At 34.4% G+C, this 72,089-nt stretch overlaps 1 protein-coding gene across 1 annotated transcript; it reads left to right on the top strand.

The window, feature by feature from the left end:
• The first annotated feature begins 46,335 nt into the window (after positions 1–46,335).
• Positions 46,336–46,857, top strand: LOC149579957 (putative 2' cyclic ADP-D-ribose synthase BdTIR). Its single transcript, XM_089802815.1, has one exon. The coding sequence runs from the start codon at positions 46,336–46,338 to the stop codon at positions 46,855–46,857; it is 522 nt and encodes a 173-aa protein (XP_089658941.1).
• Positions 46,858–72,089: the final 25,232 nt, after the last annotated feature.

The raw sequence follows: 72,089 nt of genomic DNA, 5'->3' as shown, positions 1-72,089 counted from the left end.
AGTGAAATCCATGGAAAACCATCCCCTTAGACACTTGTTCCATTCTCTACTAAGGAGTAATCCATATGTCTCTAGGATATCAACCACATGTATATCAATGACTTCTTGGATTCATGGGTTGACTATCAACTATATCCACACATCCTTTAATACACCTATTACTTTCACCTCTAGTTTATCCAACTATATCACTATCTAGTTGGTAGGTTGAGGGGTGACCCCTAGCTGATGTGCTATAGATAATGGCATGACATTACATGCAGCTTCTAAATCAATAAGGAAATTATGAATATTCTTCCTATATATTTTAATACTGAGAAAAAATGGGGGAACCTCTACCTTTTCTTTAAACATAGTGGGCAATGCTTCTGTAGCATTAACTTGTTGTAACACTATCTTTTGAGGGGTGGTATTCACATTGTGGGAAGTCTTTGTATGGTCTAGGGTCCTCGTGAGTGCCTCTTGTTGTTGTGGATAGTTTTGCAACATGTCAAACATTGAAATATTGGCCTTTTTTCTTTTCAAGTCCTCCACCACACTATATTTTTTAGTGAACCAAGTAGGATTTTTCAATATTGTTGGTACACTCACTTGGTTCTAATTTTGTTTTCCTACTAATGGTAGTTTAACTGGTGCCAAATTTTTGCTTGCCCTTGGATCAGGGGGAGTTAGTTGTAGTGCTAGAGGAATTCCATTTGTTAGAGGTTCTTTTCTACTTCTCAAGTTGTACATATTCTAATTGTCATTATGAAAAGTGAACATCTCTTCATGTTGTAGGTCTGGTTCTTGGCTAAATGGGAATGAAAATTCCTCACTGGTTGATTGTTTTGCCTATATATTTTGCATAAAATTATAGGATTCCAATAGCATAACATTGAATTGTATAGGAGGAGCATTTCATTTACTTGTGAGCTTTGATTCATCTCTTGATTTCCATTATATTACAAACCATTGTTGTTAGGTACATTCTGACTATCATCATATTGATTGATATCTACATACTAAATGTTGTTGTTGTTGTTGTCAGTAGGAATGCTTCCATTATTTGGATGGCTGTTCCATTGTCAATTTTTCTTTTAGAAGCCATTATTGTAGTCAAGAGGGTTGAAGTTGTTCCCTCCACTATTGTTTCCTACATTGTTGTTGTTATTGTTCCCGTTGAAGTTCTTGTTATAATTCTGGCCAAAATTGTTGTTGTAGGGGCCAACATTATTTCTTTAAAAAAATTTATTCTATCCTTGTTCCAATCTAAGATGCTTCAACTCATTGTTCATTTGTGCAATAGTCTTTTTCATTTGACTAAATTCTAAAATGATGTTACTATCTGCTTCTATAGGAACAATTGCCTTCTATTCAAAGAAAGAAATTTTTGGAGGCTCATACCTCGGGTATGTTAATGTAGGGTTCTATAAAGAAAGTGCCTATTATAATAGAATTGGATTCATAGGTACAAATTAACAAGGCATAGTGGCTGCTTTGATAGGATATATTGACATTGTCATAATAGCTTGGGCTAGAATCATCAATCCTTCTCTATTAGGATTGGCTTTCTTAGTAAAGGTTATTGCTTTCGTGAAGACCTTTTCCAATGTATCAATAATTTTTATAAGAAGGCTTCTCAGAAAGATAGTAGTAAGAGGGTCCATAGTGTTTAGATAAATCTGAATAGCTTCTTCAACTGGTATTGTATATGGTGTTTCCAACCTATGATAGGCCATATGAGAGTGATGATTGAAATGGAAAACTATCTCAGTTGGATCCCCTTTAATTGATATGAATTTTTGATGCATCACTACTGGGTTGAAAAAAGTTTTAAATTGTTCTAGTAACAATTTCTTGAAAGTGTCCCAATCTCAAATTGATGTACCAATTGTAAGTGACTTCCCCCAAAGAATAAGGGAATAAATGAAGGAACACATCCTCATTCATAATCTATTTTTGATTAAAAATTTCATTGAATACTTTAATGTGGTCTTTGGTAGTTCATGTTTCTCCATAAATGAACCTTGGGAAAAACTTCTCAGGATTTTTGGGGAGGTCATGAAGTGCACCTCTCAAATTGATTGGTGAGTCTACAATGTTTGCAAAAAAGGCCATCGAAAGATTTGGTGGACCTAAAGGTGGCTATTGAGGTGGAACTATTGGAATATGTGGTGGTCCAAAATGTGGTTGGAGTGGAGGTGGAGTTGAAGATGATGATGAAAGTTTGAATAGAAGTGGTTGAATTGGGTATTCCTTTATCACTGCGTGATTTTTGAAAGTGGGTAAGCTCAAGAAACTTGTGTGCACTTGGTGTAGATATTAAACTCACTGAAATCGAGATTCTAGATCAAAACCCTCTAGTTTGCAACAAATCTAAAAAAAGTGCACCCCTATAGAAGTACACTTTCTCACAAATTAGGCACATGACAAAATTTTGCCCACTTGTGCACCTACGGATCTATGGACCTGCGAAGTTGCACACATGTGCACCTGAATTTCCCAAAAAACTTAGAAACTTTTTTGAACTTGTGGAAAGCACAGATTCTTGCAAAAGTGTAGAAATTTGAAACTTTGGAAAAAAATTTCCACTTTTTCCAAGAATCAAAAGTGCAGCCCTCCTTCTAGTGCCACTTTTGTTGAGCTGTCGTTACGTATGATGCTAAATGGCAAGAATCCTTATGAAATCCTCTCTTGAAAAGTTGATCTCGTAAATCAACTCCAAGGTTTTTGATGATCTTGTGATCTACTAGAATCCATTCAGTTGAATATAATTGTGATTGTTCACAAGGAGGCCTTTGCTAGTTTGTTTTGATTTTGGATGAGATGAAGAATCTGCGCACTGCTTCAAAATAAAACATGCAAAAAGGACTATGTTTTTGTAACTTTATATTTTTTTATGAATGCATTCTAATAATGAAACTAGTATGAAGTCCTAATCTTAAAAAGGGGGTTAGAAAAGAAAATAACATGAAATTAAAATCCTGAGAGACATAAGCAATGAAAAACAACACATCTACAAGTTAAGCTTTCAAAGAAATTGGTGGGTAACCAATGAAAGAAGGAGCACCGCTTCCTCAATTCTACTAATGCAATCATCAATGAGAAAATTAGTAATCGTATGATGTTTCACTCTTCATCAAATTGCAAGGCCACAAAAGTGCCCTCATGCAAGACAAAAGGTTATGAAGACACAAATTGATGATTTCTTCTCAAGCTAGAAACATTAGCAAAATTTGTCAAAATTGTAGCAAACACCAGAATTAATGAATCACACAACCATACAAAAATCAATAAACGTTTCTCTCAATCACAATTCCATGAACATAAATTCACAAGACAATGACACATTTAGGCAAGAATGAGTACACTCCAAATGCAAGCACCAAGAGAATAATTTTATTGCAAAATAATGGTGGCCCCAATTACAGATTACAATGGAGTATTCAAAATAAATCATATCCTCAATTTGTGTTGAGAATGAGAGATATCTTCATGCACTAAAATGCTTTTAATTTAATAAAATAAACTAATTATATAAAAGCTAATAATCTAACTAGTGCTAGGTAGGACTCCATCCATTTTTCATTCATTAATTGGATGCATGAGCCTTTACATGTCAAAAACAAAGAATTTATGAGAGGAGAAAGAATAAGAAAGCCTTCAGATGAAGTGGAAGTGTTTGGAAGTGCCAAAAATGGAAGCTAATCCTTCAGTGGGCATTTTTCAGAGTTAAACTATTGTTAGAATGCATTTTTGATGCATAGAAAGCTCTATTTTTGGAACTAGTAGTTAACTATCAATGCACCTTTGGAAAAGTGCACCTACAGACCTGTGAACTTGTGCACCTCAAAAGAGTCCAAAATCTCAAAAATTTACCGAGTGTCAAAATTGATATTTTGGCATCTGGGTTTTGTTGCCCTTCATCGCAAAGCTATGTTTGGATGTTTGCCTTTGAATTTCTCTATAATCTCACTAATTTTTACTACATCCAATAAATCTAAAGCCTCATATTTTTCTTTGACCTTCTCTCTATAGTTGTCTACCTCAATTCAAGTCTTAGCAAAATCCTTCAGTTTTGTATCCAACTTTAATAAGGCTTCTTCTATCCTCAAAGCCTGCGAATGTCATCATCATTAGAATCTTCTTCAAAAATCTTCCTAAATTTTTCCACTACTACCTCTACAGGCATTAACTTCTCCCATTCTTCATCCTCAAAAATCTCTAGACATGCATCACTATAATGCCTCTCTACTTCCAAAATTCACTCTCGGGCTTGGTACTTGAGTTGATGGATTTCTGCATGTGATATCTCCATTACTTTATTGCTATTTGATACCTTCTCAATATAATAATTAATCAAATCTAATTTTTTTGCTATATGTACATCTACCAAAATCCTATACCTCTGCACTTTTATGGCTTGCAAAACCCATAAATCCTTACTCCAGGCCCTTACCTCATCCATTATGCTGAAATCCTATTTCAAAATTGCTACCATATTATTGAAATTTTTATGGGTAGTATGCAACAACTTCAAATTCCCTTGGATGATCAAGACACACTTTTCCTCAAAACTTTCCCACCACTGCTAACATGCTTTCAAAAATTGGTCTAGATGCACACCCCTCCCTTCTCTGAGTACATCATTTAGGGTCTCCTTAAGGTGATAGGGGTCTAGGGGACTGACAACTTTGGCTAGATATCCTTCAAGATTTCATTTTGCCTTGGAAGTGTTCTAAGTTCAGCCCCTTCCTGGTCCATGCTTCTAAAACGTGGACCTCCCAAGCATGACTTCTTTGATCTGATAATCATGTGGCTCCAAGCTTTCTACATTTGCATTAGGAGGAGGGATGGCTACTTGAAAAAACAAATCCTAATCCCGAGTTCTATTGTGATGCAGGAGCATCTAGAGGTGTAAGGGCAATCCTATGTCACCAAAAAAAAAATGTACTTAGACTTAGTTACTATTTCATGTGTTTTCATTTCAGGATACCCATTTGGGTCAAATAAAGGTTCCAACTCTCACAGTTCCACTATAAATGTTCTAGGATAGAGTATTTGAACACCTTGGGATACATGTAAATGTCAAAAAAATAGGAGTATGTGATTGGGCCATCATTTTGGTGAGCTAGAAGGTGTAAATTGGCTAGATGAATGTAATTGTAATTTAGAGCATTCCAAAAAAAGAATCAGGTCAAAAGGCCCTATGATTTGAAAGTTATTGCAGTTTTTCAAGTTTTGTAGGCCTCCTAAGAGTGCTTCAAAGTCAGGTTAGGGGAATTAAATGACATCAAAAAGGGCCAAAAAATGGGGGATGAGCACAGCTCATCCATAGGGCTATAGAGCACTTCGAGAGCTTTCCAAAAATGTAAACAATTCATCAATCAGAGCTACAGTTCAAAAGTTATACCTCCCAAAATTTTGATTACCATTTTTGGATTCTTCTAGATTTGCACCAACTTCTAACGCGGCTTCTGGAGCCTTCTACTGGGTTAGTGGATGCCTACTGGCACTTTCTAGAATGTACTCTGAGTCCTTAACCCTCCAAGGTCTATTTAAGGACATTTTTGGCATTGTAAAAGGCAGTTCAGAGTGGAGTTTGAGAGGAGGTACTGAAAGGAGAAATTATCTCCAGATTTATGCTATTGTAAGTCCATAGGGCATGTTTTGAAGTCTATTTTCTCTGTACTAAATGTACTAGCTTATTTTCATAGTTAATACAATTTCCCTTTTCCTATTGTGTTCATTCTATGCTTGGGTTGTGTCCCCATCATATTGATAAATTTTAATGACTTTGCTTCATGCAATTGGGACTTAGGTTTATTCAAGACCTTGGCTAATTCAATGATATCCTCCTCGTCAACACAAAATTATGGTTTCATGCTTCTCATAATTTCTTTCTTGAGCAACCTTGGAGTCTATTCACTTGAAGGCCTACCTCAAGAGGATGAAGGAGTATGTTTAACTAGCTCCTTTCCCTTATCACTCCTCCCTAGACTTCTTTCTCCTTTGAAGGTTCTCCTTCTATGGTCTTAGTTTTCGTGGAACCTATGGTTTGCACCTCAGTGTCCTATAGAGAATATTCAACCATTTGTCCTTCTTTTGACACTTAATTTGATGCCATTTTTTGTGGCTCCTCCTCTTGTAAAGTCTCCCTTTCAACCTATTCTTCTTCTAGATCTAGAGGTAGAAGAGTAACAAAACCTATATCCATCACTAGAACCTATACTTGGGATGAAGGATTAAGATTAGGACCATGTGATTCTGGTGGCATCCGCATTCAATCCTCCTATTGGGGTTGACCTATGGGGGTATCCTTGATCTTATCCCCAACCAACTCCATTCCTACGAGCAAGAAACAAAAATTTGACATTTTTAAAATGTCATTGCCTTGTTTACTCTGCTCATTCACCCATTGTTGTACTTCATCTTTTGAAGAAGATTCTTCTAAAGGTTCCTTTGGGGTGGATAGTAGTGTTACCATGGAACTTATTCTCCTTTCTTGTTCAGTGGCTTTGGTTAGCTTGGTTCTTCTTTGTATGGGAACATCCTACTCCTCATCTTCCTCTTCTTCTTCTTCTACTTCTTCTCCCTTGGGAATAGGTTCTAGGATAGATGGGAAAGGAACCATCCTTCTAATTACCCTTTGCCTCTTCTTCATTAAGATTTTGATCTTTTTTCTATTTCTTATAGGTGGAAGGGGGTGCTAGTTTTTCCTGTGAAGGAGGATAGACTTGTTGGATTTCACCCTCTTCTATTTGGTCGGGCACAAATGGTGTCAATTGAGGTTCAGGTTGGTCTTGAGAAGTCCTAGTGTTGATCCCTACACATTTACTTCATATTGTTGAGGAGGTGCTTGTACTTCACCCTCTTCTATTTTGGCCCTTTGAGGAGAAGTCCTCTTTCTTTTTCCCTTTCATTTCCTCTCTGGAGGGTGATAGTATACAATTGGCTTGTCTAGTTCATATACTATTTCTGGCCTAATTGGTGATTGGGCCACAAAGGTAGAAATGGTAACCTTCTTTCCTCTACCTTTGATAGGATGGGCTTGTGCATAAAAAATCTCTGTCTTAGGTATTAGATCAATTTGAAATGGTTTCTTGATCCAATCCTTCATCATCTTAGTGATGTGCCTTGCCCTATGATTCAGGTCATCACTCTCATCCTTGTCCACCTCAACAGTCACTATGGGCCTTTCCCTAATTTTATCTATGTTAAATAGAGGGTCCTGTAGACACCTAAAAATCCTTTAGAAAATAAAGTATTTTTAGTTTCTAAAAAAGTCCCTGATGACATCATCATTTATTAATTAATTAATTATTTATTTAATTAATTAATTTATTCTTATGCCATTAAATCGCCTTGTCTTAATTAAAAATATTTAATTAAGGAATCCCTCCCAAAAATGTTTAAATCTTATTTAAACATTATTTCCTTATTTATTAATTATTTAATTAATAAATTGACCAAAAATCTCAAAATAAATATTTAATTTATTTTTTGCCCAAAACTTGGCCAATTTCTTTAAGACCACTAACCTCTTCCAAAATCTTCTAATCCATCTTTAATTTCAATTAAAGGCTAATCCCATCATTTTCTACCCTTAATCCCAACTCAAAATATTTAACTAAGGTTAAATATCAATCCTCATGTTTATTAAAAATGTTTTAATAAATATTTCCTCAACCCAAACCCTTGAGATAAATAAACTTTATTTATCCTCAAAACCTTATGAAGTTCTAGACTCTTCTAGAAGGACTTTATCCTCTTCCTAAGCCTATCTCTAAACCCCCTTTTTAGCCTAATCCACCCCATCCACCCATACTGACCAAGCTTAGCTACTAACTCACCCACCCTCATTGAATGCCATCCACTTGCATATCTCAAAAAAGCTTAGTCTAATCCTAAATCACCTCTAATCCCCCCCTAACCTTGTCAAATTCCCTAAGCAAGCTTAAGACTTTCCTAAGCCAAGAAAAGTCAACAATCTCAACTCTCTCCAAAATATCCCAACTACCCAGCCATGAAAGCTCTTACAAAGGCCATAAAGACTCTTACAAGCCCATTCATTTCTCTTACAAGCCATTTATAAAGGGTCTTTATGAAGATATTATCCTTTGATCCTCCTTTGTTGACTCATCTTTGCCCTTTCCTCCATCCACTCACCTTGTGACATGTGTCACTCCCTGATTGGCTATAAGGAAGCACAATCCATGCGCTCTCCTCTCATGCAATCTAAGCCCTCCATGAGCTTTTCCCCATCCTTGCATCTTAGCCCTCAAACCTTCAATCCATTAGCCTATAAATTGAATCCCCTCCCAAGCCATTTCATCACAATCCTTGAGTTAAAATTATAATGCTAGTTTGAGAAGCCAAAGCCCTTAACCATACCCTTATAATGCCAAATTGAGAGCTCACAAAGCTACCAATTTCCCATTTTCCATCTCCATTGAAGCATAGTTTGAGAAGCCTTGAGCATACATCGCAAATCCATATCTAAATTAGACTCATCCCTAAATCAAGAGAACAAATCTCATTGAGAGAGCCCCTTAATGGCTCACATTCTCATTTGATTTTTGTTCCTCTTAGTCTCTCTTAAAGTTTATATTAATCTTTTTTAGTTAATGCTATGTTCCTTTAATAGATTAGTATTATTTGCTAACATATTAGTATCTACAAGTCCAACAGCTCCCTCGAGTCTTGGTTTAGTATCTCCTCCAAAATCTAAACATTTAAAGCCTTTTCAGCTAGATACAAAGTTGTACAATAGTTCCTAATACAAACATTGTAGTGGTTGATTGAATTCATCCAATGGTCCTAAATAGCCTCTTCATGCTAAAATTATTTTCCCATAAGACTCTCAACTTTACCAATATTTTAAAAACAAGGCCTGGAAGAATTGTACTCCTTAAGGGGATATTGTTCCCACTCCCATTCAAAAGACATAATGTCTTGCTTCTACTTAACTTTATATGGTCCTATCACTAGGGGTCATGTCCAACATGGTCTTCATTATCTCCTGCCCTGTCATATGCAGATTCAATCTATCATGCAATCTCCAATAGGACAAGTCTATCACAAGTATATCTAGGGAGCTTCTTTGCGTTGATTAGGGCACCAAATACTCTTAAATATGTAAATGTTTTGAACTGAATGTAGTAGGCCCCAAGAGTTGTTATATGTGCTACTGCATCATCAGATAATCTTTTTATGTAGTCTCCCTCTATGAATCAAATGATAGAAAATATGAATGCATCATTCATGATCATGTATTCTTTGCTCTGTCTTGAGAGCTTCTTCTTCACCAATTGGGGGTAGACAAGATATAGCCAAGCATTGGGATCCTACATGCTACCCTTTGTATACAACACAAGATAGTTTGTTGCTATTGCAGCTAGTAGATACAGCATATATAAAGCCATGTAGAACTTCTTCCTATCCTTGACTTCCTCCAAATTTTCACACAAGTTCTCACTCAATGTGGTGGACTAATCATGTGGCATCCTTGTCATCTTAATAGTCTTAATGCAATTTACCATGAAAACATTCAAGTTCCTTGCCACCAGTAGACCAATCACCTTATTCAAAAGAAGGATAGAGTATCCAATATCCTCCTTTATATACTGCCTTGTCATATCCACCTTCCTAGTTACCTTGCCTAGAGGATTTTTCTCAATGATATAGGAAGATTGAATGATATCTATCACTTCTTTTAGGTGCTCCCTATACCACCTTTCTACTATCTCATAAGTGAGTCTGATGAATTGATCTGCCCTAGGGAGATGAAAAACCCTTTCAATGTTGTTAGGTTATAGGTCAAGGGAAACTTCTCTAGTCATTCTTCTCACCACCCTTTCCTCAAAAACAAAGTGTTGTGCCAATCTCATTATTAACTCTGAGGATTGCACTAATGTTGGGTGCAAAGCTATTTTCACTCACCCTAATTAGATTGATGTAGATACCAAAGCCAATCTCTCCTTGGGCTTATTTCATATCTTGAGGAACTCTCCTTGATTAGTGTGCCTCAAGTTAGTATCCTTTATCTCTACATAGTCATCTTGAAACCTTGATTTGGAGGGGACACCTTGGAACTTGAACACCATAGGCTTTGGTGTCATTTTTTCACTGGGTGACAATGCCATTATATTTGTACAACAAAATAAAGATGTGCATTAGTTATAAATCAAAATGACAATATTATGATAACATTTAGTCTTATTCTGAACAAAAACCCAAAAAATTAAATGCACAAAAAACACCTCATACCCCTCTTTTCTTAAAATAATTTTTTTAATATAAGGTGAACAAGTGTGCACCCTATTTTCTCTAGATGGTTTATATTATTTAATGGGCACCATGTCAAGTGAGTATATGTGCACCAAACATTTTTTTTGAATTTTTCTTTTTAAGTCTTAACATTTCTTTTTAAGTTTCTAAACATTTTTATTGAGTAGAGGTGCACACTAGCGCACCTATCTGGGTGTACAAGTATGCACCTCATCTTGGTGGTTTTGCATTTTTTGTTCTATGAGGTGCATAGTAGTGCACCAAGCCATGTGCATCACTATGCACCCATTATCATCTCCTTTGTCTTGAATTTTTTGTTTGACTCAAATTATGATGGGTCTGATGCACACTTGCACACTAGGTTAGGTGTGCTAGTGTGCACTACCCTTATTATGTGGTGATGCCATACCTATTAGTGTCAAGCCTTAGAGAAATAAAATGTGTAGTAGCCATTACAAAATGTAGGGTTTTGCTAATGGAGCAAATGAGAAATGAGGAGGGGGTGGGGTTTATATAGCCCCACCCTACCTTTGGTGGTGTGTAAAATGTGAACTTTTTTGGGTGAATAGGTGTGTACTTTGTACATCACCAAAGGGTGTTGTACCTTTTCAAATCATGCACCAATTGAGGTGCACTAGTCCACAAGTTTTTTTTTGACTTCTAATTTTTGACTACTGACTTTTTGATTTTTTTGACTACTGACTTTCTCAAAATGACATATCCTTTTGAAAATTTGACTCCCTAGTGAAGACATGGGACACAATCATTGGGGACTAAGTAAGACCCCAATGATTTTCTCGGATCCTAAATTGTGAGTCCAGGATCCAAAAATAAAGTAGGGGGTCCCCATTCCTACTAGGGAATGGGGCATGCATTGTGGAACCACAACGGTACTTTGGAAATCTTGCATCACCAAAAATATTTCCTTCCTTTGTTCCTATTTTGTTGTTTGGAGATTGGTCATTGTTGTTCATGTCTTTTTCTTTCCTTATAGTCCATTCCTTAATGTGCACCTATCTTGGATCCTTTTTCTAGTCTTTTAAAATTTAATTCCATTATTTGCAAGAGTTATCCTTCTCTTTGTTTGAGGCATCCTAATTTCCTAGTAGATGGAGTAATGAGTGGGTTTGGCTTCATAAAGGTTTTATCTAGCATCATGGCATTCCATGCACTTGGGAAACTCTTCTATGTACTTGACTTATGATCATATTTACATCCTAACTTATCTAAATATAAATACCTAATAAGTGAAAGGTCTATGAGAGGAATAATGAATGCCCATCATTAAAGTCCCTTTCACATATCTAAGTATTCTTTTTTATTCTATCTGATGTGGTGCCTTAGGGGAGCTAAAAAATATGGAAACTACACTAATTGGAAAAGAAATATCATGATGTGTGTGTATGTGAAATATACAAGACTACAAACCAATTACCTATATAAGGTATAATCAGCATCTTCACCTTCCATGTCCTTACTAAATTTTAATCTTGGAGAAACTAAAGTACACACACTCTTACAATCTTTAATTCTAAACATGTTCAACAATTCTAGAGCATACTATGTATGAGAAAGGAAAATATGATCATCCTTTTATATTCATGTAAGCCTAGAAAATTGTGCACGAAACTAAGATATGTGATCTCAAATATATTGTGCAAGTTAACTTTATGTTACTAATTTTTTATGTGCTCTGCCTTATAATAATAAGATCGTCAACATAAAACACAATCTTTATGATTTTGCAATCATCAACCTCCTTCACATAAAAATTTGGATCATGAGGACTATTATGAAGGCCTTGCATCAGAAAGTATTCATCAAACTTAGCATACCAATCTCTTGGAGCTTATTTTAAGCCATATAAAGAGTTCCTTAATTTGCAAACCAAGTGTTCTTATCCTACAATTTAAAATCCTCGTGGTTGAGTTATAAATATTTCTTCATCATTCATTTGGTGAAGGGGCCACTTGAAATGAGCTTCCAATGTGATAATAGTGTTGATAGTACTAATCTTTTCTATTGGGGCAAAAGTTTATATGTAGTCAATCCCCTCTTTTTGTGAATACCCTTTCGCCACTAGTCTTTCTTTATGGTTTTCAATACTCCCATTTGACTTGAACTTAGTTTTAGAAACCCACTTATTTTTAACCACATTCTTACCCTTTGGAAACTCTTCCAATTCTTGAGTTTTATTCTATATTAAGGAATCATACCTATTTTCATAGCTTGTTCCTATTCATGTTTTCCTATAGTCTATTCATATGTTTTGAGGATCATTCATCTTCATTGTGGTGTTCATAAAATAATAATTACTTTGATGATTCCTTGGATAGATATCTTGAATGCTCTTGGTCTTTGGAGGACTAGATTCTTTAATTAAATCAAGGGTTTTTTATTCACCAATTTCAAAATTAGTGAGAGATTCATGATTATCTATGACCAATTGTTGTATAAGAGAGGATTTTCTTACATCATCAAATCTCTCATTAAAATTGACATCCCTACCTATAAAAACATCATCCACACTAGGATCATAAAAGATATATCATTTCCTTTGGTCATAATACCCCACAAAGATGCACTTGATACTTTTCCATCAAACTTATTTTATCTTATCTCATCTAGTACATGAGCGTATGCTTCACACCCAAAAAATCTAAAATACTTCACATTGGGTTCACTCCCACTCCAAGTTTCCTTAGGTGTAATATTTTTCAAAAAACTTGTTGGAGATCTATTTAGAACATGACACACAATATTAATAACTTTAGCCCATAGAAAAAAATGAAAATTCTTAGATTGTTCCATACAACACATCATCTCTACCAATGTACCATTATTACTTTTTGCAATGTCATTTTGTAGAACATTATAAATAATAGTCATCTCTCTCTTGATCCCATCATACTCACAAAATGATTTAAAATTATTATTTTCATATTCTCCACCACTGTCAATTCTAATTTGCTTTATCTTATTACCACTTTCATTTTCCATAGTAGTTTTAAATATTTCAAATTTGTTAAATACTTCATGCATTTGTTTCAAAAAGTAAACCTAAAATTTCTTTGAAATATCATGAATAAATATTAAGATGTATATATATATCTCCTCCCTTTGATATTGGATTCATAGGACCAGACAAATCACTATGGACAAGTTCTAGAATTTAGTTTTCCCTCCATGTAGACCTCCAAAAAGTATCTCTATATTGCTTACCAACCATGCATCCTTCACATACATTTGTGTTTAATTTTATCCAAGGTAATCCATCAACCATATTCATCTTCGAAAACATAGCCAAACAATGATAATTTAAATGACCATATCTTTGATGCCATAACTCACTTAAGGATGATCTTGTAGTGATATAATCATTTTTATCAACACATGCTAGATATTTATATATTCCATCATTCTCAATTCCTCTAGACACTATTTTGTATCCATCATTAATATTCCTAATTATACACTTATCTAAATAAAATATCACTCTATAGCCATGTTGAGTTATTTGACTTATAGAAAGAAGATTTTTGGTCAACTTAGATACAAGATTCACACTAGTTATTTCCAATTTTTTTTCCATCATTTTCTTTCATTGAAATTGTACCTATTACTTTTATGTTATGTAAACTATCATCATCAAGAAATATTTTTGCACCTTTTGTTTCCTGTAAAGAGCTAAAGATATTTTTATTGTGAATCATATGTTGGCTAGCCCCAAATTAACATACCATGCATTGCTTGAATCACCTTGAATTAATATTTTTTCTTCAACTTCTTACCTTTGGAAATGACTTTACTAATGCTCAATGAAGGCTTGGGTGGTAATGATGCATTTTCTCATGATCTATTTGTTTAAGTGCATCATCTTTTATTCCCTCATATTTTCCTTCTCATTGATCAAGTATAATCTATAGTAATATTTATATTTTTTGCACATGAGGCTTATCCTCTGATTGATTCTATGTTTTTTTATGTTAATCACCGAGTGAAATTTTCTTAGGTTGACATATCTATTCTTTCCCTATTATTCTCTCACTTGTAGGTCCCTACGATTGTGGCTTGGTGCCACTAGAAAAATCATCTCCTTTGTTTTATCTATTTTGTCTCCTATAGTTTATGTAGTACTATCATCACTATTTCCAATTTGTCGCTCGATACTTGTATCTCTTCCTTTAGTGGTTTTCACTTGTTTCTTGGTTTGAATACTATATATCCATTGAGATAATAGTAATAAGATAATTTAAAGAATAAACAATAGTACTTACATTAAATGTCTCCACTCAAGTCTTAGGGTTCTTGTATTCCTTGATTTCCAAAGTAAATAGTGCATAGCTTGGTAATTGTGAAAGCATTGATTTGATGAGTGTTTGACCTTCTATATTTGATAAGTAGGAGATATTTTTACAAAAAGTCAAATTATGATATTGCTATTAGGATTTAACCCTATAGTTTTTGAGTCAAACTCATTGACCCATGTTTCATGAGTAGTTATTCACACATGAATCCATCTCTCATGAGAATGAATGGAACACTTAACACTTATTAGATCTAGGCAATGCTCATAGAGGTGAAGCACTGGGACTTCCTAGGAGGTCACCCATCCTAGTACTACTCCAACTCGAGTGCGCTGAACTATAAAGTTTCCTCCAAACTTCATATCAAGTGGATTTAACAATGGAGGAAAATTTGCAGTTAAGCCCACTTGAGATGGAGTGGCACTAGGATGGGTGACCTCCTGGGAAGTCCTAGTCCTTCACCTCTGTGAGCATCACCTAGATCTAATGAGTAAGTGTTCCATTTATTCTCATGAGAGATTTATTCATCTGTGAATCACTACTCATGAAACATAGGTCAATTAGCTCGATTCAAAAACAACCTAGTTAAATCCTAATAGCAATATCATAACATCTACATTTGGTTCAGTGCCAACCATCATATCTTCAGCTTTCTTAACTTTATCTGATGGGTTTTCACTAATAATTTCTTCGAAAGTTACATGATCATATCTTTTTTTTATGTCTTTCACCATATTGTATACATCATGAACAATATCTTACATATTCATATGCACAACATCAATATCATCATGCAATTTTTTCTTACTTTTCTTAGCTTGTGTATCCTCCTTGTTGTTGTTGATATTGATTTTTTTCCATATCCTTTGCCCATCCATATCAATTACTCTTACGTTACCTATAAAAATTATAAATTCCCTCTATTTTGGTATGAATGTTTGTTCGTCTTTTAATTATAGTACTAGTTTTTGTAACATGCAATTTTGGCATAATTGTTACTAGGGATTTCTCACATTTATTTTTTAGTAATTAATGCATACTACCATCAATTATCAATCTTTTTGTATAATTATTATGTGATTATGCTCCCAATCTCAATATGTGTATTCCTTAATTTTTCCATCATGTCACTGAAAACATCTTCAATATTTTTCTTGTCTTCATCATTGATTGTATGATACTTAACATATTTAAAATTAAAAAAACCTCTATGTTTCCTTAAGGAATTTACCATCTCATCAAAAAATTTAGGTTTCTTATTTATAAACACTCTAAAATGACTAACATCATCTAATTTGGTATTGTCACTATTCTCTTGTGCAACTAGCTTTCTTCTCCCTCTCCTTCAAAAATTTTCTTGAGGATGAAAAGAAATCCTTTCTATTCTGATATGTTTTTACTTGTGATTTAGTGCCCTTGGTTGTTTTACAAATTCCATTCTTTATAGGAGGTGTGATAGTAGTGGAAATTTTGGTCCTTGACCTTGTAGCCTTAGGGTTTGATGTTGTGGGACGTGATTTCCTCTTTCTCTTCTTCTCCTCGATTAAAAAAAAAACCAAGTTCTTTTCCTTTGTCCTCTTCTCCTTTAACATCTTCACCTTTACACTTGGTAGGCATTAGGGTTGGTTTCTTCTTCTTTTCTTCAAATGTTTCCTCCAAATTGGTAATCATTTTCTATATTTTATTCTTAATCTTAGAAGTAATGATATCTATTTTATCCCCTATTTTTCCTCCCCATATGTACTAAAGGGCTTAGCCTTCATATTTACTAGTTTATTCAATAATTTCTCTATGGTCTTAGTAGCTTAATCAATACTACTCTCATATTCTTGAACAAATCCAATCATGAAAATCTAGGTTCAACAAATTGGATTAAAGTATTATCAATATCAACTAGGAAACAAATATCATCCTTGTATATTTCAATGAGAGGAGGTGGAATTCTATGTCTTTGATGAATTTTGGCTTTAAACTCTCTACAAAAGTATATAGATATAACACTATCAAAGTTATCTCCTAAAATTTCAATATATTCATTAATCTGGTATATGAATGGCCTTTTAACATCCCAATTGACATTACCAATGGTGGGGAAATTATTTTACAAGTAAATGAATATGCATACTAGTAATGAATAAAATTTGCAAATGTTTATTTTAGCAACTCAAATTGTCTTCATATTTACATCCATTTTCTTTAGCAGTAGCTTAGTATGGTCTAGCTTTGTGCCTCTCTTCACAATTTTGTAATTTAGGTTAACTGTGCTATATGGTACATTATTTGGCATGTTGGATTAAAATATCTTATACACAACAATGTAAGTGCAAATCTAGGCTCTAGTTTTGTAATGGTAGCCATGTTCAATCCTCTTCCATCCCATACTTCTCTAGTATGTTCCTTAATTTCCTTGTTCTATGTAACCCTAATGGATTTGTTGGAATATTCAAATATGGAAAGTGTACTTATGAGGGGGGGGCGGGAGGGGGAAAATCATAAATATCACACTTTAGTCAATAAAACTTCTATCTTAAAATAAATTGCATGCATGTAAATACATCAAATAAACGTGTAACAAAACTCATGCATCAATAACTCATAACACTGGAATTTGGTAATCTAGAAACCCTCGAAGAATAAGAAGGTAAAACTGGGGTGGGGATGATACCCACAAAAATTTACTGCAGCAATATTGTTCAACCACTTCTGATGGTTTTCCCTGTTAGAGGCTTGCCCTGTTAAAGGCTTTACACTGTGTTAATAGTGACCTAGTTAGAGGATTTACAAACACTTAACATAAAGTGTCACCTGGTTAAAGGATTTTAATCAACTAATCAAAAGGATCTTACAAAATAGTTGTAAAGCTAACCTATCACCATAGGATTTTCATTCTAATACAATTGCTAGAGAGTATTAGATACAATAAACCTGCTAGATTACAATTCTTGATTACTAAATACAGGCTCCTTTTTTGCCTTCTCCTGATCTTGATCCTTTGTGATCTGATAACCCTTGCTTCTAAAAATAGGTTTTCTTATGCACCCTTCTATGTCCTTCCATATGTATGTTTACAATGAAATTTAATCTTCTGTATAAAGACTTCAAAGACTTAGGATTTGATTTGGATCTACGATCCATATTGATTCTCAATTTCCTGCTCAATACTTGTCTTTTACTGATCGGTTGCATGCCTTTATCATTTTTCTTATTGGCTACACGTGAATTGCATGGGAAAAATAGATTTTATCATTAAATCCCTCAAAGTTTACCTTCTGTCTGCTACAAAAAATTGTTTGCATCATAGTTTGTGCAATTTCAAACTTTTATGCTGATCTACTGAGTTACTCAGCTCCTGAAGTATTTCTGATACTCGGCACATGTTGTTTCCTGGATAGCTCAGCACCTAAACAAAATTGTATCACTCAGCACATGTTGTACTCGACACTTGTTAACACTTGGCACTTGTTATCACTTGGCACTTGTTATCACTCGGTACTTGTTATCACTTGGCACTTTATCTTGCTTGGCACTTACTCTTGATCTTGGTTAAGTGTATTGACACTCAGTTGTCAAATTTATTCTTTAAGCTAACAATCTCCCCCTTTGACATGAGTTGCAAAAACACTTAATTAAGATCCATGTGACCTAGTAATTTATCCTACATTCAAAATTTACTATCTCAAAATTTGCTATCTCCCCCTTCTTTTATACTTATCATTTCATTCCTGTACTTAACTCCCCCTTACTTAATCACTTCTTATTACTCTCTTATTACTTATTCTCCCCCTTTTTGACACTTATGTCAAGGGTCTTACAATGAAGTTCCATACTTAGCCAAAAATGTGCTATTTACTTCAAGGAGTACCTTTAGAGCTGCATCCCAATTTGCTAATGCAACATCCAATGTCTTATGCTAGATGGAAATCCCTGCTGCTAGGTGTACAAGTCCATCAGATGAAGAAAGATTGGGGTCTTTCCTAAGGACCGTCTCTGCATTTATCTACTCCTTGTGAAGTAGTTCCAAATGAGGAGTTATTGATGATTGAATTTGTATCAATTTGGATTTTGTGATTGCCTCTTCTGCTACTAAGATAGCTAACTCTCTTTGTGTGTGAAGCGATTGGACAAAATGCTTCTCACTTTGAGCTAGATTTGTGGGAGTTGCATGCTAGAAATTTTCAGATTGTTTTTCAAGCTCAGTATTTTCTGGCTATTGTCCTGTGTGAATGTGGAAAAATCAAACAACTTGTTGTACAGAGAAAAGATGTTTCTTAGTACAATTTTAACTATTATAACTTTTTTTGCTAGTTCTTCTTGTGACAGTGCTATATCACCAAATATTTTACTATTTACTTTACCTTGGAACTTCTTTTCTGACCATTCAAGAAATCTGGCATTTGTTTCCTGGTCTTCATTAGTCACCTGGTCAACTATATCAGATAGTTACTCTATAATTGGTCTTGACTCATCTAGAGATTGTAAGCAAAAGGCTTCTATGAATATATCTTTAATTTCATTCAAGGTAAGCTTATGCTTGTATTATTTTCTTAGTGCTTCTTGTCTCCTTCTTTTGTCCAATGCACTCTGAATTTCATTAATCTTTTCTTTAGTAAGAGTGCTAGATTCATAATATGGGATCTTTATTTCTTCATCAAGCTCAGGAACTCCATAGTGAAGTCTCTTGACTGCCTTTGACGAGCTTGAGCTTGGTGTTCTAATTTTCAACTGTAATCCATCTATGCTCAGTTGTTGAAGAGTCTTTGTTGGAGTACCAGATTTTGGTAATGCAACCAATGTTTGTATTGTAGTCTCCTCCTTTTTCTTTGTCTCATCTTTTTCTTTAGCTTGAATATCCCTTTTATGATTGCTAGGTGGGGTTGAACTTGTTGGTTGTTCAGATGTTTCTTTTATTTCCCTTGCTACTGTACTCGGCATTTGGAGTGTATAAGTGACTATACTTGGTGGAGGTGGTGGTGGAAGGGATAGAATACTAGTAGTTTGTATGGTCAAAGGTGGCACTTGTGCTTTTACCTTGAATATCTCTATTTTAACTTCTAGATTTTGTAATTCATCAACACTGACCAATACAGGATTTGAACTTAATTTTGCTACTAGTGACGATTGGTCAAGGATTTCCAAATCCTCTGCAGTTAATGGATTGATGTTTAGATTTGAAGTGTTTGTAACATCCTTTATTTTTATGATATCTATAGGTGTGATGGTGGCATGAGGAGGACTAGGAGGAGATACCTGTATGTCTTGCATACTTTGATCTTGTAGCTCAGCTATATCTTTCTCTTCCTCTTTCTCCTCATTATGTGCCTCTTCTTCCTTTTCTTCTTTACTCTTCTTCTCCACTAGTTCCTTCTCTTTTTCTTTGGTTTCTGATACTTTCTTTTCCTTTGTCTTGGCAATTGCCTCTGCCTTGTATTCTTCATTATATACATCTTCTATTTTCTTGTAAACTATTTTCCACAATCTTGTGGATTTAGTAACTACTTCTTCAATTTTATTCTGCAATATGTTGAATGCTCTATACTTGGGAGTGAATCTATTATTATGCCTTTTTACTGCATTTATTATTTGATCTTTAGTCAAATCAGGCAACAATCTGGCTAATGTTGACTCCCTTATTTCTTTTTCCATTTGTAAACAAAAATGTCATTTATCCTCTAAAATTTTATACAATTCTCTTGGCATAGATTCATCTAATTCTAGAGGTGTGTGCTTATACTCAACCATCATAGCATACACAGATTCCTCTAATTTATTTTGCTCTTCTTTGGTGAGCTTAGAAAAATTCAGGTTCTTTAAACCTTTTAAATCATTATTCCTAATTTTTGAACATAATTTATCAACAACACTATGGGGTTTGTGTCTTACCAGTTGAAATTGACTATTGTCTTTTGACTCTATTTTCTCTTCATCTGTTTTAGGCTAGGGAGTAAATTTCCTTTTCTTTGACTCAGCAGTAGTCTTCTTTGAGTCTTTCTTCTTTCCTTTTGCCTCCTCTTGGGCTTTTTGTGCTGCAACCCTTGTGGTAGGTCTCTTTGGTGCAGTGGTAGGTCTCTTTGGTGCAGGGGCAGCTACTTTCCTTCCCTTGGATTGAGGAGAAGAAGGAGTTGTGGTCTTTCTCTTAACTGGTACTTCCTTGGCTTCTTCTACCTCAGCACTTTCCTCTTTGTCTTCTCCTAACCCTTGAGTCTGACCTTGAAGTTTATCTCCTTCTTCTTCAATGTCTTCTCCCTCTTCTTCTGTTGTTCCTTCTTCTTCTTCCATGCCAAATTCTCTTTTGATTTGTCTCACCATTTTCTCTTTCTTCTTTACTGCTGAAGCAGTCTTCAAATCTATTATTACCTTTGATTTGACAACATCATAAGTTCCAAATTTTTTTGCATTTTTATCAGCTTCTTCTACAAGTAGAGCTGTTATTGTTGTAGAGGCTTGATCAACATCAAGTTCATAACCTAGTGGCCTGAGCCATCTTACTCTAGGTATAATTGCTTGTATGTAGGTATAATCTATATCTACAAGAAAACAAATATCTTTTTCATATTTCTCAGTCAATGAGACTGGAATTCTCATTCTTTGTTTCATGGACTTTTTGAAGTCCTCAAAGTAACCAATCATTTGGGCATCAAAATTCTCACCCATCTGTTCAATGTATCCATTAATTTGTTCAACAATTGTTTTATCTAGATTCCATCTTACCTTACCCATAGAAGGAAATTCTTTCATCAAATAGAAAAACATGCACATCAAAACTGATCCAAATTTGCATTGAGCTCCCTTGCTCTTCCTTATAGCTCCCAAATTTTCATTAATCTGTTGAAACATGAGCTCTGCCAAATCATAAGTATGATCCCTTTTGATTATCTTGTATGCAACATCAACTGCTATACAAGGTACACTGTTTAACCTGCTTGATTGATAGAATTTATGTGAAATGATTCTCACAGCAAAATCTATTAGGGGATCTATGACTGTGTCAATAGTCATTCCTCTATTGTTCCATTTGGCACCTGCATTTTTCTCTATTACTTCCCTTTTGTCACCTCGTAGGGTCTTTGGCCGATCTAGGGATGGAATACCAGTAACCTTATGAACAGTTTTCTTGGTGAATTTTACTGGCCCTGACTCTAACCAAAAAGCTCCATCATGTATTCGGCTCAAAACTATTTGTGCCCATTCAGTTTTGAAAACAGTCAGAAATGCTAGGGTTTTGGTTAATCCTTTTCTTTCTATTATTGAAAACTCATTTTTTAGTACTTTGTTTTCACATAGTTTATCATATGCATTATGAATTTCTAAGTCGCCTATGGCACCAATTTTGCAATTATAACATCTGTGAACATCTTGGACCATAACAACTTTATCCGGAATAAATGATAATGCACCTGTAGGATCATTCTTGTATGCTACTTCTTGAATGGGCTTAAATTTAGGTTGTTTAACTTCATTGCTGACCAACTAAACTTCATGACTCTCTATACCCTTAGTTGTTCCTAACCCAGATGACATTGTTTGCCAAACTAGGGTTTATAATTTAAACAAGTTTATAAGTCCTACGTAGCTCGACACTTAAATAAAATACCTTAAATCGATGAAACTTGTCTTCAATCATTGTTGAAATCTTCACAAATGGCTTCTGAGCTGATCTTGATCTTCTCCGCTCTTTTCAGCTTTGCTTCTCATTTGAATGGTGGGAAAATGGTCAAAAATTGGATTTATGTACCCTTCAAAATAGAGTAATAAATGCTTAGTACGCTGCCAACTGTCTACTTGGCACCTGAAAAGTTTTGTCATGACTCGGCTCCTATTATGTTTTACTTTACTCAACTCCTATTGATATTTCATAGCTCAGCATCAACTATCAACTCAGTCGTTGTTAGCAACTCAGCTCCTGAAGGCAACTTTGCCAGATCTTCACAAAAGTTCTCAATTTTGACTTAGCATCTTTGTTTATGCTGATTTCATTTTTGCAGTTCTTATATGTCTTGGGACTAATTTATGACGTAACTTGGTTTATCAATCCCACACACTCATTCTTTGCTTAATTTGATGAAGTGTGATCACTTGACCTATTAGGTGAAGTGATCTTTGTACTTAATGTGCTATACTCATCTTTCTTTCTCCATGTCTTATTCATTTCACTTCTGATATGTCTGACATCTATCTTTGTCTTTCCATTGCTGAACTCAGATTTTGATGCCTTTGACCTTGTTGGGCAATTTTTGCTGACATGACGAGTTTTTAAGCAACTGAAACATGTAGTTTTACTCAACCATCTTTTGTAGTTCCCTCTAAAATGTGTTCTTATGCAGTTCTATGGGATATGTCCATATTTTTGACAATAGTGACAGTTGTACCTAGTGTTGTAATCCCAAAATTCATGGTTTGATGTCTTTACTGGTTGATTTACTGTCCACATAGACTTTGATCTACATTCAAAAGCTCTATGTCCATACTTTTTTCAATTATAACAATGTCCATCAAATCTTGATGTCTTGATAGTTTGGGTTCTACATTCATATGCTTGATGACCTTGCTTCTTGCATTTATGACAATGATTTATGCTTTTGGGTTTGTCATGTTAATGGGCATTCTGTCTTCTACGAACATTTGATGTATGTCCTTTCTTTCCACATAAATGACATGTAGGTTTAACATCTTTACCTTTTTCACTTATTTGTTTTGCACTCTTTGATGATTCTCCAACTTTAGTGCTATTATATCCAAGCCCTGTTGTATCATGGGTTGATCTTGGAGATTTCAGTATTTGCTCAAAATATTTGATGGCTCACTTGATTTGTTTAGATTTTCTGCCACCTCTCTTTCTCTATTCAATTCATTCTACATTTTTTCCTTCTGCATCTTCAAAGTAGAGATCTCAATATCTTTCATATTGAGTTCATGATGAAGATTCATCATTTGAGCAAGTGTATCCATCTGCACGTTTGAGATCCTTGTCAATTCAGTATATTTTTCTTTAAGTATGTTTGCAAGATTCCTCTTGTCATTTTCCATCATGACTTTATCATCAACTGCTCTTTTCTTTTGTTCAGTAATTTCACATATCATTATAGCCTATGATTCATGTTCCATCTTGAGAGATCTTATCTCATCTGCTTGAATTTTATTTTTCTCCATCAGTTCTGCTATTGCTGCATCAAACTCTTTAGTGTCTCCACTAGAAAATATGTTGGTGGTATCAATCTCCTTGTAGTGTATATCATTTTCAGCTATGGCTAGATCCTTCCTCTTTTTTAATGAGTTTCTCAATTTGTTTATGAACTCCTCCAAGCTATGCAGAGCAAGTTGCACATCTATCACCTTATTTTCAATGATCTTTCAAAGTTTGAAAGCTTCCATCTTTAGATCTTTTCCTCCAAGTTGTTAGGCTTTTCCTTGTGAGAACCTAGATAGCTCTGATACCAATTGTTGGAATATTCAAATATGGAAAGTGTAGTTATGAGGGGGGGGAGGGGGTGAATCATAAGTATCACACTTTAGTCAATAAAACTTCTATCTTAAAGTAAATTGCATGCATGTAAATACATCAAATAAACATGTAACAAAACTCATGCATCAATAACTCATAACACTGGAATTTTGTAACCCAAAAACCCTCCAAGAATAATAAGGTAAAATTGGGGTGGGGATGATAACCACAAAAATTTACTGCAGCAATATTGTTGAACCACTTTTGATGGTTTTCCCTGTTAAAGGCCTGCCCTGTTAAAGGCTTTACACTGTGTTAATAGTGACCTGGTTAGAGGATTTACAAACACTTAACATGAAGTGTCACCCGGTTAAAGGATTTTAATCACCTAATCAAAAGGATCTTACAAAATAGCTATAAAGATAACCTATCACCATAGGATTTTCATTCTAATACAATTTCTAGAGAGTATTCGATACAATAAACCTGATAGATTACAATCCTTGATTGCTTAATACAGGCTCCTTTTCTGCCTTCTCCTGATCTTGATCCTTTGTGATATGATAACCCTTGCTTTTGAAAATAGATTTTCTTATGCACCCTTGTATGTCCTTCCATATGTATGTTTACAATGAAATTTTGTCTTCCTTATAAAGACTTCAAAGACTTAGGGTTTGATTTGGATCTACGATCCATATTGATTCTCAATTTCCCGCTCAATACTTGTCTTTTACTGATTGGTTGCATGCCTTTATCATTTTTCTTATTGGCTGCATGTGAATTGCATGGGAAAAATAGATTTTATCATTAAATCCCTCAAAGTTTACCTTCTGTCGGCTGCAAAAATTGTTTGCATCATAGTTTGTGCAATTTCAAACTTTTATGCTGATCTACTGAGTTACTCGGCTCCTGAAGTATTTCTGATACTCGGCACATGCTGTTTCATGGATAGCTTGGCACCTAAACAAAACTGTATCACTCGGCACATGTTGTACTTGACACTTGTTAACACTCGGCACTTGTTATCACTTGGCACTTGTTATCACTCGGCACTTGTTAACACTCGGCACTTGTTATCACTCGACACTTGTTATCACTCGGCACTTGTTATCACTCGGCACTTGTTATCACTCGACACTTTATCTTGCTCAGAACTTACTCTTGATCTTGGTTAAGTGTATTGACACTCAGTTGTCAAATTTATTCTTTAAGCTAACAGGATTTGGCTTTTTGGTGATAATTTATCTAGTGACCATATGCACTACGTCCTTCTTGGTTTTCATAAGATCATCTAGCCATATCGACATGTTGTGAACTTTGCTCAATACAAGGCATATCCACTCTATTTTGAATACCTTGGGAAAATGGAAAACACATGTTAGCCCCTATGTTTGTATGTGTTTATGTTCATGCTTCAGTTTCTTATCAATGCCTAGTTTCATATATGTCTTCAACAACTTATAATATCCCACTTGTTGAATCTTGCAATGATAAACCCTAGGTATAATCAAAGAGAATACTTTTGTCTCATTAATTTGTGTAGCCACTTCAGGGTGTAATTTGTATTTGGTCTCTTCACAATCTTTTGTTTTGAATCAACTTGACATTATTGACCTTGATATTCTTGATATTTGAAGAGCTTGACACCATTTCATGAAATTAGGGTTTTGATGAATGTACACAAATCTAGTTCAGTTAGCTAACTTACTCACCCAATCTTCTCATTCATTGAAATATCATTTGAGTTCAGTTTCTAAAGCTCCAAATTTAGTCATGAACATTGGTATATCAACTTCACACAATTTCTCTCTTCAAACTCAAGAATGTAAGGTGAACTAATGAATAGTTTAAACCTAATTAATACACATCAGATGTCAACATTTTTATGGCATTGGTAGTATTATCCTTTCATGCTACAAATGACACATCTACATTTTACATATATTGATGCATTTCTTTTCAAAATCTCCTCTTTCGATAGAAATAACTTCTCTTTATGTCTCTCCTCCTTTTCTATTATTTTTTCTACATTAACTATCATTTTGTTCTTTTATTTAATGATAATTTCCCATTACAATTTATATGATTTTTTCCACTTTCTGTTAGCACAATATTTACATAATTACTCTATCTTAATTGTATCCTTTATTTCCTTTTATGTCTCTAACTTCTTATCAGATTGAAAAGTTCTTGGATACTAGAATTAGTAAGAGCACTAGAAAAGGAAATTATCGAGAGTACTTGGTTTAATGGAAGAATGAAATTGTGGAAGATAACTTTCTTGGATCACAGAGGCTAAGATGTTTGATATTTAAGTTAATTCTTAGAGTATCAAGGATTCCTAATATGAACATCAGTTCCTTTCTAACCCCAAGTGTTTGATGAGGAACATCTTGGGTACTTTGGCAATCTTGCATCACCAAAAATATTTCCTTCCTTTGTTCCTATTTTTCTGTTTGGAGATTGGTAATTGTTCATGTCTTTTTGTTTCCTTATAGTCTCTTCCTTAATGTCCACCTATCTTGGATCCTTTTCCTAGTCTTGTAAAATTTGATTCCATTATTTTCAGGAGTTGTCATTTTCTTTGTTTGAGGCATCCTAATTTCCTAGTAGATGGAGTAATGAGTGGGTTTGGCTTTGGAAAGGTTTTGTCTGGAATTATGGAATTCCATGCACTTGGGAACCTCTTCTTCATAATTTAATTATAATCATCTTTACATCCTAACCAATCTAGATATAAATACCTAATAAGTGAAGGGTCTATGACAGGAATAAAGGATGCCCATTGTTAAAGTCCCTTTCACATATCTAAGTATTTTTTTGGATATCTAACTATTCTTCCAAGTTCTATCCAATGTGGGAGCTTAGGGGAGCTAAAAAATATGGAAACTACACTAATTGAAAAAGAAATATCATGACAAGTGTGTTTAAAATATACAAGACTACAAACCAATTGCCTATATAAGGTATGATCAACATCTTCACCTTCCATGTCCTTACTAAATTTTAATCTTGGAGAAACTAAAGTACCCACACTCTTTCAATCTTCAATTCTAAACATTTTCAACAAGTCTAGAGCATATTGTGTATCAGAAAGGCTAATACCATCATCCTTTTTATATTCTTGTATGCCTAGAAAATTGTGTACAAAATTAAGATATGTGATCTCAAATATATTTCGTATATTAACTTTATGTTACTGATTTAATTTGTGCTATGTCCTATAATAATAAGATCATTAACATAAAACATAATAATTATGATTCTGCAATGATCAAACTCCTTCACATAAAAATTTAGATCATGAGGACTATTATGAAAGCCTTGAGTTAGAAAGTATTCATCAAACTTAGCATACCAATCCCTTTGAGCTTATTTTAAGCCATATAAAGAGTTCCTTAATTTGCAAACCAAGTGTTCTTATCCTACAATTTAAAATCATCATGGTTGAGTTATAAATATTTCTTCATCATTTGAATGCATATTTAACATTAATTTGGTGAAGGGGCCACTTGAAATGAGCTTCCAATGTGATAATAGCCTTAATAGTACTAATCTTTTCTATTGGGGCAAAAGTTTCTATGTAGTCAATCCCCTCTTTTTTTGAATATCCTTTTGCCACTAATCTTTCTTTATGGTTTTCAATACTCCCATTTGACTTGAACTTAGATTTATAAACCCACTTATTATTAACCACATTCTTACCCTTTGGAAACTCTTCCAATTCCCAAGTTTTATACTATATTAAGGAATCATACCCATTTTTCATCCCTTTTTCCCTTTCATGTTTTCCTGTAGTCTCTTCATATGTTTGAGGATCATTCATGTTCATTACGGTGTTCATAAAATAATAATTACTTTGATGAGCCCTTGGATAGATATCTTGAATACTCTTGGCCTTTGGAGGAGGATTAGCTTCTTCAATTATATTATAGGTTTTCTTTTCACAAATTTCAAAATTAGTGAGAGATTCATGATTATCTATGATCACTTGTGGAATAGGAGAGGATTTTCTTAAGTCATCAAATATCTAATTAAAATTGACATCCCTACCTATAAACACATCATCCACACTAGGATCATACAACATATATCCTTTCCTTTGGTCATCATACCCCACAAAGATGCACTTGATACTTTTTCATCAAACTTATTTTCTCTTATCTCATCTAGTACATGAGCATATACTTCACACCCAAACACTCTAAGATATTTCACATTGAGTTTACTCCCACTTCATGTTTCTTTAGGATTAATATTTTGGATAACACTTATGGGAGATCTATTTAGAACATGAGATGCAATATTACCAACTTTAGCCCATAGAAATAAAGGAAGATTCTTAGATTGTTCCATACAACACATTGTTTCTACTAAAGTACTATTATTCTTTTCAGCAATTCCATTTTGTTGAGCATTATATCTAATATTCATCTCTCTCTTGATCCCAGCATACACACAAAATGATTTAAAAGTATTGTTTGCATATTCTCCACCATTGTTAATTCTAATTTGCTTTATCTTATTACCACTTTCATTTTCCGAAGGAATTTTAAACATTTCAAATTTATTAAATACTTGATCCTTTTGAGAAGTAAACCTAAAAATTCTTTGAAAAATCATCAATAAATATTAAGATATATCTATCTGCTCCTTTTGATATTGGATTCATAGGACCAAACAAATCACTATCGGTAATTATAGAATTTAGTTTCCCCTCCATGTAGAGCTCTAAAAAGTATCTCTATATTTCTTACCAACCATGCATTCTTCACACACATTTGTGTTTAATTTTATCCAATGTAATCCATCAACCATATTCATCTTTGAAAGCATAGCCAAACCATGATAATTTAAGTGACCATGTCTTTGATGCCATAACTTTCTTAAGGATGATCTTGTAGTGATATACACATTCTTATCAACACATGCTAGATATTTATGTATTCCATCATTCTCAATTTGTCTAGACACTATTTTATATCCATCATGAATATTTTAATTATACACTTATCTAAATAAAATATCACTCTATAGCCATGTTGAGTTATTTGACTTGTAGAAAGAAGATTTTTGGTCAAATTAGGTATAAGATTCACACTACTTGATTTTTTTCCATCATTTCATTTCATTGAAATTATACCTATTAATTTTATGTTATGTAAACTATCAGCATCAAGAAATATTTTTGCACCTTTTGTTTCCTGTAAAGAGATACATATATTGTTATTGTGAGTCATATGTTGGCTATCCCCTGAATTAATATACCATGCATTCCTTGAATCACCTTTAGCAAGCATAGAAGATATAATTATATGATGATCACCCTCTTCTTGAACAAAATATGATTAACTTCTTTGATTAAATCTCTTTTTCCATTTCTTAAAACTTTGATCACTTTCATGACTTTCTTTTCAATACTTATAACATTTGATAGCACTTTCTTCTTTAGAATTATTGTTGTAATTTCTCTATTCATATTGTGGCCTTTGATAACTTTTCCTATTTTGATTACCTCTTTATTGAGACTATTGTCTCTAATAATGATTCCTTTGATTAGTTCTAAATGATTTTGATATGATCTTCCTTGATTGTAATTCTTGTATTTTCCTCTAGCTACAAATGCTTGACTCTTACTAGACCCACTTGTAATATTTTAAGCCTGTTTTCTTCATTCAACAAAGAACCATATACTTCTTCTAGTTTATAATTCTAAAATTTGTGAGCTAGTTCCAAAGTGGTGATGAAATTATTATACTCCTATGGAAGACTTTCAATTAAAAATTCTATGATTTCATCATCTTCAGACTCAAGCTTCACCATTGCAAGAGAATTAAATGAACTTTTCAATTTACTAATATGATCATTCATGGTATCTCCTACTTCTATTTTCAAATGATTTTATTTCCTTTTAATATCCATCAGTTTTAAGTTTGCAAAGTTTTTGATGTTTCCTTTGTTGATTTTAAACTTTGAACATGAGGCCTATTTCTTGGACTAATTTGTAATAAAAGGCGCATGCATTCATATCCGTTTTATCTCATTTATCATATTGACTTTGATCTATAGGTTTTTGTTCTATGGTTACTTCCCATAAACCTTTCATTTGTAAAATTAACTCCATCTCATGCTTCCAATTAGCATAATTTTAGTCATCCAAATTTTCACTAACCACAATATTAGACATCTCAATGGAAGTGATAATGAAGTTCCAAAAAAATACCAACAGACATGCACACAATCACATAAGCACCAAGACTCTAGTAGATACCATGCCTTGATGTTGGTCTTCTCATGAATCAATCAAACAAAGACATCAAGAAAAAACCTTATGACTTATAGAAATTAAGAAAACTTTATGATTTTTTTTTACTTCAGTACAAACTCACCACTTTTCACTTTTTATCAACCACTTAACAATAGTATACACTTATAATAATATTATTTAAATATCCTTAATTATCATATCACCAAACTACCCTTAGACACACACAATTTGTATCTTCTAAAGAAACTATCTCAACCACATATAAATATCTCAATAGACAAAAGAGTAGTAAAATAACAAAAGCATTCAATGCTCAAACTATGTTAAAAATCACAAGCTTAAAATGAAAATTCTACCCCCAAATAACAACTTATTCCTCTACTATTTCACAACTCAAACTATTCTCCAACTACGCTAGCACACACATCTATTCCTTTAAAACATTTAGATAAAGGGTATGTGTAGGATCATGGTCAACCAAACTATGTCCTTAAGCGGCAATGAAAAATCAGCAAATTAGGGTTATGTCAACTTGACGTGCAATTTTAAACTTGTTATGAACTTTCAATCAAAAAGTTGTTAGAAAAGAATTTGTAGGAAATTAAATTTAGTTTCTGAACTACTAGGCCTTATCTGAAGAAAGAAGACATTTCTTAGTCATTATTTTTGAATTTTAATGCAATAGTGCAAAGATTTGAAGACCAAAATAAGAAGTAAACGTATGTCTAACCACCTTAATCATAATCAAATGGTGATATTTTTAAAATTAGATTCTAGATTTAAGAGGTAGACTCATGCCCATATGTGACACATATTTTCAGGTATTTTTATTGCAAAAATTTAATTAATTATGATTTTTCTACTATAATATTTTTGGAATGAAAAAATTCTCATGTTTGACCACGTTAACTAATTCAAAGCTTTACAGACTTTAATTTTTACTTTATTTTCCTTATAGTAGAAGAAGTCTATAATGTGATGTATCTTTTGGATTTCAAAAATGTTATACCATTTGAAAGTTATATCTATTTTTCAATTAGTGTGTGAATCAACACTTTATGTGTAACTCCAATAGAAAATGAATAATAATTACTTATTGAACTCGTAATTTGATAAACATTATATTTATAGAAAGATAAGAACATTCTTAGGAAACTATTTTCATTTCATCAAATTTGGGTGAAAAAAGTCACCAGACACATGTTTGAAGTAAAAAAATACACAAGAACAAGCCAAAAACATGTTTTTGGGACATTTTTAAAGTTGAGCATGTAGGGTTGTTATCCAAAGCAATAATAGGCCTTATAAAGGTATTAATATTTTGGTTTGGTATTAGGATATGTGAGAAAAAATTTAGAATAGATTTTGAAATGTTTTGAGGGATTTTAGAACTACATATTTATTAGGTTGCCACTTTTTGACACACCATGATCCTGCATATACCCTAAATACCTTTAGCACTATTCACATGTCCAATCTAGAATGGTATTAGCTTCAATAACTTCTATATGTTTTTTAAGCACTTTCCTTAAATCCTTCAACTCTCCCTCATTTTACCATGCAAAATAGAAGTTACCAGTCTTCACTCATGGCTCTAATACCATTAAGAGACACATAAAAAACCATACAATAAAAAATAGATTAACACTTCAATTGGAACCCTTAAAAAATCAATGAAGCATTGAATTTAGAACAAAATTTAAGTACATTCTACATTAGCATTTGTGATGGATAGGTGAGAAAAAGACTGGTTGATGCTAGAGAATTCACATGTGAGAAATATGTACAATGTACTACTCCATATCTATAGAGATCTTAAACAAGTTGTTAAGCCTCTTTTGAGTAACTAGGCTCTAATACCAATTGGTAGAAATAGATAATACTTAGAGGAGGGATGAATCAGTATTTTACAAACTTTTTCCCACAATTGAATATTGTTAATTACTTTATAACTTATATATGAAAGTAAACCAATAAAGTTGAATCGTAAATATAACCATGCACAAAGAGAACTCATAACACCATTATTTGTTAACATGGGAAACCCTGGCCAAGGGAAACCTTTTGTGGAGATGATACCCCCAAGATGATCCACTAAACAAAAGAATCTTGTTAAGGATATTGACCAAGTTAGGATTCTATGAAACACATATAGTGTCTCAAGTCCTTATTAGAGGACTAGCACCTATTAAAAGCCTCAATCTTGTTAGGATTTGGTAGAACAAATAAAATGTATTCAAGAAGAGCTCACTACTCTAACAGGCAATTATACAATAAAGTTTATTCTCAATAGTAGGTATACATACAATATCAAGTCTTACCACTGTATCTCGCACTTGCTTTGATCATACATTAGATTTCACATCACATAAGGCTTGCATATCATATAAGATTTTTTCATAATAGTTCACATCACATTCATTCTTTACATCAATCACTTCTTTTACATCTTACTGTTGGCATTATGATCAATTTTGTTTATTAGTGACTCGCACTTAGTCAAATGACTAGCAACTATCGAACTTATCTTGAAGTTTATAGTGTTAACCGATTAATTTAGGTTCTACCAAGTTTTATAATTGCTACTAAGTTCCAAAATTAGTATTCAGTTCACACTAAGCAGTATCTACCAAGCTAATAAGTAAAAGTGCAAACTAAGCTTCATAGTATTAACCAAGTGGCACACTGTTAACTATGGTCTCTAGTATCTACTGTGTTCACAGTATCAATGATGTGAATCTAGTGTTGACCAAGCTAGAAAGTGTCAACCAAGTGATTTAGTTTATACCAAGCTCATAGTGTTAGTGTTGACTGACCCATACAGTGTAAACCAAGTGATTCAATTTATAAGTCAAGTTGTGTAGTATCCATTGAGTCACCAATGTTGACTAAGTTCAAACTACTTGAAAGTGATTAGTATGAACTGAGCTTCTATTTCTACCAAGATCATGATGATGCCAAGTGTTGACAATGGTTGCCAAGTATCAAAACCTCACTGAGTTTGTCTTCAAAACCCGAGTGCTATTAGTTGAGCCAACTTTGTATATTTTGGTGAAGCTTGTATTGTAGCCAACTTTGATGAATTATAATTTGGATTGGTATATATGAAATGTATTGTATAAGATCGAAAACAATGAAAAAATAGTAATAAGAAAGCATGAAGATCAGAAGTACGAATTGAGAAGGCTACAAGAAATATAAGGAGTAGCAAAGATTTATCTATCATAGCAAGGTGATCATTACACTTCAAAGGAATCTCAAACCAGAAAATCAGAGCTGCAGATCAGAGATCAGCCACTAGTTCATCCTATTAGGTGTATTAGTTAAATCCTTTCACAAGGTAGACTTAACATTCTTTTGCAATTTTCTTTACCAAGTGCATACTTCATTGTATGTTTTGTAAATCCTTTAACAAGGTGGAACTAGTAGCCCTTATTGTTCTTAACAGAGTAGATCATTAGGAGTAATCAATTGTAAGCCTTAACTTACCTACTTTGTACTACAATACTAAAGCTTGTGGGTATCATCCCCACCCCAATTTTACTTTCTATTTGGAAGATTTCTAGGTCACCATATCTTGTGTCAAACTATTATGAATGTTTTAATGCTTTCAATCTTTCATGAATGTAATTAGATCAAGATATAAATGAAGGATTATTTGGTGTAATATGATTAAGTTTTATTGGTTCCTAATTCACCCCTCCCCTCTTAGTAACCTAGCCTATCCTATATTTCCAACAATTGGTATAAGAGCTTTGTGGTTCTCAGAGAAGAAGCTTAACAACTTTAACAAGATTAGAGGTAATGGATGTATATAGGCTAGATAAGACTATTGAAAATGAAAAGCTAGATTTGGAATTTTTTTATTGGGCAACTAAAGAAAGAAAAGGAGAAACTCTCTTAATCAATGAAAAGAAGAAAAGATCTTGTAGTACAAATGAATGACAATCTCTACACTGAAGAAAGAATTGAAGATATCTATCTAGAAAGAAATTCAGATGAAGATGATGAGGCAATCAAAGACTTATTGGAAAAGAATTGCAATCTTTAAGAAGAAGTTAGAAAGCTAAAAAGAGAACAATAAATTCAGTTAGTAAGATTATGTGAAGCCATAGAAGAAAAAGACAAAGCCAAAGAAGAGATAGAAGAAAAGAACAATGGAATTCAACAAGTAAAATTCATTGATCAACTTACTAATGCAAATGAAGAAATCATTCTAAGATCAGAGAATGAAAGATTGCAAAATGATCTAACCTCTGAAAAGAAAACCAATGATAGAAAGATGAAATCTCAAGCAAACATGAATTAGTTAAATGAGAAAAGTCAATACATATAGAAAGGAAAAGAAAGAATAAGATACATAAGATACATATAGTGAATTATCCAAGCAAGGAGCTCAAAAGAATAAAAGGCCTACTCGCAATCATTGCGGTAAGTTAGGTCACACATGATCAAACAAATTTTGGAGTAATGGTAAAGAAAAATTCAATGGAAAGTGTTACAATTACAATAGACATGGTCATAGAGAAAGTGAATGCAAAGAGAAACATAAATTTGAAGGTAAATGTCACAAGTGCAAGAAGAATGGACACAAATCTTTTGAATGCAAAACCAAGATTTTGAATCCGATAGAACAAATTGTGAAAGCTATATTTGGATGGGACTACAACACATGGTGTAGATGCCACTACTATGGAGAATTGGGGCACATTGGAGAAAATTGTGTCAAATATCACATGTGGACAAGAGAAACCACTAGAAGATGTTTTATTTGGATATACCTTGGACATCTTGCCAAGAACTATATGAACATGGGAAAGATGGAAGATGAAAAGAAAGCCAAAGCTGACAATATCAAAAAGTACATGAGGAAACAATGGATTCCAAAATATTTTGAGAATACAAGTTTGAGTCTTGAAGAAAATTTCACTCAAGAATTGGGTGATTCAAGCATTTCAACTTGATCTCCCACAGGAATGACTAAAACTAAGACTTTGAAGTAGACATCTTACATCAGTTCCAACCAGCTAGAAGGAAAGATCCATATCAACATTTGAGATGCAAAGGGATCATTGAGTTATTGTAGAAAACTCAAGACCTTACTGAGATAGGTCAGGTTGCAAGACCCTACCAAGAAAGGTTGGGATACACTAAAACATTGTGTGGACATTGAGCTATGAATAACTCTACCGAGCATTAAGGTTGAACCAAGTGGAAGACAGTCTATCACTGAATGAGTAATCATACCAAGCATTTATGGTGATTGAAAAGTGAAAATTTTTTAAAAGGAAGGAAATTGAATTCATTTATCATTGTGAATTTTCAAAGAGCTATTTGCAAAGGCTAGTTTCTGTGCTTCCAAGTGATCTCTGTGTTTTTTGTTGAATATTTTTGTGTTTTCATAAACCCAACTAAGCATGGCATCTTATAGCAGCAAAATTAGGAAAGGATCTTAGATGTTGGTTTGAGGAGTTAGTAGAAAGGCACAAAAATTCAAGTTGAGTTTGGTAATTACAGAAGTGCTTGACCCAACTAGAGCTCAGTCACAGATTCTACCAAAGGTATTACTTGTTAATGATATTCTTTCCCATTTTCATTGTTTGATACAAGAAATTGGAACCCTAGAGATGGATGAGACTCTAAAAAAGTTGTACTTGAATGGTACATTAAAACCTAAGCATCATTATTTGGAGACTAAGGGTTTAACACACATTCCACATATGCCCCAAGACTTTAAGATCAAACGAAAAAGGTTTATTCTTATCTGTGTGCATAAAGGGCAGCTATGGTTTGAGTAGCCTATTCAAATAAAAAAGAAAATGATTCATCGAATCACATGGCTCTCAATCTTGAACAATGCAGAGAATACCAAAAACTTCAGTCAGATAGAACTAGAAAGAAAAAGTCTTGCCAAGTGGGATGGAAAAGATATTAAGATCAATAGTGTGACTAACATGGCGCTAAAATTTGGAATTCATGTGATAGCTCATAAGATCTATAGCTCCAATCATCTCAACAATGTGTCATGTGAGGTAGTTGATTTGGCTCTCAAGGTAGTGAAGAACAACATATCCTTTAACCTTGTCGAGATAATGCTAAATCAATTCAACAAGAACATGGAGAGCATTAGAGCTTCAAAAAAAAAAATATGTAAGTTTGGTTCACTCTTGACTTGTTTATTCTTCTTTGTGCAAATTTTTTCCCTTCAAAAGGTTCAATCATATGGAGAAAAGATGTACTAGTACTATATTAGATTAATGAATATATAGCAGAGATGGGTGAGAACTTTGGACAATTACTTTGATTCATTCAAGGAAAAGATGAACAATAGATATAGAATTCCAAAGAAACTTGTAGAAGATTACAAGGATGATGTTTTTTTTATGATAAACTGTGACAAAGTATACATTCAAGAAGTTAAACCTAGAGTGGTGTGGGTTAAGCCTCTAAGCTATGAGGTTAACATTGATGACACCAAGGATATTATTGAGGTACTTTTGAATGAACCTGTGGATCTTAACACCACATATTTTGGTACTTTTGATGAAGCTAAATATGGAATAGAACTTGAAATCAAGCTTCCTCGAGAAATTAATAAAGGAAAGAAGAGGATAGAAAAGCTAAGGAAAGCAAGTTCTACCCTACTATTGACAGAAGGAAAAGGAGATGATGTGAATGAAGATGATGCAACAGATGAAGTACAAGAAATAAAGTCTGAAGAAGATTGACCTATAAAGAAGAGGCATAAGGTCATTATTACCTAACCCACCAAGTCATCTATTTTAGTATTCACAAGAAGAGCATCCAAATCAAGAAAGAAATTGAAATTAGGCGAGGAAGATGTTGAGAAAATTAGTTTCAAGAAACATCCACTATATTTTAGGAAAAATTAAAGGAAATTGATGGAGGAGCTAGAATGGAAAACTTCAAATCTCTTAGATGTGAGACCAAGAATGCATATGAGAAGAAGAAAGTTGAAGACATGATAATGTCAAAATTAGGTAAATGGAAATACTCACTTGATCAACTTGCACGATAAATTCCCAATGATCTTATGCAAGAAATCAAGCCAAGATGGGAAAATGTTAAGAAAACTGCAAAATATATATTTGAATAGACTCTGAGGTAGCTCATGCCATTCTTAGTGACAAAGAGGTGAAAGAATCCATGATGAATCATATTGGTAAATGACATTAAACATGTGGTGAAGTCAACTACAACTACATGGAAAAATATTTACAAACTTCATCAACTGGGTGATTTTGTTATTCATTTTAGTGACATAGATGTTAAAGATGACAAGGAAGAAAATTAAAATAATGATGAAGAAGATATGGAAAAATATTATGTAAATCTAGATAATGAGAAGCAAGAACATGAGGCTATAGAGGGGAATCTCCCTGAGATTCGGAGTATTGAGGAAACCAACCTAGAGAAGATTACAACAATAGTGATGGCCTCATTTCCTCACTCTCTGAGAAAAGCTTTAATACCATCAAGCTTAGAGAAAGATCTTGCCAATTTTCTTGTGGCAACCACTGCAACACCAATGAACCAACCAATATTTGCACTTGTTTAGCTAAGTACCATATTGATTGAAGTGATAAGTACTTCATCTACTGAGCAACTAATGCTTCCTCTATCATTATATTTGGCTACACAACAACTAGGTATTTCTATTGTCAATGCAATATCTAATTTTGTTGCTAGCATCCTATTTATATTGTTATTACAATTCCAAGTATGAAAATAGTAAGTACAAAGATAGTTGAGAGCAAGCCTCAAACCAGTATTAAAGTTTCAAGAAAAGATAAGGGTAAAGAAGAAGACATTGATCATGATGAGGATATAGTTATCTAGAATTGAGATATCTCTACTTTGAATCCTGATGAAATGAACATCATAATTGAACTATTGCAAAAGAAAGCTAAGCAATAGAAGCTTAGAGAAGAGAAAAGTAGAGAAAACCAAGTGCTTCAAGATGTAAAGAACATACTTCTAGATGCACTAAGAACTGATGTTGATAGTACACAACCTATTTTGGTTTAGTTAGTAGAAGTTATCTAGAAATTCAATGAAGATATAAATGGACAAGAAAATATTCTATAGAGAGTAGAGACAACATTTGAGAACAAAATATTGGAGCAAGTGGCACTGAAAATTGCAATAAATCAAGTAGAACTATCTACTATTCTTGGCTCATTAGAAACCTCTACAAATAATGTTACTTCATTATTCAACAAGTTGTGTGATACATCTATCTTCACCTAGGGAATCAAAGATAAAATATCTAAGATAGATGAAGACTTAAAGGCAAGTGCACACCAGTTTTCACTTGACCCAAGCTACAGTTCTGCTCACTATTCAAATATTATATTTTTGACTAACTTGCAAGCAAAATTATGATCAAAGCCACACTTGTATACATCCAAGGAATGATTCTCCCAAACATGGATGTTTTGTAAAAATGCATTGCACATGCCAAAACTCTCATCCATGACAATAGCTTCTCCATAGCTGGTCACATGATGGAGTTATCAATAGAAGTGCATATTGCACTTCATTCAAGAAACATGTCACAAGAAAATTGGGACAAGGTAATGGTATTGATTTTGATTGTACATTCTGACTTCTTGTAATATTTTGGCATTGCCATGTAGCATACACCTTTGGCATTTATGTCAAAAAGGGGGAGAAGATGTGATATATAATAAAAGAAAGATAGTAGATATATGTATATAGTGAGAAAAGTATAATATGTCTATATATGTATGGGGAGAAACATAATATTATACATATACATGTACAAATAATCAAAAAAATTCCTTACAAAAACAAGAAAAATCTCAAAAATACAGTATGTTACCAAGTTGAAGACACACGATGGAGACTAAAGAATGTTTTGGACTTAAAATTTTCAGAATTTAGTTCTGATTCATAAGCATTTTTGTCACTAATGCTAAAGGGGGATATTGTTGAAATTATGGTCAAGTTCATTTATTAGTGACTCATACTTAGTCAAATGGTTAGCACCTATTGAGTTTATCTTGCAGTTTACAATGTTAACCAAGTAATCCAGGTTCTACTGAGTTCTACAGTTGCTATCAAGTTCCAAAATCAGTATTCAGTTCACACCGATCAATATCTATTGAGTTAATAAGTAATAGTGCAAACCAAGCTTCATAGTATTAACTGAGTTGCACAGTGTCAACTATGGTCTCCAATATCTACTAAGTTTATAGTATCAATGATGTTAATCTAGTGTTGACCAAGCCAAGAAGTATCAACCAAGTGATTCATTTTATGCAGTATCAACCAAATGATTCAATTTATATGTCGAGTTTCATAGTATTCACAGATTCACCAATGTTGACCAAGTTCAGACTACTTGGAAGTGATTAGTATGAACTAAGCTTCTACATCAACCAAGAACATGATGATGTTGAGTGTTGACAATGGTTGTTGAGTATAAGAACCTCACTGAGTTTGTCTTTTGAACCCAAGTGCTAACAATTGAGCCAATTTTGTGTATCTTCATGAAACCTGTATTGTAGTCAACTTTGATGAATTGTAATTTGGATTGGTATATATGAAATTTATTGTATCACATCTAGAAATGTGAAAAAATAATAAGAAGAAAGTATGAAGATTAGAAGTATGAATTGGGAAGGCTACAAGCAGTGTAAGAAGCAACAAAGATTTATCTATCACAACAAGGTGATTGTTACACTTCAAAGGAATCTCAAACCAACAAATTAGAGTTATAGATTAGAGATTAGCCACTAGTTCATCCTAATAGGTGTATCAATTAAATCCTTTCACAAGGTAGACTAAATAGTCTTTTGCAAATCTCTTTACCAAGTGCATAGTTCATTGTATGTTTTGTAAATCCTTTAACAATGTGGAACTAGCAATCCTCATTGCTCCTAATAGGGCAGATCATCAGAAGTGATCAATTGTAAGGCTTAACTGACCAACTTTATATTGCAGTACTAAAGCTTGTGGGTATCATCCCCACCCCAATTTTACTTTCTATTTTGAAGGTTTGTGGGTCGCCATATCTTGTGCCAAATTGTTATGAATTTTCTAATGCTTTCAATCTTTCATGCATGTAATCAAATCAAAATATTAATGAAGGATTATTTGGTGTAATAAGATTAAGTTTTATTGGTCCTTGATTCACTCATCCCCTCTCATTAACCTGGCCTATCTTATATTTCTGACACTTATCTATGCAATATATGATCTTTACTTATATCTCATAGACTAATAAATCTTTTCTTAGTTAGCCTAAATACTTTAACAAACATGATCAAATATGAAAAAGGCTTTGGGTAAACATCTAGGATGTCGGCCCATCACACCTTAGTAATTATTTTTTCACCAAAATAATTCCTTAAGTCATCGAATCCAATGTTCTAATATGCTTTGTTATGTTCTGATAAATACCCAAACTCATATCTTGACTATAACTTTCATTGAATCACCCATACAGGCCTATGCACTGACATGCATTATTATGATATTGTGAATTGCTGATCCTCAACTATACATGTCCTAACTCAAACTTAGACATCCATACATGTATACCATATCTATCTTTTTATTGTTGCAATTTGTTTAACATACACAATTTTTTAATTGTGATTGAATAAATGAAATACTAAATACATGTTGCCATAAATGATAATACATCAAACATCTAACTAGCGATATTGCCAACAAATTTTTCTATTTGTTTAGAGTGTTAGGATCACCATATTCAACATAAATGAATGTACTAGATTCTCAAGGTTCTTCATTGCATGTAAGGTCACTTCTCTATGGAAAATCATGAATTTTCACTTTCCACAACTTTGTTAGTGTTAGAGGTTAAAAACTTGTAAGCTTTTCTTTTGGTGCAATACCCCGGGAATATACTTTTATCACTCTTTGAATCATGTTTTTCGTTAGAGTATATAGAATTTACTTCCAAATATTTTTAAATATTTCACATTAGGAGCATATCCATATGATAGTTCAAAGGTGTAGCATTTTTACCTTTCTTGACTTGTACTCTATTCAGGGTATAAACACTAGTACTAACAGCTTCTCTCCAATGTTTCTTTGGTACATTCTTCTCAATCATCAATATTCTTGTACAATCCATTATTGATATGTTTCTTCTTTCAGCTATCCCATTTGTAAGAGAGGTCCTTGGTGCTAACATCTGTCTTTTGATTTCTTTTTCATTGTAGTATGTATTGAACTCATTGGAAATGCATTCGCTACCTCTATTAGATCTCAAAAACTTCATACTCTTTTCTATTTCTTTGTCAACTTTGGCTAAATACCACTTGAATAACTAAAAAGCATTAGATTTAGCTTTAAATAAAATCAAAGACAACATCCTAGAATAGTCATCAACAAAAAAAATGAAATACTTATCTCAACAAGAGCTTTGAACATCAATAGGTCCATATAGGTTAGCATGAACCAGTTTCAAATTATTACTAGAAGTGTATGTTTTCCTCTCGAAACTAGACTTGGTCATTTTTCCCAATTAATATTGTTTACACATAGCATTTTAAGGTTTCTTTAGTTTAGGAAACCCTTTTACTTTCTTCATTTTAATAATGTTCACCAAATTGTCAAAATTCACAAACATGTCTCATTAGATAAATCTAGATAGAACAAGTTACCTCTTGTCTGATCACCACTTCCAATTAGCTTACCATCATCATTATATATCTTGGCCTTCATGAGATGGAATTCTACTCTATATCCTGATTTTTTTAGCTGTGAAACACTCAACAAATTATAGTTATATCCTTCAACCTAGCAAATATTGTCACATTTGATCTTATCAATCAATTGGATTGAACCTTTACCTTTTAAAACACATGGAATATCATTACCAAGTTTAACACATCCACCTTTGTATGGACCAATATCCTCAAATTTATCGTTATCACTAGTCATATGATTAGAACAACTACTATCAATTATCCATCTATCAGTTTTGTTCACATATGAGATTAATGCAATTTTCTCATCTTCATTAGAATCTTCTTCCATATAAACATAGACAACTTCATCATGTCATTACTTTCTAATTCAGTGTTAGTTTCTTCTTTAGCAATATAATGATATTTCTTACCTTTTTCATCTTTGTTTTTCTTGTAGTCTTGGTTATTTGTTCTTCCTTTCTACTTTTTTCCCTTTTTTTAATCATTGTCTTCTCTATTAGGACACCTAGCAGCATTATGACCAACCTTGTTGCAAAGAAAAATAGATAATAGGTAGTTTACCTTTTTATTTACCTCTTCCTCTTTCAAATATTTTTGCAAAATGGACTTCAAGTTCATCAAGCTCATCATCAAAACTGTCATTGTCATTCTTCACATGTTGGCCTTTCTTGTTGTTAAGAATTAGTAGTGACTTAAAAGTACATTCCATAGTAGTAGGTGTATAGTTATCAACATTAGACATCTTGAAAGTGGTATGCCTACCAATTACACCATTCAAAGTCAAAGTGTTACCTGGAGCACATCTCAGTTCTTGAATTGTAGAAACTCTAATAACATATGTACTGAGTAGAGTCCTCAATACCTTTCTTATCGCTATTTCATCTTTGATTTCTCCATTTGCACTTTGAATAGCACTGATAACTTTATTGACTCTTGTGCAATACTACACTATATTCTCACCTTCCATCATTCTCATGTCATCAAATTTACCTCTTAGACTTTCTAATTTGGCTCTTAAGATATTGTCATCATCTCCATATATGGTCTTCAATTTGTACCACATCTTCTTTGCACTATGAAAATCTTTTATATCATCAAACTTGGCATAGCTAAGGGCTAAGGCAATAGTCAACATTGCTTTGGTTGTGTTCTTGCTTCTTTTTTCATTTGTTCAGTTGTCAAAGGAGAGGTCATTACCTTCTTAAATAATTTGTCCACAAATTTTATAACATAATCACCTATATTAGATATATGCAACCACATGAAGGTTTTCCAAGCAAGAAAATTTTCCTTGTTCAACTTTAGTACATCTCTTTTTTGAGTAATTATCTTTAGCTTCAAGTACCTTTAAACTTTTCTCTATAAGCACTGCAACTCTAATAACAATTGTTAGAAATGTTTAGAAATATTGATTGGGAGGGTGGGGGGGGGGGGGGGCAATTAGTTACTCAAGGTCCATAAGTACCATTTCAACAATAAAACATACAAGCATTCAATTTTTCTTCTTATCTTGCTATTGCTTGGTCTCTATTGCACTTATAAAAAAAATTATTGTCTCAAACATGTAAATACAAAACATCATAAAACATTAATCACAATTTTTTACACTAGGATTTTTATATGGAAACCAACTTTGGGAAAAATGACCATCAACATGTCATCGCTTTTTCACTCTTTCAAAGTGAGCTTTGTTAGGAGCCAACCCTATTAAATGTTACAAAACACATTGTTAAATGTGACCTGGTTAGAGGATTTAATCACCTTGTTAGGAGTGGCCTTATTAGAGGAATTTGATCATTTCACTTAGAATATCACCTTCATAAAGGATTTACATAGATTGTTATGTCTTTCCAATAACTATTAGGTCAACCTCTATTAAAAGGATTTCAATACAAACTGTTTATAATTATTAGAAAGAAAATAGTAGGGTTTGATCTGTATGATCACAACTCACTTTTGTAGGTTTAGATAATTGTTTGATTCATATATTAATTAACTAATAAGTTTCTTATTACCATTTGTTTGATCAACTTTCTTGGAAACCCTTCAAGAAGTCAATCTTCTCTCAAACTTAAGCCTTTTGCTTAGATTCACTTATCAACTTTAGCAACATTTGCACAAGAAATTCCTTCTCTTACTTCTCTCTCACTCATGCTTGTTCTCTCTCATGCACACACTTTTTCCTTTAACCCTATACCTCCTTAAATAGATAATTATTGCTTTGTCATTTTCCATAATCATCGTAGATCTTAGGGTTTATGATCTAGTTCAACATGATTCATTGTATATGTCCACCTTCTTGATCTTCCTCTAGAAACTTCTCTGGAATCAGTCTATTAGGTTTTTACCTAATCGTCTTCTTGAATTTAGTGATCCATCTCATCAATCTTATGTTCAACATGACTTACATATCCCATATGTTGGATGGAAATCATGATTTCTTGAATCTATTCAAAATAATGCTGCTTGACAATTAATATAGTTGACACTTGGTCATCACTTAATCACTCGATCATTGTAGAATTTCTAACTTGGCATCAACTAAATTACTCAATCAATACTGATGCTCGGTCAACACTATATTTGTTCGGCTTGCATTAGAACTCGGTTAACGCTAACATCACCTAGTATTCCTAAATCTTAAATCTTTTGTTTGGTTAAGCATTACATCTATAATATAAACAATCACTTTGTCTTATCAAATTTTAATTAATCAAATGTCCATTGTAGCTTCCATTTCATAACTCAACATTTCCTCTTAGGTGCGATTGTTATGAACACTCTTTCAAATCATCTTCATCAATCAAATAGATATGACATTTAGATCAGATAGCAAGATGTCTTATCAATAGATTTGACATTAATGACAAAATAACAATTGTTCCAATTGTAAGTTTCAAACAGTAATTTATATGAGAAAGAAAATGATAACAATGAAGTCTTGAATGCAAAATCCTTGAGTGCTCAATCCAATAGTGATTCGATACTCATCAATTGCCTCCTTCAAAATGAGAGGCAGAACCCATCTCTTATATAGAATCTTAGAACCAAGCAATGGTCAAGATCAAACCATATGAATTGGATTTATTCAATTAAATATGACCTCATTAATTGAATATTCTAAATAATTGAATAATTATCTTCACCAATGAGGATGAAGGTGTTTAATTAAATCAAATATATTTAATTCCAATTTTATGTGTATTAGCTAAAGGGGTGAATTTAATTTAATTACAATGCTAGGACTTATAAAATAAATTAATTTGATTAGAAGGTTAATTTAGTCAATTTAAGTCAATATTTAGAAATTAAATAAAGTATGTGATTAATACATATTAAAGGTTTTCTTCATTTGATACTTAGCTTAAATAAAGACAATCAGAATAAGAAAAGCCTAGTACAATAGGACTTAAATGATCAAGAAATTGATGTTGTAAGATTGGCAGACAAGATTGGTTTAGAATGCCAATATGTCAATTTTAAGTTATTATATGTGCAAAATAGAAGTCACCAATCTTTACTCATGGCTTTGATACCATTAAGAGACACTTAAAATACCATACAATAAAATGGAGGTGAACACTTCAATTGGAACGCTTAACAGCTCAGACAAACCATTGCGTTTATAAGAAAATTTAGGTACATTCTAGAGAAACATTTGTGATGGATAGGTGAGAGAAAGGCTGCTCTGCGCTAGAGAATTTACATGTGAGAAATATGTACATTGTAATTGGTTTGTGACATAATTAATTAATGTCAACAATCAGTCATTAAGTTAGCGAGAGGCCGAGCCACTACAACGTGATCCCGCTCAATGATGACGCTGAAAATCTCTCAGTTTAATTAACTAATGTTTCCTCCTTACTGAATGATACATCATTGGAAGCGAGAGCCGAAAAGAGCAAAAAAAATGAATTACAAATTAGGGTAAAAAATCCAGTTGTCGCAATCTGAAGTTGCCTGGTGATGTCATAATTTCTAGAATGGGCGCACAAACGTTGTTCATTCGTATAAGGGGACAAGTTCAAGGAGAGCATTTGTATAAGGCATTCACATTAACAGTGTCGGCAGTACGGATGCTATTCCACTTATGGACAAAGAACAACTCATTTCCTCTCTTGTGTCTTCCACTAGTCAAGTCAAACTCACCAGCCTTCTATAGAAAGCGGAAAGAGATCAACAGAATGACTTGAAGATTTCAGTAGTGATGTACAACTATGAACTATGCTGACACGCACTTCATCATTTCTTCCAATTCTTCCATCTATTTATTTATAGGACCCCTCGTCAAACAAAGCTACGTTGCTAAATTGGTAATACCATATGGGAAATATTATTGCTTCCCCTTCTCCACCCCCATTATCTCATCTCAATCAGTCCTTCCCTTACCTTCTTCACACTACTGCTTATGATGTTTTCATTAATCACCGCGGAAAAGATACAAAAGACTCTTTAGCAAGTTTAGTGTATCATAACCTCCATCACAGTGGATATAAAGCGTTTTTGGACAAACATAGTCTGAGAGCTGGACAGTACATACCCCAAGCTATAAGTTGCGCAATAAGAAGTGCTTCAGTTCATGTCGTGATCTTATCTCACAACTATGCGGATTCAGAGTGGTGTTTGGATGAGTTATTTTTGATCATTCAAACAGGGGCTCCAATTATCCCCGTGTTTTGGAAAATCAGACCTTCAGAGGCTCGAATGGAGGACAAGAATGGAATGTATGCCAAGGCATTCCGGAAGCATAAGCAGGCTGGGAAGTTCAATGGTCCAACACTTGACAAATGGAAAGCTGCACTGCGCAGGGTTTCCCTAGTCGAAGACTTTATAGTTAATGGGTAAAAATTGTTTTCAAGGGTTTTTTTAATATGTTTATTTTATTGTTTTGGAGGCTTCTTTCTCCAACATATTATTTTTTGTTTACAGTTTCAGTGATGAAGAACAGATGATGTAGAAGCTCACAGAATGTGTGGCTCAATATATTGAAATGGAAAAATGTGATGGTAATTGTGGTCACCCTTAGACATCATACATTAAGGAAGAAAATTAAGTATGGAAAAACAAGTCAATTTTGACTATTTAATACTTTTAGTTTAGGAATGAAGCTTTCATGTGTGATGTTTAAGCCATTTGAAGGCATGTCATAGTATAGGAAGTGACCTTCTAAAATACGATGTATTAGGACATCCAGTTTGTGAGATTACTATTACTATTACTATTGTACTTCTTCATTTGAAAGAATAGTGTTGGTTATTCATATAGAACCAACTAACTATATTATGTCTCCAAAGTGTCCACAACATAGAATTTGTAAACTTTTGAGTTGAAAAAAATGAAATAAAACACTATTATTCACTATTTAATAGCCAAAATCTTAATTTATTAAGATAAAGAGCCGTGTTAAATTTTGTTTAATAAAGTTATTCTTATTCTTAAAATTTTAGTTTTTTCTTCTTCTTTTTTATAGTTATTTTATTTTATTTGTTGTTTTGTGTTCTTTACATTTAATTTATGTCTACAAAGCTTTTCTAAGATATTTTCATAACTTATTTTTTGGATAAAAGTGTTGGAGCACTATAAATCTATTAATAACCGAAGTTTGATTTAGAAGCTCATGGAGCAAAGAATCAAGCAAAGAAACCCTAATCATTGTGTGAATTATAGAGAGCTAAGAGGATACAAGGAAATAACGAAAGAACTTATTGAAGAAGCACACAACCAAAAAATTAGGAAACCAAAGACATGACAAACTAGTACTAGCATTCAATTGTGAATGTGAAAGGAATAGAAGTTCTCAAAAAAGGTTCAACCCATCCATCCTAGAGCCCCAAGAAAAGTAAACAAACACTCAAGGGAATGCATGTTAGTAGATATTTTCATAATTACAATGATAAATCAATTTAATTATTTTTTAGTTAATATGTTAACCAAGCTTATAATAAAGAAATTATAATTATTTATTGTATCAAATCAATTGATGTTTTTGAAATATAAAGTGACCAAAACTAAGGGGTCAACCCTTACAAGAAAAAAGCTAGTAACTAGCACATTACCAACAATGTCCACCAGTAAGCAAAAAACCATCTAAAACATCGAAAAGCCAAAGAGTCTTCAACTAGAAACTAAACAACATAATACTAGGAACAACTAAACTAAAAAGTCTAGAAGATCTAATACTACGAAAGTTCAACTAGATAACTATTGGCAAAATAGGCCAACACCAAGTCTTAATTACAACTGGATACCAGCAAAACCAAAAAGAATAGATAAACATAAAAGTCTTGGATCCGAGGATCCCATTAAGCTAAAATTCTCAAATTTCTTTTTTCTCCATCTCCTTTGCAACCAGCAAAATCTGAGACCAGTCATCAACAAGGAATTTGAAGAGCAACTTATGGTCCTCCATTTCCATTCTAGTATCCTCCTTTTCTTACGCCAGTAGCTAGAGGGTGGTGGTCGTGGCATGGGTGACTTTGAAGTTAAATTTAGAGAAGGTAAAGAACCCTTCCTCTAAAAATTTAACCCTCTTTTCTAGCTTGGCATACTGCTCCACCTACACCTTGGTTTCCATTTCCATCTTCCTTGTTTCCTCCTTGGTATTCAAGACTTGGATTTTATCCTACAAAACCTTATGATTAGTAAAATCCTTAGAGTTTTCCTTGGCTGGGGATGAAATGGTTATGGGGGAGGTATCCATTTTACTGCTTTCTTCACAAAAGGTTATGGGCTAGAGGGAAAAGCTTGTAGACACATGTGTAACCTCTGTGGTATCAACATTACCAATAGAAACCTAATAAGTCTATGTATTATCAATAGAATTATCTTTTAAGTTTATACTTCTTTCCACCTCCTCCTTACCTCCTTCTTCTTCCTCCTCCCTTTCTTCTTTATTATCTTTTGAGTTTTCCTCCTCAACCTCCTCCACCCTACATCTGTTGAATTTTTATTTATGTCTTGCTTGGGATTGGGCAAGTCTTTTAGATCTCCTCCTTGCCTCACCTCTAGCCTCCTCCCCCGAATCCTCTTCATCCACCTCTATGGGTTTTTTGAACTTTTATCTTCCTATTATCCTTTTTCTCCATAGTCATATCAATTTTTTTATTTTTCTTATTTTTCCAGCAAGGGGAGGGGTGGGGAGTGTGAATTTTAGTACCAATACTAGTGCTCGGGGGTGAATTCTAGCTGTGACACTGGTTGTCAACCACCACCACCCTCAAGGGACACAAGGTAAGGTGAAACTAGTAGAGACTAAAAATTAGGCCTTGATGGATTATGGTATAGTTTTTCCCTTTACTTCTCTTTTCCCTAATATCCACAACCATATCCTCAAGAGAATGCAAAAGATAAAACAAGATAGAAATGAAACCCATATTTCTAAAATGATTTAAAAAAGGGAAATGGTAGTAGTAACAGACACTGAACCTACCCTCCAGCGTTAGATATCTCATGAGAACCAAGCACACATCATCCCATGGGGTTGGTAGCTTGTCCCTTTTAAACCCTCCTCTATATCGAACCAGCTCCTCATCTTCTACAAAGACATTGTTCATGCTGGCCTCATCAGCATTTTTAGTGACCTTTTTCCATTTTCCCCCTCATTGAAAGGCCAGTCGCCATGGAAGTCACTTCCTTAGTCACTTGAAAGATGATTCCATTAATGGTGACCTTTCTATCATTCCACCTATTGACAAATTGAAGGGCACAATTCTTGTCCTACCCTGCCATTGACTACATGTAGGGCAAAAAATCCCCTTCTTTTAGCAGAAACCAGGTGGCCATCCTATCTTTGAAGTTCTCAATCTTCGTGAGCTTCAGCCTACTCAGGTCCCCACCCATATCAATTCCACCAATTTCCACCTCCCCTTTTTTAGTAATGAGCATTTGTACTTCCTCTTCTATGATATCTTTGCAACTACTATTCACTTTAAGCCCTTAACACTAAACCAAAAAAATTTCCAGACCCATGCTTGATAAGTTTCAAAATCCCATGTGAAATTATTGTGGAATTTGTGATTACATAGCATCATTATTTCCACACCTCCAAAATCTCTAATAGTCCAAGAAATTATATCCTTTGTACTTTTAAATGGGGTGTAATTTGAAATCCACAATGTGTTTCCATAATTATGAAATGACATCCCTCTTAATTTGCATTCACTCCTTATTTTTTTTTGTATGATCATGTTTCCTCATTCCCAATAGAGCTTTTATAAATTTAGTGGACATCATCACAAAATTGCCAAATTTGGTCCTAACTCTAAATTTAATAATCATAATTGAATAATATTCCTGCCTCTTTCCTTGGTTATTAATGACATAACATCATCATTGAGATCAGCCATATCCCTCTAGCACATGATTGCCATAGTTTTAAACCCCTCAATAGTCGGCACATCTACCACCTTATTCCCCTCCCTATAAATGTGTTGCAGGTGGACACTTTCCATCCCTTCTAACATTTGCTTAATATCCATTATGATATTTCAAATATTCCATCCTAGTTGGGTGGCTCCCTTGACCATATCAATGATTAATTTGGAGTCCCCCTCAATTGATATTTCCTTAATTTGCATTTTGCTAATCAGCTGAAGGCCCCAAAACAATGCCATTGCCTTGACCAAATTATTGCTTCCATTTCCCACTTTCCCAGTATAGACCAACATCACATCACCATTCCAGTCCCGTAACACTCCTCTCGCCACTCCTATTCCTCCTCTAGTAGCACCATCAAAATTTAGTTTAAAATGTGAAAGGGTGGGTGGTCTCCATTTCATTTTTTGTTGCTTCATCATTTTTGAGCTATGAAATAGGAAAAAATCCTCATGATAGCCCCATTTTTCAGCCATTAGTCCTTCTTGTCTACTTGGTTCCTCCTTTGGCATCTTACATCTAGCCACCCTTAAATTCTCCTTCAACAGTTTCTCCATCATTCCAAAGACCACCTCCACTAATTTATTCTCCTCCCTGAATATTTTTTTATTTCTTTCTTTCCATATGTGTCTGTTGGAAATATTCAAGATATGACAAGTTACTGAGAGGGGAGGGGTGAATCAGTAACTTTTAAAATTTCAAACAATAAAACTGCATACTGATATATTCACCATTCATCCAAGTAACCTACTGTAAGCATGAAACAAAATCATTTGCAACACTTGAACACACAGATTTGGTGACCCAGAAACCTTCCAAATAGAAAGTAAAACTGGGGTGGGGATGAAACCCACAAAGCTTCGTTACTGCAGTATGAAGTTGGCTGGTTAAGGCTTACAATGACCACTTCTGGTGATCTTCCCTGTTAGGAGCACAAAGGATTGCTAGATCCACCTTGTTAGAGGATTTACAAACATACAATAAAGTATGCACTCTGTTAGGAGATTTACAAAAGACTGTTAAGTCTACCTTGTTAAAGGATTTACAAAAACTGATTCACCTGTTGGAATGAAACAATGGATCTGATTACAAATGATTGCTGATAAGATCCGCTATGCTCTGATTCACCTTGATGTGATAGATAAAACTTTTTTGCTCCAAAACTTGACCTTGCTGAATACCTTCACAACTCAGCACACATACTTTCGTACACATGTATTTCTTTCACACTTTCACATTTTCATTCATTACCATTACATTTGAATGATACAATACATTGCATATATATACCATCCAAATAAACAATACATGCAAGGTCGTCCAAAACAACAAGTGCAAATCTCTATACAAAGTCGGCCCAAGTTAAAAACTTGGGTTCACTGAACTAACTCGGTGTCCTTCTGATACTCGGCGTCCACTGCGTTACTCGGCATTGTGATGCACTCAATAGAAGTGAAGGCACGGTCCATACTAAACACTTCGAGTAGTTCTGAACTCGGTAACCACTGGAGACTCGGTAGAAGAGATGTCACTCGGTGAACACTTCTATCTGAACTGTAGCTCGGTGATCAAAGGAAACACTCGATAGAACCTTGTGACTCAGTGATAGTTAGTTTCCTTGATAACCATCTGAGCTCAGTAAAATTTATTTCCTTGATAACCTCAGGAGCTCAGTTATCACGAAGTTCTTGGTCAATACTAAGTACATCTTCACTCGGTCAAAACTGATTCCTTTCTTTACCTCGAACACTCGGTAAACACTGGCTGCTTTGTTCACCTCGATCACTCGGTAAACACTGACTTCTTTGTTCACCTCGATCACTCGGTAAACACTGAGAACTAGGTAAAGCTTGGCTTACAAAAGGAATGTCCGGTGAGAGCTCGGTAAGCATTCAGAATCCAATAAGTGTTGTAACTAATGACAAAAATGTATCATAATGCCAACAATCTCCCCCTTTGGAATTAGTGACAAAAACACTTATGAGACAAAATTTATCTAACATGCTGATGACTGATTCTGAATATACATAGCTTCGTTATATACAACTCCCCCATAGAATGTACATACAGTATTTACATGAGCTGTATATCTCTTCCTTTGTACAATTTTTCTGAAAACACTTATTCACCCATAGTATACATATCCAACAATAATCTCCCCCTTTTTGACAATAATGCCAAAGAATAAAAGAATATATATACTTATATAGAAACACCAAAATGAGAGATGAACTTTGAATGTACCTGAAGAATAAGCTAGAGAGTCTTATCCCAATTCTCTTGCAAAATTTTGCAGGTGGAAAGAGCTACTTGAATTTCAGCCGAAAGTTCAATCACATGGTCTGCAATGGAGAAGTTATTATCATGGATTAATGTCTTTGAATGTGCAATGTGCTTCTGCATTGAATCCATGATGGGAAGGATCATGTTTTGGATATCTATCAATGTAGATCAGATCCTTGCCTCTTCTCTCAACAGCTCTGCCTACTTCTCTGACAAAAATTTGATCCTGAGGTGATGAGATGAGCTTGAACTGGGGTCAAGCTTCAAGTTCTGTGTGCTCACCTTCAGATCCTCATCAATTTTATTTAGTTTCTCTCTTATTCCCTTAGTGTACTCGGTAACATCAAAAAGCTTAGCAAAAAGAGATGTTACATTATTAAAAGAATTTTCCATATCTGCCAAAACTGAGGTTAATGCAACTTGATTTATTGCAATGTTCTGGGCAATGTGCCCCAACACCTTATTATCAAATTTCTTTGTTGCACGCTCAATCAGCTTTTCTTGTCCGGAGGCATCTTCATTGAATTTATTAACTGCCTCTTCCAATTGAATCAAAATGTGTTGAGAAGTATCAACATCAACACCTATAGCCTCAGTAATTATGTTCCGGGCATCCTCAATTATCTTGTATTCCTTATCCCTTTCTGATCTTAACTGCATCTGAGTAGCCTTTTTCTCAATAAGTTGACTAGCATACCTCATTTCTTCAATGGTAGCATTATCAAAGTCAATCTTTGGAATTACTATCTCTGTGTCCAAGTCAATGTCTTCAGGAATTTTCTTTCCAGTGATCATAAGTCTTAATGGTTGCTTTTGTTTGACTTCTGAGATGACTGGTTTGACCTTTGGAATAGACACAACAGTAGAGACAGAAGGACTAGCAGTAAAAACTGGGATGCTTGAGGGTTGAGTGCCAATAGGAGTATGTACAGGGTCAAAAATTTGAGTACTGGCCAAAAATGGTGATACACTCGGTAATATAGTATCTAAGCTCACTGTGCCTGAAGTAGACGGCGACAAAATTGTAGAACAAATTGGAGTAGTCAAAATTGGAGAACTCACAGCAATACACAACATGCTCTATATCTTTCATCAAAATCAAACAAGTGTGGAATCTGATCATCATTTTACCTTCATAGGTTTTCAATTCAGATTTTACCTCTGCTCCAGTGAGACTAGGCCGAAGATTCTTCAGGGATTGCTCATATATATCTTTTACCATCTTGGTGGCTAACTCCCATCTTGACTGTACTCTCTCCAGTAGTTCTTTAGAGATATGAGGAGCAATCTAGTCCGGGGAGTATTTCCATTTTCCCATTTTGTTAAGTACCAGTTCCTCAATCTGCATTTTCTCTGCATCAGTCCTTGTCTCAAATTTCAATGCCTTGAAATTTGTGATGCCAACTCCTTCTTCCAATGATTTGGGCCTTTGCTCGAATGTAGGTGCAGGCTTGACCAATACAGGTTCCTGAATACCTTTTCTTGTCCTCCGAGTAAATACTGCAGTAGGCTGCTTCTTGGGCTTGGTAATGATTACCTTGCCTTTCTTCTTTTCCGGTTGCTCTTCTTCTGATTCTTCTTCTCCTTCTTCTTTTTCTTCACTTTCTTTATCTTCACCTTTTCCCTCGGTGAGAATAAGAGGACCCATTGCAGTTTTCAGTTTGGCCACTTTCCTCTTACCTTTGCTGATGGCCTGTGGAATTTTGATTTTCAGTTCAATTCTGGCCTTTGCTTCATCATAAGTACCAAAAATCTGTTGCCTTGGGTCTACTGGCTCATTTACCAGTGCTTCAATGATATCCCTTGTTTCATCAATATTTACCTCATATGGAAGAGGTTTCACCCATGCAACTCGGGGTCTAACTGCCTGTATGTACACCTTGTCATAGTCAACCATAAAACATACGTCATCTTTATATTCTTCAACAAGCCTAGGAGGAATTCTGAATCGGTTATTCATCCTCTCCTTAAAGTCTTCAAAATAGTTATCCATGATACTATCAAAATTTTCTCCCATCTCTGCTATAAAATCTTTAATCTGATACAAAATTGGGACATCTTTTCTCCATTCTACGGTTCCCTTTGATGGAAAGAATTTTTGTACATAAAATAGTAAACATATTAATAGAGATCCAAATTTACAAGGGTTATTCTTTGATGTCCTTATACTATCCATGTTCTTGTTTAACTACTTCAACATTACTTTTGACAGATCAAACTCAAGATTCTTCTTTACAATTTTCAGGGCCAAATCCACAGCTTCACACGGTACACTATTTAACCTGCTGGAACTATATAACTTATATGCAATAATATGTATGCCAAATCTTAGTTCCAGATCTGTTACAGTGTTAACCTTCAAACCTCTACCATCCCACTCGGCTAGGGTTTGCCTCTGTAACTCATCCCGTCCTAGGGTTTTGGTGGTTTTGGCTTTGCTGAGCATCAAGAGACCTGTGATTTTGTGAATCATCTTCTTGGTTATCAAAACGGGTTGTTCCAACCACAACTGACCATTATGCACTCGACTCAAGATATACCTAATCCATTTGGTTTGGAAGTTTCTAGGCATATGCGCGATGTGAGTCAAACCTTTAGTTTCCAAATGCTTGTGCTCGATTTTGAGAGAACCATTTACACATAACTCTGCTAGGGCATTATCCATGTCCAATGTCCCTATTTCTTGAATAGCACACTTAAAATGAGTGTGAATGTCGTTCACAAGGAGTACCTTGGGTGGAATCTGTGATTGAGCTCCATTGGGATCAAGCGATTCAGCGATGGCAGGAACGAGCTTGAACGTAGGTGCCTTCCATTCTGTTCCCTTCACAAGAATTTCGGAACCCTTCTTCGCCTTGCTGCTGCTGGTGCTTGCGGATGCCATTGCTGCTCGGTGAGTGAAAAGGTTTCATAAGAATACTTCGTTGGAAAATCTCTTCAAATCGCTTGAACTCGCTTGAAAGCCTTTTTTTCTGTGTAAATCTCGAATTCGCAGTGAAAAATGAGGTCAAAATCTGCCCTTTTGATGAAAAATTCGCCATTAATGTTCAGTGTGGAGGTAGCTGCGATCGACAGACTGTCATCCACTAGCTCGGCTTAAACTTCGCAACTCGGTGACCAAAAGAAAATAGGTTAAACCGACCTTAACTCGGTAAGAGAAGAACCAACCATGCTCGGTAAGTGCAACTTGGTGAAAGGAGCCTTATTGCACCCGACTGAGCTCGGTAAGGTCATGTACCGACCATGATCCTGATGTATCTGAAATACTGATTTGATCATATTTTCATTCTAGGACTGCTTAGGATATTGCTTTGTAGATACAGTCCTGGTCTTATCCTGATGAGTCTTTAATTGGAAATGGTAGAGTCACTCACTTCTTGAGTGACCATTCCATCACTTGAATTATCTGGCTCGGTAGACTTAGGAATCCATTACTACTTCATTTGCTTCCGAATATTGTCTACTTTGATTTTCTTCTCATCCTCGACTTTCTTTATGTTCATGCAGTTTTTAGATATATGACCAAGTTCTGTACATGTATAACATCTTACAGTGGTATCCCTTTTTCTTAGGTGATGCCTTGCACAGTTTATGCCAGTATGACCATATTCTCCACAATAATGACATCTGCACCAAGTGTTGTAGTCCCAACCAAATATTGCTTTGACAAGTTGTTCAGCTGGATTAAATGATTTGGATTTGCATTGTGATGCCTTATGACCTTGCTTTTGGCATTTGTGACATTTACCTTCAAATTTTGGTTTCTTTTTGCATTCATTGGCTTTGTGTCCATGCTGATTGCAATTGTAGCACTTTCCATTAAATTTGCCTTTTCCATTGCTCCAACATCTGTTAGATGTATGACCTAACTTACCACAGTGGCTGCAAGTAGGTCTTTGATTCTTTTGAGTACCCTGTTTGGAGGATTCACCTTCTTCCTTGTATCCAAGGCCTGCTTTACCATTTTGTTTATGAAAGTTTTCTTCATTTTGCAGATTCAATTGATCCATGTCCTTTTGAGATTTTACCATTCTCTCATTGACTTGTTTTTCAGAGATTAGATCACTTTGTAAGCTTGCATTGATTTGCCTTTCAGTAATTAAGTCATTTCTCAAATTCTCATTCTCAGATCTTAGATTCATAATTTCTTCATTTGCATTAGATAATTGAGTTACAAGATTTTCAAGCTGAGAGGATTTATTATTCCTTACCTCTAAGTCTTCAGCTGCCTTGTTCCTTTGCTCCAAGATTTCATATAGCCTGATGGACTGGATTTCTTGTTCCCTTTTGAGCTTTCTTACTTCTTCCTGCAGAGATCCATTCTTTTCTAAAAGTTCTTTGATTGCTTTGTCAGCTTCATCTGAACTACTTGATGGTGAGAGATCTTCAATCTTTTCTTCAACATACTGATGGTCATTCATTTGCCTTGCAAGTTCTTTTCTTCTTTTCAAGGATTGTGAAAGATGCTCTTTTGCTTCATTGAGTTGAGCCATGGCCATTTTCAGATCTAGCTTTTCATTCTCAATAGATTTGTCAAGTCTAAATATCTCCATTGTCCTTGATCTTTGCTCAAGCTGTGAAACTTTTATCTTGAGAACCTTATTGCTCTGATACCAATTGTTGGAAATATTCAAGATATGACAAGTTACTGAGAGGGGAGGGGTGAATTAGTAACTTGTCATATCTTGAATATTTCCAACAATAAAACTGCATACTGATATATTCACCATTCATCCAAGTAACCTACTGTAAGCATGAAACAAAATCATTTGCAACACTTGAACACACAGATTTGGTGACCCATAAACCTTCCAAATAGAAAGTAAAACTGGGGTGGGGATGAAACCCACAAAGCTTCATTACTGCAGTATGAAGTTGGCCGGTTAAGGCTTACAATGACCACTTCTGGTGATCTGCCCTGTTAGGAGCACAAAGGATTGCTAGATCCACCTTGTTAGAGGATTTACAAACATACAATAAAGTATACACTCTGTTAGGAGATTTACAAAAGACTGTTAAGTCTACCTTGTTAAAGGATTTACAAAAACTGATTCACCTGTTAGAATGAAATAGTGGATCTAATTACAACTGATTGCTGATAAGATCCACTATGCTCTGATTCACCTTGATGTGATAGATAAAACATTTCTGCTCCAAAACTTGACCTTGCTGAATACCTTCACAACCCAGCACACATACTTTCGCACACATGTATTTCTTTCACACTTTCACATTTTCATTCATTACCATTACATTTGAATGATACAATACATTGCATATATATACCATCCAAATAAACAATACATGCAAGGTCAGCCAAAACAACAAGTGCAAATCTCTATACAAAGTCGGCCCAAGGTAAAAACTCGGGTTCACTGAACTGACTTAGTGTCCTTCTGATACTCGGCGTCCATTGCGTTACTCGGCATCGTCATGCACTCGATAGAAGTGAAGGCACGGTCCATACTAAACACTTCGAGTAGTTTTGAACTCGGTAACCACTGGAGACTCGGTAGAAGAGATGTCACTCGGTGAACACTTCTATCTGAACTGTAGCTCGGTGATCAAAGGAAACACTCGATAGAACCTTGTGACTCGGTGATAGTTAGTTTCCTTGATAACCGTCTGAGCTTGGTAAAATTAATTTCCTTAATAACCTCAGGAGCTTGGTTATCACGAAGTTCTCGGTCAATATTAAGTACATCTTCACTCGGTCAAAACTGATTCCTTTCTTTACCTCGAACACTCGGTAAACACTGGCTTCTTTGTTCACCTCGATCACTCGGTAAATACTGACTTCTTTGTTCACCTCGATCACTCGGTAAACACTGAGAACTAATTAAAGCTTGGCTTACAAAAGGAATGTCCGGTGAGAGCTCGGTAAGCATTCAAAATCCAATAAGTGTTGTAACTAAGGACAAAAATGTATCATAATGCCAACAGTGTCAACACACATATGGTGGAACTATCTTCCATAGCAAATTCAATCTAGGGTGAGCAAAGGGACAACTCCAATTCTCCACAAATTGTCCCAAATTTTCTTTCATAACCTAGTTTAATCCAAATCTCTCCCAAACCCTACTCCAAATCTCTAAAGAAAGCTAGCATTCTAGAAATAGGTGAATTATGGTTTCCTCCTTTTCCTTGTAGAGATAGCAATGGTTAGTAATATAAAAACCTCTTCTTTTCAAATTGTCCAATGGTAAAATTTTGCCATGTTGAGCTCTCCACCAAATTAAATTAATTTTAGGAATTAGGTTACTAATCCAAACCTTACTCCATATTTGTGGGTAGGGATCCTTGCTAAATAAGTGTATGTAAGTCGATTTAATAGTAAAACTACCGCTTCAAGTTAAATCCCAAGTCGTGGTATCCTCCTAGAAAAGTATAGGGATTCTCTATTCTGGAATCAATTCTTCTAATTTCTTGAGAAGTTGAATGTCCTCTTGAGAGTAAGTTTCCTTAACAAGCTTCCTCCACTTCCTCCCCTAATCAATATAATCTTCAACTCTACTTCCCACATCTTCTTTAAGCAACTCCATTAACCTTCTAATTTTTTTGAAGACTAGAAGTCTCCCTCCCATCCACTTGGCTTCCCAGAATCTAATACCAAAACCATTTCCCACAATCCACCTTGTCCCTTCTCTTAATAATCCTCTACTTCTGACTATATTCATCCATATTTTAGACCCTCTTGGGAGGTCATTATTAAATAGATTCCAATTGAAAGGGGAATTTGACAAATATTTAGCTTTCATAGTTTTACCCCAACCCATATTGTCTTCCACTAATCTCTAGCCAATCTTCATGAGTAGAGCCTTATTAAGGTCTCAAAGTCTTCTCACTCCCAGCCCCCCCTTGTTCTTTAGTTTTCACACCTCCTCCCACTTGACTAGACTCACTTTATTTTTCTCCTCTATCCCTGACCATAGGAAGTTCCTTTGTATCTTCTCAATCTTCTCTGCCATGTTTTGGTTCATTTTGGATAGGGACAAGAAATAAATGGGGATACCCTGAAGAGCCACTAAAATTAAATATATCTTTCTAGCATTGCTTAGTATCTTCCCTTTTCATCCTACAAGTTTCCCCTAAATAATCTCCACTATCGTATTCCAAAATTCATTAGTCACTTCCTTAGTGGTTAGTGGTAATCCCAGGTAAGTATCTAGGAGGCTGGTAGATTGACATTCCAAAATATTTCTTATCCTCCTTTGTAATGAGGCATCAATATTAGAGAAATAAATCTTACTCTTGTGATAATTGACTTGTTGACCTGAGCTTTCTTCATAATTGTGTAGAATAATCTTCCAAGCTTGAGCCTCTATAATTGAAGATTATCCAAATAGGAATGTGTCGTCAAAAAATTGTTGTAGGACTTTAGTATCTGTTGTAGTAGCTAGCTTAACCCCTTTAAGCAATCATAATGAAGAGGTAGTGAGAGAGTGGGTCACCCTGCATTAGTCCTTTCTCTACCCCAAAGTTTCCCCAAGGAGAACCATTTATGAGGATAGAATATTGAAATGTGCCAACTATCACTTTGATTAGGTTTATTACTTTGTTACTAAACCCCACTCTTTCAAGCACTTCAAAAAGGAAATCCCACTTAACCTTATCATAAGCCTTGGAGATATCCAATTTGAATGCCATCCCTCATTTTTTGTTTTTCTCCATTGAGTGAATAACCTCATGTGTGGTTATAGCCACATCTAGAATCATTCTTCCAAGAACAAATCCTTTTTGTGGACTACCAATTATTCTTTCCAAAAAATGCTTTATTTTTTTCATCAAAACTTTAGCAAATATCTTATAAATAGTATTACATAAACTGATGGGTCTAAAATCTAGCAGGCACTTTGGTGTGGGGATTTTAGGCACTAATGCAATAAAGGTCTTATTGATCCTTTCTAACATCTTACCTATTCTAAAATAATATCTAGTAGCCCAAACCAATTTAGGTTTAACAACCTCCTATAAATGCTGAAAGAATGTAGGGGAGAACCCATTTGGGCCTGGAGCCTTATAAGCTTTCATAGAGAACTGCGCATTTCACCTCCTCCTTTGTGATATTTCCAAGAATATGGCTTTTCTCCTCCATTCCTAGAACCTATGGAATTGTATTAATCAAACTTCTTCTGATCACTGGATTCACAACCTTATTGTCCTTGACATAAGCCTTGCTAAAGTATTCCACCGCATGTTTTCCCATCTCGTCCTAGTCCTTAAAGACCCTTCCCCCTTCCCCATCCAGCCTAATAATAGTATTTCTTCTTTTATGGTTAGAGGCTGACCTATGAAAGAAAGTAGTGTTCTTATCCCATTCTTTAAGCCACTAAATTCTTGATCTTTGTTTCCAAAAAAATTCCTCCCTCAAGAGAATATCCTTCCACTTTTTTCTATACTCCTCCTCTTCCTGAGTTGCATAGTCTAGGTTGATCCCTTCAGAAATCTCCCCTTGGAGTTTTTTAAGCTTTTCCTCCACATCACCCTTAGTTTTGAATAGGTTTCCAAATCAATCCTTATCCCAACTCTTCACATTCCTCCTTATGTGGTCAAGTTTTTGGGTCAATCTATACATCACATTATTGTCAATCTTAATATTCCACCAGTCTTGAACTCACTCTTTGAATTCTAGGTGAGACTGCCACATAATTTCATATCTGAAAGGTTTTGGCCCACTTTTCAAACCATCCATCCATAGGAAGATTATAGGGGAATGATCTGAAGCAGTTCTTGTAAGATCTATTCCAGTTTCCTATGACAAGTAACCTATCCAATCTAACCTGAATAAGCCCCTTTCCCTTTCTATTATTAGTCCAAGTATATGGGTTCCCTCTAATTTCCAGATCTATCAAATCTATTCTTCTCATAAAATCATTAAGGTCTTGCAAGCTTTCTGGGCAGTCCCTGTTTCCACCGAATTTCCCTAAATGATATAGGGGGTATTAAAGTCTCCCATAGACATCATTGTTTTATCCATCATAGTTTTAAAGGTCCTAGCCAATTCATCATGCATATCCTTACTTCCTAATTTTCTATTAGAAGCATAGATGTTGATCAGCCTCAAACAATGAGTGCTAGAATGGAAATCAATGAATATAAGTTTTGTATTCTTCCAAACCTCAGTTCCCTTCATGGAATTTAGATTCCACATAGTATAAATACCTCTTGAGGCACCATTAGCATCCCTATGAAGATACTCAGCACCCAGCTAGATATGGCTAACTATTTTATCAAAACTAGCACTAGATAGTTTAGTTTCTTGTATTAAAACATAGTCAACTTTTTCCTGAAATATGCATTATTTCAGAGCATATTGCTTCTTGGGATTATTTAACCCCCTCAAATTCCAAGAGAGGAATTTCATTTCTTACCTCTAATAAATTTCTCTAGTGTAAGTTGCTTCCCACTGGCCACATCCCTTGCTAGTTGCTTTGTCTTGGTTGCTCTATTAGATGGTCTTCAAGCTGTCTCACTGGCTCCTACATCTGGTCTTTCCCCCCTTCCTCTTCTTTTTCTAAACCTCCCATTCCCCATTATCCTCATCATGTAGTGAGGTAGGGCTAAGCTCCTTCTCAGCTGTATCAATGATTTCCATCACTTTTGTTGCAATCTCTACTATGGAAGCTTTAACCATTATTATTGGGGTACAAACTCTCTCCTGAGTTTCACCTCCTGCAATGGTCATATCATGTTGGTTGTCACCTCCTTGAATTTTTGGGGAACTAGAAAGACGGTGGGGAGTCACAATTTCACCTTCCTCCAATAGTATGCCATCTCCAAGCCCCCTCATGGGTGAACTCAAGAGTTGCTCTAAGTCCCTTCTAAAGGGGTATTCATCCATTTTCTTTTTATCCTCCAAAGCTACTCCCTCCCTAGGGACATTATTTTCTAGAGCAAAAAGCACTGGGGGAATCTCCATAGAATGAACAACCTACTTTGGGGCATCAAAAGATTCCCCTAAAGCTTCCATAACAATCCTTGGAGAGCCCTCCTTCTGCAATTAGATCTTACAATCCACAATAAGGTGTCCAAAGTGACCACATTTTTGGCAAAATAGGCCCACATTCTCATATTCTATGGGTTGGATTCTCTCTCCCCATTTAGTCTTTGGAGTAACCATAGTGGGGAGTGCATGGTTTAAGGCAAAATTCAGACAAAACCTTGCATAAACCAGCTGTGTCTTTTGCATTGTCACCTTGTTCGCTATGACAAAATGACCAAAGGAATTCCCCACCCACCTTAGGATCTTATCATCCCAAAATTCTAGTAGAGAACCCAATAGTCTATCCCAAACTGGGGCAAGTTTGTTCAAATTTGCACAAGCATCAAAGTCTGGATACCATTTAGTCAAGGAAAGACAATGCTTCCCATAATACCAAGTACTAGAGAGAATGAGGTTGATATCCTCCTTTTAAGTGAACTTAAAATAGAAAAGGCCACTAGGAATTGCAGAGACAACAACACTACCTCTGACCTTCCATCTTTGACTGACCCATTTGTGCACCATCTCAATAGTAGGTCAAAATGCAACAAATTTTCCAACAACTCATAGTTTAAGGCCAAATGTCACATTGTCCACCAAACAATCTAGGAGGGATATCATAGGGCCATTTAGGCCATGGGAAATCTTGGGATCCTTTGTAAGCACATTGGTCTTCAAGGGGCCAACAAGCATGTTCTTCCAACTTGACAGGGTTTCATTTGTCAGCATCTGATCGCCCTTCTGAGGACCACCAACAAGGCCACCACTATCCAAAGTAGCCATTTTGGCAAAAATCTCCCCATCAACACCAATGGTCCCACTACCATCTAGATTTTACTCCAAATCCCTGCAAATTGCAAGTACGAGTTGCAAGTCTAGGCAAGGCATAGGGCCTACCATCAACCAAATTCAAAATTCAAATTCAAAGTTTGAGTGGCAAAGTTGTAGAGTTAACAAGTCAAAACTTAAAATCAATTGATGTTGAATCTATTATATGGATGAATACATAAGTATATTTCAATTTCTAATTATTGATCCTATTATAATTCACAGTATTATAAGTTGTGATTGTAGTGTGAAATCACATGTGGAGGAAACCACTTTCAATATAAAATGATTGAATAATAGACACCAAATAGAGTTTATTCATGTGCATCATTTATATATGAAATATTGATTAAAATTCCCCTACAATAATATATAAGGGGGGCCTATATTTTGAAGGGCTAAGGGAAACCCCACTATTTAAGGATTAGTTGCTAAGGGACCTACAATTCTATGGGCTGGAACACTAAGCTACATCGAAGGCTATTAATGTACCAAAAGTAAGAACACGTTATTGATATGGAAGGTATACATTTGTCTTTGTAATTGCTTATGGGTAAATGGATAAGGCTATTGAGTATCGATCTAGATCTGGGTATGGATTTGCTACTACATATGGGCCTAGTTCCATAGGGTTGCTTGATCACAAACATGAAACTCAAGTTCATATTCTAAATCATGAGAACTCTACTCTTCATATTGATCAACAAGCTCTGGTGCTAGCAATGATTTTTGAGTCATGTTTTATTAGATTGGCAAGAGCACAAATATCTTAATCCATAGTCATGCTATCATCAATAGAACATGTAGAAGTTAATTTATTTATTCATCATATCTTAGTGGCCCTTCTAGTTATTTATTCAACCTAAGAGAATTGTATAGTCAAAATTAAAGTATGCCTGCTAAATATAGGATATACATGGCTTTAGTAGAGAATTGATTAGATCCAAAATTGTAAATGAGTATCTCACAAAAAACAATTACATAACTAGGTTGTGGTGCATCTAGCTAAATATACATAACATAGATTAGTATTAGAAAGAACAAAACTTGTATACAATAATTTAGATATTTTAATAATGGTATAATGTAATAGAAACTAAGATAGTCAAATCAATATATAGATGTAGTAAAAAAATAAAAATGAGGGAAGATAAATAAGATTCTTTTAAAGGAGGTTAAATCCTTAAGAATATATACAAGAAGGTTAAGTAATAATAGATACATATTTATAACTGTAATGTGTTATGATTTATTAACTTTGGATTTTATTTATTCCATTTTGTTAACAAGTTAGTGTATAGTCTAGGCTAACTCCTCATCCATCTTATACCATTAAATATGAAGTATATTTATATAAAACATATAAATTACTAATGGATTCTTACTTCAACCTACATTATATGATATCTTGATAAGATCAGTTCCATTGTTAATAGCCTACATAGGTTACAAAAGGGAAGGTAATCATAAATCAAATTTTAGTCCATATATGACACTATCCTTGGTGTCAACTTCGTGAGAGTAGGTTAGGTACTAAGGAAAGATGAACGATGAATGGAAATGATACTACTTAAAAAATATTCTTCAAAGGACGTTATATTTTAAAATTTATAAAATAAATAACTATTGTATCATTAAATACTTAAAATAATGTAATACTTATCCCAAACAACACATTAATGAAGGAGACATAAACAAAATAATAGAGAATGAGGAAATTGATTTTATAAAAGAGTTAGCATGATAGTTATTCTAATTAATTCAATTAGGAGAGGGCTTGAACCCAAAAAAATGTAACATCAAGTCTAACATATGGACAAAAAAAAAATGAATTTACAAGATGTTAATTCAACTAACAATAGAATAAGATCTACAAAATATAGAAAATTTTACCATCCTATAATAAATTAAATGGGGGGCACATTAACCCATTTCCAATTGGCATTCAACTTCTTTAAATTTTCCAACAAATAAGTCCTTTTGGCAATACAAAAAACAACTAAATGTGTGTGTGTGTTTGTTATAGAGAGAGAGAGAGAGAGAGAGAGAGAGAGAGAGAGAGAGAGAGAGAGAGAGTATGTGAATTGCATAGATTACATGATATTGTTTGTGTTATATTATATTTATTTAGCATTTAATGTTTGCACCGAAGAGCACCTAGATATACATGCAACAACTAGAAATTTCAATGGAATATTCTTGATGATTTGCACCAACACATTGTGATAATATTTAATTTAATTATTTAAAATTAATAATAAAAAATTAATCCCCAATACTCAATGTGGTTCAATGGGGGGTCTGATAGAACATGGTTTTAGGACATGGATTATGTAACATCACTTGGTTATTTTGTGGGAGCTCTATACTGCAAAAGCAACTAGAAGGGTAGTTCTTGGAGTGAGACAAGGAGAGATGGTTTAGCCAAAGGATCATTTGTGGAGGTTAGAATCATGGCATGGGATGTGTGGATTCATGCTTTCTCACATGGATTTCTTGATTGTGGTTGTGGCTTTGGAGGCTTATAGGGTTGTATTGTAATGGTATTTTTTTTTAATAATACATGGAGATGGATGTTTTTGAGGCTAATTTTTTTTTCCCTCGATAAGGATTTCCAAGAGTATATATTATTTCATATTATTTTGTGTATGTTTTCTATTTACTTGCATTGGTATATTTATTTTAGATTTTTTATTGGCTATGTGGAAATGTCGATATTTTTGGTTACAAGTTTCTAACAAGTGGTACCAAAGCTATGGTTTTATTGTTATAACCCTAGATTAAATCTATGGAAATGCATAAAATAATAAAAAGAAAGAGCAATATATATGGGTTTGAAATTTTATTTATATTGGGAATATAAGAGAAGTAACTAAGAGGGGAGGGGTGAATCAGTTACTAAAAAAATAAATCACAAATCCCTTAGATGTCAATACAAATAAAAATTGTGATTAAACTATATTTTGCTATAACTCGACAAAGACACATGCACTCAGTTTACTTTAGAAAATACTGTAACTCGACAATAATTGAATATCCCAAACTTAATGTGATTAGCTTTAAAATTTACATACACATAAAAGAAATAGCATGAACACAAGTGACACCAAGATTTAATGTGGAAACCCAATTTAGGAAAAACCACCAATTGCAACTAGTTATTAATTTTCACTCTTCTAAAGTGAGCCCTATTAGGAGCCAACCCTATTAAAGGTTATAAAACACACTATTAGGTGTGACCTTATTAGAGGATTTAATCACTTTTTTAGGAGTGTCCTTGTTAGAGGTCTTTAGACACTTCAATCTAGAAATGCTACCTAGTTAGGGGATTTACAAATAGATGTTAAGTCAACTTTGTTAAGAGATTTAAATCACTACTACAATGGTTAGAAAGTAACAAAAAGATGACCTAATTTCTAATGGAACTAAATTTTTGATTATAGATCTCAATTCTAGCTTGAATACTTGATCCTTCCTAATCAAATTATCCTTGCAGCTTAACAAGGATATTCTACTTATCCTTCTAATTCACTTCCTCTAAGCATTGTCTAATCTTCTATTATGTTCCACACATTCAATTCTCAAATTGACCTTATATAAATCTTACACATTGTCAAGTTAGCTTGAATACAACTTAGAATACTTAATATTCATCTTCTCAGTTAGATAGAACCAAAAACTAAATGAATTGAACTTAATATGCTAAAACAAGAAAATCCTTTATTAGCCAACCATGCTTGGTAGACAGTAACTCAAAAATGATTTTCCTATGTTAAATAAGTGATCTTAGTTAGTACTGCATATTCAAAAATTCCTTTGGTAGTCAAGTGAGCTCGGTTAACACTAAAATTCTATACACTTTCCTTTGACAACTGAGTGAACTCGGTAAATACTATTTTCTAAACAAGGCAAACTCTAGAATGTTTAGCAGAAACAAAAAACTATCTTCATCGCTTGAGTGAGCTCAAAGTACATTGACTGACAATGATATGAAATTTTGTGTAACATCAAAGACAATACACAATTAATCAGTTGTTTTCAACAATCTCCATCTTTGGCATTGATGGCAATAGAACATGTCATAATACAATGAAATTTTTAGAGCAAGAATAAAGTAAGGAACATATCCTTAGTTTCATTCTTATTCTGATCCATGAGAACTCTCTCTATTAGTGTGAACTCCTACTTTTAGTTTCTCCCTCTATTAACAAAACTTTGACTTCAAGATCTTCTTCTTATAGAAAACTTTTCTTCTTTGATATTAGACCAACTTCTTGTTCTTTGACATCTCTGAAATAATAAAATTTCTATGAGATATGACATCAACCTTCTCCCTCTTTGATATCTCATGCCAAAGACAATATTTAGAGAATGCCAATGTACCTTGTGTATTGATTTATATGTAATGTGCCTTTGTTAACATTACATCAACTACTTGATATTCAACATTCTTTGGTGGATGCACCACTAAACTTCATTTAGTAAGATTTAGATATGGGAGTGACCCCTAACTTATCTCTTACATACAAGAATGAATCTTAGGTAATGGCTTAGTGAATATATCTACAATTTTCTCTTTAGTATTCACACATTCCAATCTTACCTTTTAATCTTATACCAATTCTCTCAAAAAAAAATATTTTATAGCAATATGTTTGGTTTGGTATGCATCAAGTTAATTTGCAACATATTTTGCTTCCTATTCTTGCTTGTAACTAGTCTATTACCAAGAAAGAATGCTCCACCACTTATGCTCTTTCTATCATCAACACTTTCTACCCAATTAGCATCTATGAATTATTTTGAAACCAAATTGCCTCCATTTTTGTACCATAATCCATAGTCTTCAGTGCATTTCAGATATCTCATGATTCTCTTTGTTTCTATCATGTGTTTTTCTTTAGGATTTGCTAAGAATCTTGCTACTATACCAACTACTAATGCAATATCAGGCCTTGTGTGCACTGGATATTTCAATTTTCCAATCATTGATCTATATGTGGTATGATCTATGTTTTTAGAATCATCATTTTTGGAAAGCTTATGTTCAATAGACATAGGAGTTCCAACTAATCTTGAATCTTCCATTCTAAATTTCTTTAGTATCTCCTTGATATATTTGAATTGAGTAATGTAGATACCATCTTTCTTTTGTTGGATCTATAATCCAACAAATAATTTTATTTCTCCAAAAATGGACATATCAAATTCTTTACTCATCTCTTCTAAAAATGCCTTGCATAAATCATCACTTCCTATAAATAAAATGCCGTCCACAAAGATTTCAGCCAACACAATTATCTTGTCTGGTCCTTCTTTGATGCATAGACTGTTATTATCATTTGTTCTTTGCAAACCAATTTTTATCAAGTAGTTATGAAGTCTTTCATACCAAGCTCTAGGAGCTTTCTTGATACCATACAATGCTTTGTGTAGTTTGCAAACTATATCTCTTTTGCTAGAATCAAAAAAAAATTTAGCTTGTTCTATGTGGACTTCCTCATCAACAATTCCATTCAAGAATGCATATTTTACATCCATTTGAAAAACTTTAAATCATTTGTGTGTGGCATATGCTAGTAAAGTTCTAACACCTTCTAATCTTGCAACTAGAGTAAAAGTTTCACGATAAAAAATACCTTCTTCTTGAGAATAACCTTTACAAACTAACCTTGTTTTGTTTATTGAAATTTTTCCATCTTTATTCAACTTATTTCTCAGTACCCACTTTGTGCCAATTACATTTTTATCCTTGGGTCTAGGAACAAGAGTCCGAATCGTATTCTTCTCTATCTATTCTATTTCTTCATTCATATCTTCAATTCAACTTTTACTATTATTTTAGTTCTAGAATACATGCCCTATGAAATGGTGACCCCCTATTTTTCTAAGGTTTTTGGACTCCTAAAATCATGATCCTAGTCATTTTGAAGTTCCCCATGAACCCCTAAGTTCATGTCTAGGTCCTGCTAAAAAGCTCAAAGATCAAAATCAATCAAAAATTTAATTAAAAAAAGACTAAGTATTGAAGTTTTTGGTGCACTAAGCACACCACATGACGTATGCTAGTGCACCCAAAAGTGAAGAAATTGTTTAAAATGCACAGCTGCGAAGTTGCACAGCAACGTGTTGGTGCTCAAAATTGCAGCCCTGATTTTGAGCACTGTTGAGACTTTAAGCCCCTCTTAATGCTTTTCATGCTTGTGTACCCAAATGTGGAAATAAGGCCTAAATGGTGTTTTATGTTTCTAACACCCTTCATTTAGCCTACACATATGTTTTGTAATGTTAAATTGATATCCTGTGCCATCCAGCAAAGTTCCTTTTTGAGTGGTTCTCAGTTCTGTATTTCCTGCCTTAGTGTTAAATAGTGACATAGAGCCATGTTTGTATTTGAATATCTTTTACCTGGTTATGTTTCATGGTTCACCACTTTGATTATATTTAATATGCATATTAGAGAACCTATGTTTCAAGTTTCAAGATATTTTAAATCCGTTTGACTAGGTTTCGAACCCCTCAAAGTTGGTCAGTTATCTCTGCTATAAATTTGCATTTGTTCATATTTTCGGGTAGCCCTGTTTGACAGACTATAACTTTTGACTAGTTGACCCAAGTGAGAAAATTCCTTTTGCATCATATTCTAGGGGTCAAAGACTTTACATGTTCATGTTTGGATCTTATGATGAATCCATCTGATCAGCTTTCAAATGCGATTCCATTTGCAATTTTTGAAGTTTCACTGGTAGTCGAAAGTGCAGATTGATTAGGGGCCCTGTTTGAGATGTTGTATCTTTGTGCCCATGATTTGTAGCACCAAATGGTTTGTTCCCTTGTACTCTACTCTAAAAATACTACAAGTGTGCCATTTTTCAGGACTTGACAAATCTGTCTTCACAATTTCCAGCGTCATTCCATTTGCAAAGAAATTACCTTGCTGATGTTCACTGTCCTGCAATTCCAAGTTGCTAACTTCAGACCTTTGCCAAATGCGCCACGTGATTCATCATGAGACCAACTCGCAGAAGTACATTCCCCTCATAACAAAGTATCAATGCCCCAGTTTTCAGAATCTCAAGTGCTCGTTTGCCCAGTTTTCAAGGCTCAAACCAAACACAATTTCCATCTTTTTGACATATTATTCTTTAGGTAGTTTTAAGTTGGCAAATTCGGAGGTCGATATATTTTGACTCTGATCTCATCATGAGATGAGATTTTTCAAGCTTGCTGAACATGTTGGAGAGATGATAGATCCTGAGTTTCGAAGCCTGGTCAGGTAATCTTGACATTTTTTAAAGCTAGGCAACAGGCCTCCTAACAGTGATTTCACAGTGGTGCGGAGATGATCAAAGTAAGTTTTCAATGATGATCCAACGTTCAAATGGGTTTCCAGTCAGTTCGAGGAGGTTGATGGATCAATTTTCCATGTCAGTTGTTTAGCAACAAATATCTTTTTAGCCAGACCCACTTTGGGGCCCAGCTGATTCCATCAAATTAACAATGACCATAAAAGCTCTAAAGTGATTAAGTGGATGATTATGCCTTTTGTATATTGAGCACATCATGGAGTTCATAAAAATCTTGAAGTCTTGCTTTGAACTTTCATGATCATACCTCGAAGGTCAAGAGATAATGGAAAACTTTGTCATAATGACTTCCCATTGACTGCAACATCCCTTGGTGCTAAGGATAAATTTATGTATTTAACATTGAGTGATGATAAAAAACAATATTTTAAAATTGGGCAAATGATTAGTGCATTGAGAGGAAGTTCCATGCAAGTAACTGAAATTCCTAAACATCCCACAAAAAGGGAGAGGAGGTTGAGAGCTCCAATGAAGTGACTTTCGATGGAGAGAAACTCCAAGCATAAGTAAGAATGAAGCCACAATGGTCTAGAGAAGCTCACGTCCAAAGATGGTGCAAGGATTTGCATGTTAGAGACCCACATGGGCAGAGATGCGGGGCAGGGGTATGTGGAAGTCTTCCAACAGCATGAGGCACTAATGAATTCGAGTGGAGGTTACAGCATAGAGGTGGTCCTTTCTAAATGGTAGAATTGTCCACGCAAATCAATGAATCCTTCACCTATAGGAAGCTCACACATCGCAGGGGGCACACCATGCCAAGATGGAGTAGCTTCACTCCAAACATTAGCAGCCCACATAAATTTGCTAATATCTTAGTGCTAAAATAGAGACCCACGCACAAGCAGGAGCTACTATAAGGAAAATCCCATGCAGCTTGCAAAGATAGAGGGTAGACACATTATAGCAAGGTAATCCACATTTTAAAATAGCAGATTCACGTTGGGAGATGGTAGTTTAAGGGAATGTTTCAAATACAAACCTTGGTGTTAAGAGAAGTCATTGCTAGTAAGAAGAAATTCGCAGACCAATAAAAACAAAAGCAAAACATCACGTGAATGGAGAGTAAGCTACCTGTTAACAAGAAAAGCGCATGGAAAAGCATTTAGAGGCCATTATCCCACATCATCTGTGGGAGGCCTTTTTCATTTGTTTAAATGCAACTTTACATTTATAGTGTGATGTCTAAAAGGCAGTGGCCTTTTTGAAGGTAGTGCTTAGGCCTGTGGGGCCCATGGTTGGCA

The sequence above is a fragment of the Cupressus sempervirens genome, chromosome 1 (assembly GCF_028749045.1).
Source record: "Cupressus sempervirens isolate cs-2001-9-10 chromosome 1, ASM2874904v1, whole genome shotgun sequence".
In the NCBI taxonomy this organism is placed as follows: Eukaryota; Viridiplantae; Streptophyta; class Pinopsida; order Cupressales; family Cupressaceae; genus Cupressus; species Cupressus sempervirens.
This window is presented reverse-complemented; position numbering and strand designations above follow the sequence as displayed.

What these genes read in the sequence shown, in the direction of transcription:
- LOC149579957 (XM_089802815.1), top strand. Translation starts at nt 46,336, where the DNA reads ATGGGAAATATTATTGCTTCCCCTTCTCCACCCCCATTATCTCATCTC.